Here is a 70,949-nt window from a genome sequence, read left to right as displayed (position 1 = left end):
CTTCTGTGCTCTGATCGTCTCCCAGGCCTCTCTCCTATTGGCAGTGCGAAATAGTTTACGGTCACCTCGCCTGGCAGCCCGCAGTCTACAGAGGTGGGGCCGGGGCTGGTGCCTCTGGCGGCACTCACCTCTCCTGCTTCCGACCAGCGGAAGCGATGCGCAAAAAGCAGCGGGTGAAGTGTGAACAGGGAACCAGATGCGGTCGTCAGTGGGCGCACCCCCCAGGCCCCGAAGCGTTGCTAAAATCTGGATGGCAGCGGGTGAGGCCTCAGGGCAGCGTGGCCTCTGAAGAGGGTGCCGTTAGGCTGGCTCTGCAAGGGTTGGGGAAGCTGCAAGCCGGCTTCTGCTGCTGCCGTAGGAAGGCCCTGCGGCCCTCCGGGCGGGGGAGAGGTGTTGCACGGGGACGCGCACAGGGGCAGCGAGTGCGCAGGACGGAGGCAGGCGGCAGGGAGTCCCGTCTCCCCCCACCCACGGGCCCTGCAGTCTCCGTGGAGACCCCCTACTGGCACGGCCCAACTGGGAGCAGCTGGCAAAGCAGAAATGGGTTTTGCAAAGAGCCAGCCTCAGCATCGGCGAGTGTGCGCCCGACAGATAAGCGCCTTGCAACAAACATGCCCTGCACGCGGGTCGGGCTGCAAATGCAGAGGCGGTGCGCAACCTCTGAATGCAGTGACCGTGCGGACGCCGACCTAGGGATGCCGGTCCCCGAGTGATCTTATTACCCAGTCTTCCAGGGAACAGAGAGCCAGGGCGTGCGGACAGAGCAGAGTGGCTCCGCGGGGGGAGAGAGCACAGAAGTCCTCTGAGCCAGCGCGCTGCCCCGTGAGGAGCGCCAAAACCTCCCCTCCTTTCCCAGCGGCCCAGGGCCCCGGGCTTGGTGACGGTTGCGGAGCACGGTGGCTCCCCAAGGACCTTTCCAACTCCGAGTAAAGATGCAACTTGGGTCGTGAAGGTGGGCCATCTGGAGAGAACATGACCAAAGGGGTCTTTGGTGAAAAAGACAAACATTGACTTTTAATTCCCCATCACGGGTGGCTATGTGCACGGGGTTGTTCATCCCAAGGATGAGAGTCTTCCAGAGAGAATTTCCTACACCACACCTATTCAGGTGAACAGTCCATCACCTCAGGCCTCAGGCATTTTTTTCTAGGCCCGAAGAGTCTCCTCTGAATGGATTCTTGTCTTCTTTCCACAAACAGCAGAAGGTACCTACAGAACTGGGGCGCCTGGGTGGCTCAGTCAGTTGGGGGGCCCGACTTTGGCTCAGGTCATGATCTCACAGCTGTGGGTTCAAGCCCCACGTCGGGCTCTGCACCGACAGCTCAGGGCCTGGAGCCCGCTTCGGATTCTGTGTCTCTGTCCCTATCTCTCTGCCCCTTCCCCGTTTGTGCTCTGTCTCTCTCTCTCTCTCTCTCTCTCTCTCTCAAAAACAAAGAAAAATATTTCGAGAAAAAAAATAACACCAAAAGCAACCCTAATGTAAACTATGGACATTAGTTAATAATAATGTATCAACTCCGCTTCATCAGTCGTAACAAATGTACCACAACAATGCAAGATGTTAATAATAAGGAAAGTCAGGGGTGGAAGAGATATATGGGAACTTTCTGTACTTTCTGCTCAGGGTTTCTGTAAACATAAAATTGCTCGACAAATAAAGTTTATTAAAACACTCAGACTATAAAAAGAACACTTCAATCGGGCGATTCCGAAGAACACTTGGGTGGGGGGAAGGGGGGGTGGATTTTGAAAAAATAGCTTTCTTGGGAAGATTTAGGGCCAATTTCCAAGAAACGGAGTCAAGGGAACTTGATTAAGCGTCTGACTCTTTTTTTCTAATTTTTTTTTAACGTTTATTTATTATTGAGAGACAGAGAGAGGCAGAGCACGAGCATGGGAAGAGCAGAGAGAGGGAGACACAGACTCGGAAGCAGGCTCCAGGCTCCGAGCTGTCGGCACAGAGCCCGACGCGGGGCTCAAACCCACAAACTGCAAGATCATGACCTGAGCCAAAGTCAGATGCTTAACCCACTGAGCCACCCAGGCGCCCCAAGCATCCGATTCTTGATTTCCAGCGCTCAGAAGAACCTTATTAGGTCAGGTTAGCCAGAATCCTTCCTTATCCTGATGGGACCTCTTAGTTTTCCATGCACTGACCTCCCCACCCTGCTCCCTGCTGTAAGTTCCCACTTTTCTCTGCTGTATTCAGAGTTGAGCCCCAAGGTTCTCCCCAACTTCAAGCTCCTATCACACCGGGCCTGCAGAAAATCTGCCTTATTGCCTTTGCCAAGTGCCACAAATAACTTTCCACGGACATCATGTCCTGCCCCCGCCCCTCCCACCCACATCAAGCCCCGCCTGGAGTGGGGGGCACCCGATCATCTGCTGCCCAGCCCTCCCCCGCAGCCGCGGCTCCTAAGTCCACAGCATGTATTTTCCAGACTAAAACTTTTCCTCAAACAAACCAAACCACAGGCACACATCACCCAATGTATTTTTATCACCAAGGCGCTGAAAGAAATATCTGGAGATTCACTGAGGCGCATATATGAAATGGAACAATGCACATAATTCCCATATATGAAAGCACTTAGAAGGAAGCTGAAGGACATTATGTGCCTATTAAATAATGGAAAATGAAATGTGCACTTTAAAAATAAGCCTTTCACCAAGATAAATGAGATCACTTTCTTGGAAAGAGCTCGGCCAGGAGTGGAAAAAATCCCACCCTCCTTCACAAATGTGAGGATGTCAAAAGGCCAGAGGCCAAGGCTTCTTGTGTTCATTCACTGTGGGCGTGGGGTTGGTGCTGCTTGTCATTCTCAAGGAGGAGAAAAGACAAGCCTGGGGAATTCTGTTTCTCGGTGTCTCTCTCTGTGCCCTTTACACCTTAACTCTCTGGGCACTGCCCGCAGTCTCGCTGACCACATAGCCCAGACAAAACCCAGTCGGTACCTCATTCCCTCACCCTATAAATGCAGATACCGTAATGTTGTCTTTGGAAGCGGGTCGAAAATGTAGCCATAAAGGATTACTTATTAGCGTTTCCACAACCTTCCAGAGTAGACGTGGCTTGCCGGTCCAAGCCCAACGGAAGAGAGAAAATGCGAGCAGTAAACAAAGATGGCGGACGAGTGAACATGGAAAGGGCAGGGAAACGGCATGGCTAACCAAGATGGGTAAATCGGGCCGGGAGCCTGTTTCCATTTGGGATTTGAGGTAATTATGGAGTACCAATGCGAAACCAGCCTGACAGGAAGTGGGAATGAGGGAGTGGATCCTTAGTGGGAAAATTCCCACTAAGAGTTGGTCATTCAAATCTGGAAGATACCAATTTAGATAAGCCATTGACAAGTCAAGCTCTCACAAGAAAATGAGCATAAAAAGAGGACATCTGGGAGGCTAGGACCTTAAAGGAGCCTAACGTTAAGACACGGAAGGAAGGAGAAACTTTGAAGGGTAGAGAAAGAGAGAGTGAGAAGGAGACCGGCAGAGAAAAATGAGAAGTATCCTGCGGCCCAGGGTTTTGTCGTGTGGAGGAGAGGGGATCTGAACTGAATCTTGGTCTGTTCGAATCTAATGTCTGCTTTTCCCACCGCTGCTTCCAGAACAAAAATGCAACCCCTCAACTCAACCCTTCCCTCTTTTGGGGTCCAGGGTCTTCTAGAAGTGCAGAACACCTGTGGGTCTTCAGCAAAGGAGTCTGGCTGAAGGTCTCGGGCGAGCAGTAGGAGTGAGCCAGCCGTTAAGGCTCAGAGGAAACGAGGGTGCACCGTTCCCGGTCAAGAGTCACACAACCGGAAGGTGATAAGTCAGGATTCAAGATGGGTCTCTCTGAGGCCGGAGGCCAAGCTCTGTCCACAGTCTTATGCTGCCAGAAGGAGAACCTTTTGAAGAGGAGACGACCGCAGGTTGCTAACAAGGAAGAGAGGCTTCGAGATGCGGATGAGTAGTTTGTGGTGAAAGGCGCCCCAGTGGCTTTCAAAAGTCCAGTTACGGGTGGGCCAGGGGGTGTGGAGGAAGGGTGGCTCCAGACCGCACAGTCGAGCGACTTGATGATGAGGACGTGACACCACGTCAGCGGGGGACTCGGAGTGGCGAGGGAAGCCACTTGACTCAAGATGAGAGAGGACATCTGTTTAAAAGCAGAGCGTAACGAGCTCTTTGAGACCGAGATTGAGATGGGAGAACAAATTGCATTCAGTCAACCACAGGTGAGGACCTCAGGGGGACAGCCCTGTGCTAAGCGGTGGAGACAAGATGTCAATAAAACGCCATTCCTGCCCCCACGGGAGCTGGAGCCTGAGGGCCAGTGGGCGAGGCAGATGCCTCGATGGACCACGATAACACAGACAGACCGATGCCCTCCCAGCCACGTTGCGAAACGTGCTGTCTGGGGAGGGTTGCTGGCCTTGGCCCCACACTGCACCCTCCTGACCCTGTCACTAGGAATGCCTCCCCTTTGGCTCTAGGACCAGTCACGTGACTTGCTCTGTGTCGGCCAATGGGACCCAACTGGAGGACTGAGAGGGCTCACGCATGTGGGCTTGTTCTCTGCTCCCACCGAAAGAACCTTCTGGGCTAGCCTGGGGATAGAGGAGAGATGCGTGGCCGGGTCACCCTGATGTCCTAATGCCACCTGACTGCAGACATGCCTGCTGGGACCCCCAAAACCCTAACCCCTACAGACCTGCGCACTAAAAAGATGCCTGTTGTTCTAAGTTACCGAATTGTGTTTTCGTGCCGTGTTTTGTGACCATAGATAACTGATACACTATTTGAAGAGAAAAAAAGGGAGCCTTGTTTTGGTTTATCCTGGGGGGGGCAGGACTGACCCCTAAAAAAGTAGGGGGGAAGGATGCAGAGTTACACAGGCAAGATCACAGGGAGACAAAAGCACATGGAGTGGACAGTGGGGCGGCCATCGGTGAGGGCAGAGCTCGGGCCTGACGCAGGGCAAGCGGCCTGCCTGTGAGGGGCCCGAAGCCACTCTCAAGAAGCTTGGATTCGGTCCTGTGGGGACGCAGAGAAGCCAGTCCTCCTGGGTATGAGGGATGAACTAAGAGACTACTCGGAGGACAAGCTTTGAACAGTGTCGTCTCCGAAGGTTCCGGAATAAAACAGCGCTCACTCCTTTTCTCTCACGGCGATGACTCCGGGCCGGGCCCTTCCCCTCTCCCTGCTATTCGGTCCTCACAGGAACAACTTAGAGCGGGCACTAGTGTCACCCCTCACAGGGGAGGAAGGCAGGACACGAAGGAGTTAGACGGCCGGCCCGCATCACATCGTAAGTGGCGGCGAGGGCGAGGGGAGGGGAGGAGAGCTGAGGCCGGGCAGCGGCCTCCCTTTCCAGAAATGCCAGAGGAAAGGCCTACGGAGGGAGAGAGCTGCAGAGGGGCGGACAGGGGACGTAGGGAGGGACTCTGAGGCGACCCGGCCATCACGGGAAGGGAGGCGAGGCTTCCCTCAGAGGAGAATAAAGGAGAGGGTCAAGGGGCCCGTGCAGCTCTGTGCAGCAGCCCAGAGGCCAGAGCAAGGGGGCCGTGGGGGGAGGTTTGGGGCCCGGGGCTTTAGCAGGAGACCCCACGGCCTAGGAATTGAAAGTGGGGGTGGGATGGGGAGTACATCTCTGGGGGAGGGGCGGAAGAAGCCAGGAAATCCAGCAGAGGGCTGAGGACCTGGCAAATGAAGAGAAGGCAAACGAGAAGGTTCCACACGGAGCTGAGCTGGTATGGGTGACGGGGGAAGAGGCCCCGTATAAGGAGGATGCGACCAGAGGCGGCACCTGTACCAGGGGGCGGGGATGCGGCCCTGCCCGCCGTCAGCTCTGTCCAGGTCACAGGAGAGAGCGTCCTGGCAAACTCCAAGGCAAAGGTCAGGGATGATGACTCCCCGGGGTCAGGTGACCCCAGGCGTCAGGACCCTAGGGGTTTGTCCCTTCAAGATCTTTCTTTGATCTTTGATCTTCAAGATCTTTCTTTACGAGATCTTTTGCCGTGTGGGAGACGAGAAAATCCACCCAAGATTTGATGACATCCATGTGGTGAGGAAGAATCTGTCCTACTTCTCCTCTGATGCCTGGCTCCCTCCCTGCCCCAGGCCCGGGCCTGGCTGGTGGAAAGGCCAGTGTCAATGACGCAGGGGTAGTTTATGGCACAGGACCCAGGAGCTTGGAGTCTGCTGGAAAAGGCCTTCTTGCTCATCTTGTCCAGGGAAAATATGGCCTCTGTCCTCGGGGACAGCTAGGTTCCGGCTGGTGAGGCCGCCCGGCATCTGGCAGGGTATTAACCGTGAGGCCTTTGGGTGGAAAAATAAAACTCCCGACCTCTCCTGCCAGAAAGATATTCAAACTGGCAGGCCTGTTTTCAATGGGGGGCTAAGACTTGTCCGAGGAAAAACAAAATGTACAAAAAACGAGCCTGCAAGAGTGTGAATCTTGAAGCAGCAGCTCCAGGGTCCAAGGGACGGCTGGGCTGGCAGTCGTGGGGACTGTGGGCTGGTTTGGCCTGGATTTCCAGAAACAGCAAGTGTGGGGGGGGTGGGCTTTTCTCCCCAGAAGACTGGGGAACCCATAGGTGGGATCATTTGCCTCTGGAGGTTCAAATATTTCTCTTTGTTTGCTTCCACCGGCGGCCGGCCGGCCCGGAACTGAGGCCCGGCCAGGGTCTTGGCCGCGACGGGTGGGAGGCGCGAGACAAGAGAGGCCACCAGAGACTGGTTGTTCGTTTCATCCAGTTTGTGAGGCTGAGTCTCCCAGGCCCCGGGCTATCTCTGCTTATGAACCTCCGCCCTGTCCTGAGGACAGCAGGGAAGAAGACGGTTTTGTGGAGAAAACTGACAAAACCCTATCTGTGCATCCAGACGCTCGGGTGGCTTAGGGGGACAGTGAGCTACCACGGGCACCATTTTCTTCTCCACACCGGATCGCACCCTGAAGACGGGATGAGGGAGAAGGGACCTGGGGCCAGCTGCCGCCCAAGGAGACGCCCGTTGCCTGTGGCCAAGGAACAAAAGGAAATGGCTCTAACAGGAGCATCCGTGTCCAACCACTCGGGAAGCACGGCACTCTGGACAGTGCATTTTCTTCCACAGCGCGAGGAAGAAATCCTAGTGTGATCCCAACAGACCCTCCCATTCGGTTTCCCCTCAGAGTCATGACTATCACCTGGCTCCCCTCAAGAGTCACCCCCCAACCCCCCCCCAAAGTCCCACCCCCCGGGGGCCCTTGAGAGCCCTACCTGACAGGGGCCGGATTCGGACAATACTTCTATTGATGTTAGAAACCCGTGGACAGCACGGAGGGCCTGTAAGTCAGGAATCTAGAATGTATGTGATGGAAAGAAACCTGGGGATCACACTGTAGAGTGGTTCTTCTATGTCGGGGTCAGGGAGCCCTCTGAGAACCTGAAAAGAACACTACGGGCCCACAAAAATATGCACATCATTCTCGAGCTCTCAGTTTCCCCGGAGCCTCACTATGGACGGCAGGTTGAACCCCTGTCGTCTGTTTTCCTGGAGTTGGAGATAGCGTTTGAGGCACAGCTATTTGCAGAGCAGGACTCAGGATCCAGCCCAGAGCCTTCTTTTCTTTTCCCGCTGCGTCCAGTCCATCTGCCTGATGGATTTCAGGGCCTTCTGAGGCCCAGTGGTCCTTCCTTGGAGGACCGGAAACTTCTCCGGCTCTGTGCTAACCTTGGCTTCATCCACACCTGCCTCCAGAACTCCTGTCGGACCCTGCCACCACCCCCCCCCCGCCTTTACGGCTTGCACGAATGGTTTGAGGGACGTCCCAAGCCCCTAGGTAGGCAGCTGGGGTCACTTGGGGCTCAGATGTCAGCAGGCTCGTCCGGGAACAGCGGCCTCTCACAGGTGAGGCTTCGTCTCGCCCGGGGCCGTAGGGGTCCCAAGGAAGCCACCGGGAAATGGTACGTCACCTACGTCAATCGCTCTTCCCTTCCACGGATGATCTCTCCCACGTATCCGAAGGTCTGCTCAGGAGCAGTGACTCACTTTCTGGCACCAACGTCCCGCTCAAGCTGAGTCCGTTTCTGAGTGCACACTTGGCCCCCAGGAGGCCCCTTTGCGCACTCCAGGTAACGGAAGGGCAAACTGCACCCCTCTGCTCGTTCTTTCTGTCCTGCCTCGGAGATGGCACCAGCCCGCCTGCCACCCTTGTGGGGACCGATGGGTGAGCAGGAGGAGGAAGCGGAGAGCTGGAGAAGCCTGCCAGCAGAGAGGCTGACATGACAGATGCTACATGCCGACACAGCCCTGGAGGCCTCAGACTCTGCAAGACTGACGGCGTCCCTGCCCCCAGGGAGCCGTCTGGGGGACACGCCGGTACAGGATGCTTTCAACTAGTAACGGGAAGGGGACCTGGCTTTGCGCATGACACGATTATCGAGACCACGGAGGCACGGAGACCCCTCTCCATGCTGAGGCTTTACTAACGTTGAGTCCCGACAATGCGAGAATGAGTCACTTATCAGAACCGTGTTTCGGGGAAGATGGCAGGTGGCTCAGCCGAGAGCAGCAGGCGATGAGGAAAACAAGGGACACTTCAGACACCTAGCACTGGGAGCGTGTTCAACATCCGTCTGCGGCTTGGGTTTGCATCTGCTACGTAAGATCAATCCCGAGACAGCGAAAACTGTGAGCAGTGATCCAAGCTAGAGAATACGGATGTCACAAAACCGCAGGGGGAGAGAGGCGCAGGGGGTTCGATCTCAGGCTGCTCTCACCACGAGCTCGCTGCTGGCGATAACGCGGGTTAAGTGGCTGCCGTGTGCCCTGCTGGCTTTATGTTTTCACTCCGTCCTCACACACCTGTTATTTTACCCACATGACACGTGAGGGACCTGGAGAGCAGAAAAATGAAGTGACGCGTCCTAATAAGGAGGCACTTAGGAACCCGGATTCGTTGCCGTAGGTCACGGGAGCAATTCATAATTGCGCCCCCGACAGGGAAAACGAGCGAAGGCGTGAGGGGCTGTGGGCGAGTGGTCTGGTTCCAGAAAGCAGGTCTCTCGTGGATCAGCGCCATCTCCTAAATGGCGCGGCGTGGGCACCGGCTGGTTTGGGAAGCAGGTCCACGAGAAATCACCTTTCTGCTTGCCGCCCAGGTGGCTGCACTGTGTGCCTCAGTGCACCCCCAAAGCAGACCCCAAGCTGGAGGGAGGAGAGCCAAGGCCCGGATCCCCAGGATCGACGCTGGGCCCCCGCCTCCAGCTCTGGCACCTGCCAGGCATGGAATACGTCTCGAGGAAGAGCTGAGCAGACGGGGTGTGGGGGGGAGGCTGGAGGGGGGGAGCCGGCGTGCTGCAGGGGGCTCCAACATGGCCCAAGGCTGGCATCTGATACCCCCTCTGTAGAGTCAGCCCTTGGGAGTCAGGAAAATGGCACAGCGGGGAAGCCGGTCCTGCCTCGGGGAGCCTGGCCAGCAGGGTGGTGTGCAGAAGGCAGAGGAAAGTGCCCACTGGGGGCAGCCTGCAGACAGAGCTGAGTCACGCAAGGACATCATGCCCTCTCTCAAGAGGATCCCTCGGGGATGGGCGTTGCCTTGGACACGGTGGCCAGGAGAGGGACAGGGATACGGCTAGCTGTGTAGAAGTCTCTTTTAGGCACCAAGAGGACAGCCACCCCCCTGCGCCCCTTCCCCTCCCACTCCTTCCCTGGGCCGTGAAATCAGGGCTGCTGGGTGCCGAGTGCTTACTACGTGCCAGGCATTACGTTAATAGCTTTCTCGTCCTTCCTCTCAGCGACCCCGTGAGGTCGATCTAGCAACCGTTGTATTAAAGAGGTCAGGTAACCCACCAGGTCACGCACCTGGGAAGGAGTCTCGGTCCGTGTGCCCCTTCCCCACCCAACCCTGAGCACTCAGGGATGTGTTTGAAGCTGCGGGTTAGAGGATGTGGCTGCTCCCTGGATTGCTTACTCTGGAGCAAGCCATCCATCAACACCATCAGAAGCCTCCACCAAGGGCCGTCTGGAATGGACGCTCCGGGCCCCGACATTGGCACTCCCATGGGACATGGGGGAAGGCTGAGTGAGGCACCACGGCCCGAGGCCATCTCACCCAGGAGAAGGGCCGCTGACTCTTCTCCCAGACAGAGGGTGTGTCCAACCCACCAGTGTTTCAGAGACAACTCCTTCATGGAATGCGAATGTCGTGGCCACTTATCCGTGCAGGAGTCACCTCTTGCCACCTCTGTCACAGGCTGCCCTTGGCCAGCTGCTCGGCCTCTGCCTCGCACATGCCTGGGTGGCTCAGTCGGTTAAGCATCCGACTCTTGATCTGGGCTCAGGTCATGATCTCACGGTTCCCGAGACTGAGTCCCATGTTGGGCTCTGTGCTGACAGCACGTAGCTTGCTTAGGATTCTCTCTCTCTCTCTCTCTCTCTCTCTCTCTCTCTGCCCTTCCCTACTCACACTCTCTCTCTTCTCTCAAAATAAATAAATAAACGTTAAAAAGAAAGAAAGTTGGCCTGGTAAAGATTCAAAACCCTTTGCTTATTTGCAAGCAAAGCTGTTTCATCGAGAAGCTGCTTAACCCAGGGCCAATTGGCCCAATTCTTTGAGGTCAGTTTTGTTTATTTTCCTCACTCGAAATCCCAAAAGGTTGGGATGGGCCAAAGGGCAAATCTGCCCTTTGTAGGGGCCCTCTTCTCTCAAATTAATCTGACAAGTCACTGGAGCATCAGGTTGGGAGGGAGCCGATGTACAACCTTGACATTCATGGTGGACTCCCCGCCGAGGAGAGGAAGGGACGCTGGCCCAGTAGGGACAGGTCTCATGCCCAGCACGGGAACACCATTTCACTTCTCTGGGCCGGGCCTTCTCATCCTTGTGACACCCCTTCTGCACTGGAGGGTCCTGTACCTTGTCTGGTCTGAGCTTCCCAAGAACTCATGTGTGGCTACAGCAACCCCCATTTTACAGAGAAGGACACAGACGTGGTCCAAGTCACCGGGATCAGAAGCAGGATGAAATCTCAGCTTTCTGTCCACGTGACTCCTGGACATCCAGGACTCATCCACCTCAGCACAGAACTATTGTACAAGTCAGACGGAAGATGGTACGCGAAGGCACTCCGGAAGGGGAGGAAGCTCTATACTATGCTGCCCAACAGAAATACAGTGTGAGCCACAGACGCAAGTTTTTAAAAATCTGTGCCCTTTTCGCACACCACCTCCCTCCCCACCTCTAGCAATTACCAATCTGCTCTCTATATCTGTGCATTCGGTGTTTTTAGTTTTTAAATTTTTATTTCTTGTTTTTTTAAGTAGGCCCCACCCCCAGCATGGAGCCCAAGGCAGGGCTTGAACTCACAACCGTGAGATCACGACCTGAGCTGAGATGCTCAACTGACTGAGCCACCCAGGCACCCCTGTGAGTTCAGTATTTTTGAGATCCCATGTATCTAAAATGATTATATGATCCATACGATCATATGATATTTGTCTTTTAAATATCTGACTTACCTTACTTAGCATAACTCCTTCCTGTTTCAACCATGGTGTCCCAAACGGTAGGATTTCCTTGTTTTGTACGGCCGAATGATACTCCATTGTAGACGTGTGCTAGGCTTTCTTTATCCATTCAGCTGTGAACGGACAGTTAGGTTGTTTCGGCGTCTTGGTTATTGTAAATACTCCTACCAAGAGAGTGCAGATACCTTTTGGAGATAGTGATTTTGTTTTCTTTGGATAAATACTGAGCAATGCAGTTACTGGATCATATGGGAGTTCTTTTCTTAATTTTTCGAAGGACCCCGTTGACATTCCCACCAACAGAGCACGAGGGTTCTTTTTCTCTCCAGATCCTTGCTGACCCTTCTTATTTTTTGTCTGTTTGGTAAAAGCCATCCTAACAGGTGCGAGGGGATATCCCACTGTGGTTTTAACTCGCACTTCCCTGAGAGTGACGTTAAGCACCTTTTCATGCGCCTCTTGGCCTGTGTATCTTCTTTGGGAAGTTTGTAATTTTCCGGTCACTACATTTAAAAACATACAAAGAGGGGGTGCCGGAGTGGGCTCCGTTGGTTAAGCATCTGACTTACGATGTCAGCTCAGGTCATAATCTCACAGGTTCATGAGTTCAAGCCCCGCATCAGGCTCCACGCTGACAGAGTGGAGCCTCCTTGGGATTCTGTCTCTCCCTCTCTCTCTGCCCCTTCCCTGCTTGCACTCTCTCTCGCTCTCTCAGAATGAATAAATAAACTTTAAAAAAAAACATAAAAAGAAGTGGATGGAAGTGATTTCAAGGTTGTATTTGGTGAACCTTGTATACCCAAAATATTATGTCAACATGTCACCAATACAACTAGATTATCGATGAAATATTTTACCTTCTTTTTTTTTGTATGAAGCCCTCCCAATCCAGTATGTACCCTGTCCTCCTGGCACATCTCAAGTAATACTGGCCCCTGTCGAGTGCTGAGAAGCCACCTGTGGCCAGTGGCTAATCTAAGGGACAGCTCGGCTCTGTCCCTTCCGTAAGGCCACGTAATCTGGGGCAGAGCCGTGCACTTACACAAGGCCAGCTCAGAGGACTTGGAGAATGTGAGAAGCCAAAGCAACCTGAGCGCTTACGCTGCCCAGTAGTCTCCAACCTTGATTTTTTTTTTCCACCGGAACCTTTTTCCACAACAAAGATCTGGACGCAAAGCTCCAATGTAGCAAAGAGATCAAATCAGGGCTCCCTAGCTGCAGAGGTCAGACTGACCAGCCAGCCTCTTCAAGGTGTCCCCTGAGGCACCCCTTGGAATTGTAAGAATTTAAAAATCACAGATTGCAAACCACTGGTGGAGGCCAGCCCCCCACCCCACCCCGGACGTGGCCATGACTCAGTGCGCCTCTCCGACCTCCCCTGCAACACCTCAAGAGCCAGGTGGGGCGTGCTGACGCCCGCCAAGGGCCTGGGTTTGCAAACCTGTGCTTACAAAGCTTCGCTAACACACCGGGTGCCTGAATGGCTCAGTCGGTTGAGCATCCGACTTCGGCTCAGGTCACGATGTCACGGTTCTTGAGTTCGAGCCCCACATTGGGCTCGCTGCTGTCAGCAAAGAGCCTGCTTCGGATCCTCTGTCCCTCTCTCTCTCGCTCTCTCTCTGTCCCTCTCCCGCTTGCAGTCTCTCGAAAATAAATAAACGTTAAAAACGACAACAACAAAGCCTCACTACGCAATGATTTGGACTCATTTTGCAGAGAAGGCAGCAGAGGAGGAAAAGTTACTTCTTCCAGATCATGCACACATCCACCTGTCTGCCTCAGGGCCCCCGGGGTTCCACCAGACCACCACGTGAGCCCCAGCAATCATGGTTAGAAGGAGTCTAAATGTGGGCCAGGCCCCGGCACCCATCAGGATATTCCGATTTCGGAAGTCTGAAGATACACAAGTTTCTAACATGCATCCTAGGCTGTGTAATCCGGGCTTTGAAATAAATACATGTGCTCTGTAACATCTAAAGCACTATCCAATTTAAAAATGTTATTTTGGGGGCGCCTGGGTGGGCTCAGTCGGTTGAGCGGCCGACTTGGGCTCAGGTCATGATCTCACAGCTTGTGAGTTCGAGCCCCGCGTCAGGCTCTGGGCTGACAGCTCAGAGCCTGGAGCCTGCTTCGGATTCCGTGTCTCCCTCTCTCCCTGCCCCTAACCCACTCGCATTCTGTCTCTGTCTCTCTCAAAAATAAATAAACATTTAAAAAGTGTTTTTAAATGTTATTTTTAAATGTCTCATGGGTAGGTATATTTGGCGAGGGGCGTATTTAAACGCACCTCCGGGCCCGAAACCATGATATCAGGGAGTGTGGCTTCGTCTAACACTGCCTGGGTGACTATTCTGTGCCAGGAAGTTCAAAAATGTGATAACATGCTCACACTAATTTGCAGAGAAGGGTAACGAAGCTCACAGAGGGGAGATGATTGGACAAAGTTCTGGAAGCTAGGGCGAGAGCAGGTCTGGGCCGGCCACTCCCGCTGTTGATTTGGTGGCATATTCTGGTGACCGTCCTCCTGAGCTGGGTCACTCGGCCCTGAGAGGAGGTGGTGTTTTCTCCTCCCAGAGGTGTTCTGTGGATACGGGTCCCCTCTCCCCGTGACAGGCACGGCCACAGTGCGCCTCCATTGTGGGCACTCAGCAGAAGCCACCGAGGACCCCGTGGAGGACCAGGGAACGACGGCTTTTATTTAAGAGGAAGAACAAAAAGATCAACACTCGACAAAGCAAGTTGGGTGTGAAAGTGACCAGGTTAATTTTTCGCTTTGTAATAAATAAGCAGGAGAAAAGAAGGACCAGCGTGATGCTCAGGAAAATGAGTTCTTTGTAGCTTTTGTGCTCTGCGAGGAGAAGGGACGTGCACATTTTATGAATCGCAGCTCCGTGAATTTGATGTTTATAAAAGAAGAAGCACAAAGACGTTTCGGAGTCAACTGATTTCTGTTTTAGGAAAGGGTTACATCGTTGAGTTCAAAGGGCAGTAGGGCCTTGGCCGAATGGTCACGCAAGTGATGGAAGTCAGATGGATGGGGGCTTGAATCCCCGTTTGGTCACTTACTAAGCTGTGGTTAAGAAGTCCCTTAACCAAGGGGCGCCTGGGTAGCTCAGTCAGTTAAGCGTCTGACTTCGGCTCAGGTCATGATCTCGCCATCTGTGAGTTCGAGGCCCGCATCAGGCTCTGTGCTGACAGCTCGGAGACTGGAGCCTGCTTCAGATTCTGTGTCTCCCCCTCTCTCTGCCCCTTCCCCTGGCCACTCTCTCTCTCTCTCAAAAATAAATAACAAAACATTAAAAAAAAAGAGAGAGAGAGAAGAAGTTCCTTAACCAATATGAACCTCAGTTTCATGATCTGTACAATGGGATTAATAAAAATACCAACCTCACAGGTAGTATTAAAGGATTAAAGTATATAGTATAAAGTATTAAAGTATATAAGGATTAAATGACACATAATAAAATGTCAGTTGCACTTGTTAGATGTTTAATAAATGATAGCTCTTATTAGAGTAATTCAGGAGTATCAGAGAGCTCTCGCCGTCTCGGCCACAAATGATGAGCCACACGCTCCACTCTATAGTCACGGGGAACATGCCAACTTGCTTCCCGAGGCAGTTCCACCAAGAGGTGACAGGTCAAAAGTAGCACAGAGGGGCGTCTGGGCAGCTCAGTTGGTTAAACGTCTGACTCGATACCAGCTCGGGTCACGATCTCATGGTTCATGAGATCAGGTCCCGCATCGGGCTCTGTGCTGAGCTTGGCGCCTGCTTGGGATTCTCCCTCCCTCGCTCTCTCTGCCCCTCCCCTGCTCGCACTCTCTCTCTCTCTCTCAAAATAAATACATAAACATCTTTTTAAAGTAGCATAAAAAGTGAAATCCTGTTTCTTCTGTGGAGCCTCCCCGCCACCCTCCACCCCTGTTCTCTGTTCTGTGACTTTTCTCTAGATCTCAAGCGTTGACAGGTACAGGTTAGTAGCTGACAGTGACTTACAGTCACATAGAGGGTAACAGGAAACTCCTTTCCACCAGCAGCTCAGTCAGTCTAGCTGACTTCCCAGGAGCAGGGATAGCACGTCAAGGCGTCTCTGTGTTCCGCCAAGGTTCCGGCACTAGGGGGGTATGCACCCGCTGGTCGTCTAACCCCCTTAGCACAGAGTCACCAGCCCCCAGCAACTCTGTCAGAGGCCTTCCTCATCATCCTAGGCTCCTTCTCTGCCTACAGCCCAGAGAAGTGGCACCGTCTGTCATCTCAGTAATGGACAGAGATGAAGGCAAGTGCCTTGTACATGGCCACGGCCCTCCAAGGGTGGGGCGGGCTGTGCATCTATCCGTGTATCATCACTAAATGAACCACAGTACAAATAATCACTGAGTGCTTCTGTTGCACAAGGCATTTATCTGGTTAGACAAGGTTGCTTCAGCTTTTTGCTATGTACGTGTGTACGTATTCCGCCCTTTTCAAAACATAATCTCCTTGTCGGCTTTGGGTGAGGTGGAGTCGTGGGAAAAGCAGATGAGTTACCTGGCTGTCCGTCAAGCCACACTGACGTTCAGCAGCTTACAGCAGCAGGCATTTACTTGCTCGTGACTCCGTGGGTTGGTGTTTGGGCAGGGGTCAGCTGGATCGGTTCCTCTCAGTTCCTCGGTTGGTGTTACGAACAGCATGTCTACGTCCTCCCCAACCAAGTTCATATGTTGAGGCCCTAACTCCCAATAGGGTGGCGTTGGCAGGCAGGGCCTTTGGCAGGAACTGGGTCATGAAAGATGAGCCCCCGTGATGGATTAGTGTCCTCATAAGAAGAGGAAGAAACCCAGCCCTCTCTCCTCCACGGGAGGACACGGTGAGAAGACGGCCGTCACCATGCTGGGACCCAGATCGTGGCCCTCCAGTTTCTGGGACTTCAAGCAATAAAAGTTCATGGTTCATGCCACCCGGCCAACCGTAATGCGTTAGAACAGCCTGAGCCAAGACAGTTAGCCAGCAGGAGACTGGCTGGTCCCGATGTCCTTGCTCACTCGTAAGGCAGTTGGCTTGGTCTACTGACTGAGTTGGCTCTCTTCCAAAGCCACCCATCCACCAGAAGTCCACTCTCTGTACAAGGGTGGAAACACTTCAAGAGAGCAAGAACGTTGGCAGCCCGCTTTCTGGAGGCTGAGGCTCAGAAGTCACACGACATAATTTCCACCATATTCCTTTAGCCACAGCGAGTCTGGGGGTCAGCCCGGATCCGAAGGGAGGGGAAATGGACTCTGTCTCTTGCTGGGAGGGACTGATATTGTGATCAGGGATGCAAGGAATTGCTGGAAGCCACCTTTGCAAACGATCGATCAAGTGCTTTTGTTTCCCAGGTAAATAATATGTAGGATGAAACCTGACAGTGACAACCAGGCTTGGCTAAGAGCCTACTGCTGATGAAATGGTTCTATTTCCTGTCTGGCCTTGACTCTGGGGGATCGGGTCAGCTTGAATCTAGACATTATCTCCTCCCAATCAAAACTGAGGGTCTCATCTGTGTTTGTGGAGGATGATAATAGGTCCCATCGCTCTGGAGTAGTGACTCATTCTGTCAAGTTACCGCCCAAATGTCCCTTAAATCCGTTTTTCTCCATCTCCACCACTGCCCATCTGGGCCACATGTTATCATTACTTCTTGCCTACACTACTGATTGTGACGGTTTTCCAACTACTCACCTGGTTTAAACGTCCCTTCCTCAGGAACATTCTGGCGATCTTACCAGGTAATTAAAACCATGTCCTGTGGTTGGCAGACTAATGCTACCCCCAACATATTCAGTCCCAGTCCCTGGAATCTGTGACTGTTTCATAGCAAAGGGAATGAAGCTTGCAGACAGAATTAAGGCTGCTGATCAGCTGACCTTGAGACAGGAAGACGTTTCCTGAATTTTCCAAGCGGGCCTCATGTCATCAAGAAGGTTCTTAGAAGTAGAAGAAGGAAGCAGAAGAGAAGAGTCAAAGGGATTGAAATATACTGCTGGCTTTGAAGATGCAGGAAGGGGGTCATGAGCCAAGGAAGGGGGGAGACTTTAGAAACTGGAAAAGGGAAGGATGGATTCTCCCACAGAGCCTCCAGAATGGAATGAAGCCCTGATGACGCCTTGATTTTAGCTCATGAGATGTGTATTCCACTTTTGACCTACAAGAGTGTAAGATAATAAATTTAAAGCACCAAGTTTGTGGTGATTTTTTTTTTTATATAGCATCAATAGAAAACCAACACATATCCTCAACCAATTCATGGGCCCCACCCCACTGCAGATGCCCACCTTAGGGGTGATCACTGGGAGTGAGAGATGGGGTGAGGTCCCTGGAAGGCACACTTCTTATCAACAATGAATGGCGACTTTCATAGTAATACAGACATTTTCATGCAGCTGGGTTCGAATAGCTCCTTCAAAATTAAAAGGTCTTTCATCAAATTGGCTGTGCAAAAAAGCTCCACCAGAGTGTCTGGCTCAATAAACCAGCCTATTCACATTCAATTTAACTGGAATATAAGGAGGAAGGGTCCTGATAGGCCACCTCGTCCCTCACCATGCCTTCAAGTGGATGCAAATCAGGTCGGTTGGGTTGTTGGGGCCCAGCCCCTGCTTGACGCTCCCAGCTTGAACTACCAAGAGCTTTCTCTCCATTCACGTGTTCCACTCAGCTGGGACCAGCCTTCCAGGAGTTGGGAAAAATTCAGCTGCCATTATCACGTGCTAAGATCAGCTTAAAACTTCCTTTTTTCATGTTCCCTTTCAGGCTTTTAGGGATATTTCTGGGATCAGGATCTGCCTAAGGGCAAACCCCATGAAGTTCTAGGGAAGCATGACGACAAGTGGAAGTAAAGAAGATTACCTCCTATGACCTAAGTAAGATAAACATCTATATCCGGCACTGTAGCTCAAGGTGAGTGAACCTACTTACCTGAGGTGATGGGAAAAAAATATTCAAGTGTTAAATTGCAAAGTGCCCATTAATACTGCGTAAGTGGTATCCCTCCAAGCCAACTCCAGCCCTACCCCACTCCTCTCCAGAGATCTGCTGGAGTGATACGTCATGACATCTCCTGGTGACAGTTGACACAAATTGAGAAGAAGCACGGACCAGAGTGGACCATCCACCGTGGGTGGGGAGTGGGTTATGAATCTGGGCACACTGCTATATCCCTTGCCCACGTGGATCAAAAGCTTTCTTCTCTCTTTTGTCTCTCTCCCCAGAATTTACTAACTGGTTGGAAGGCGGCTGGAGTCAAGTCAACTTTTGCCGACACCCTGGGGAAAGACCATGCAGACACTGCATACCCTGAGACTTTTCTGACCCAACTCATTTGCGTCTGTCTTTGCACAGGTTAGAACTGCACTGTCACCCAGTGGTTCTCCCAGGCCAGCCCCTTCCCATTTTCCATCACAGACATTTCCCCCATACATCTCTTACAGGGCTCATCTTATCTTGGAGCCTGCTTTTCAGAGGGCCAAAGCTGACAGCCCTAGAATACCCCATATTCTGGTCTTGTCCGTGTGCTTTTCTGTGGTGCCATGAATCTTGTCTCTCTCCCCTCTGGCTTTTCCTATTGATGGAGGTTAGCTCTAGAGGTTTGTTTAGATTCCGATTTAAATTTGGGGAGCTGTGGGAGCAGGCTCCTTCACAGGTGGTGCTGTGTACTTTCTCCTGAGTCCCAGAGGATCCCAGAGTCCTCATGGCAGAGACCCACTGAACTGCCTAGTTCCTGACCCTCCCCAGGGCCAATTTGTTCAGTCTCCCTACATCATGGTGGTGGGTTCTCCCAGCATCCTTCCAGTATGTACAACTACCACTTCCTTCTATGTTTTCTTCCAGACATAGTTTTTGTTTTTCTGTTTCCATTTATAATCCATTTGAAGTTAATGTTTATATATGGTGTGAGGTAAGGGTCAAGACAGTTGTTTTTTTGTTTTTTTTTTTTTCCCAAATGGATATTCTTGCAGCACTTGTTGAAAAGTCTGTCCTTTCTGCATTAAATTATTTTGGCATATTTGCCCCCAAAATTCAAGTATATATGTCTGAGGCTATTTTTGGACTTCTCATTGCTTAATTATCCTTATGCTAATTCCACACTATCTTGATGCTGTAGATTAACAGTTAAGTCTTGAAATCAGACTAAGTCCTCTAACTTTATTCTTCTCAAAATTGTTTTGGCTATTCTAGGTCATTTGAATGTCCATATACATATAGAATTGGCTTGTCAATTTCTACACAGAAACAATCACAACAATAAGAAAAAAACCTGCCAGGATTTCATTTGGATAGCATTGAATCTGTAGATATAGATCAATTTGGAAAGAACTAATAATCTTAACAATATTGAATTTTCTGAAGAATTAACATAGTATATTTCATTATTTAGTTAGGTATTTTTAAATTTCAGCAATGTTTTGTAGGTTTTAGTGTATATACCTTGCACATATTTAATTATAATTCTGTGTTTTTTGATAATCTTGTAAATGACATTTAAATTTTTATTTTCCAATTTATTGCTAGTATATAGAAATACAATTGATTTTTGTATATTTACCTTCTTTGCTGTGATATTTCCAAATTTGCCTGCATATTTTTTCTGGTAGATTTTCTGGTGATTCCTTAGGCGTCCACATGTATATCCTACGTGTATGGTCATGTCAACAGCAAATAAATAGAACTTTACTTTTTTCAATTTCATGCCATTTATTTATATCTCTTGTCCTACGGAGCTGGCTAGGACTGCCAACAAAATGTTGAATGGAAGTGGTGAGAGTAGATATCCTTGCTTATTCCTAATCTTAGGGGAAAATCATTCAGCCTTTCTCAAATATGTTAGCTGTATGATTTCCATAGGTGCCCTTTATCAGGTTGAGAAAGTTCCTTTTTATTTCTCATCTGCTGAGAACTTTTCTCATGATTGGGTGTTGACTTTTGTCAAATACTTTTCCTGCAGAGTCTGAAGCAGGCTCCAGGCCCTGAGCTGTCAGCACAGAGCCCGATGCCGGGTCAAACTCATGAACCGTGAGATCATGACCTGAGCTGAAGTCAGACGCTTAACTGACGTAGCCATCCAGGCGCCCCTTGAGTCACTTTTAGTAGGTTGTGTCTTTCAGTGAAGCAGTCCATTCCATTTAACTTATATGATTTGGCATTAGATTGTTTACAATAATCTTTTTTTGTCCTTTTAATATTCAAAGGATCTATAGTGATGTCCCTTTTTCATTCCTGATATTACTAGTTTGTGCTTCATTGCATGTGTGTGTAAATGAGGTGTCTCTCTTTTTAAATTAGCCTATCCAGCACTTTATCAATTTTACTAATTGTTTTCAAAGACCTGGATTTTGAAATATCAACTATGTCGCTGTTGCTGGACCATTTTCTGTTTAATTGATTTCTGCTCTTTATTATTTCCCTCTTTTGCTTAAGTTGTTCTTCTAGTTTCTTACGGTAAAAGCCTAGAGAATTAACTTTTTAGATCTTTCTTCTTTTCTAATGTAAGCATTTAAGCTATAATTTTCCCTCTAAGCACTACTTTAGCTGTGTATCACTGATTTTGATATGCCGTATTTTCAGTTCATAATGTTTTCTAATTTTTCCTTGTGATTTCTTCTTTAGCCCATGAATTATTTTAAAATATAATATTTAATATCTAAATATGTGAGGGTTTTCCAGACATCTTCCAGCTCTGATTCTCTGATTTAATGCGTTTCAATCAGAGACCATACTCTGGATGAGGTCAATCCTAATTTTATTGAGACTTATATGACCCAGCACGTATTGTATCTTGGTGAATTTTTCACCTACCCTTGAAAAAAAATTGTAATCTGTGGTTGCTGGGGACAGTGTTCTACAAATTTCAATTATGTCAAATTGATTCATGATGTTCTCTTATATCCTCACTGATGTTCCATCTCCTGATTCTATCAATTACTGAAAGCGTTGTAACCTCAAACTCTACGTGTTAATTTGTCTATTTCTCTTTTTGCTTTTTTCATTTTGTTTCACGTATTTTGAAACTCTGTTGTTGGCTGCATACAGCTAAAGAATGCTATGTGCTCTTTATTGATAAAGCCCCCCGTAATGATAAAATGTACTTTTTACCCCCTGACAATATTCATGGTACTAAGTCTAATTTGTCGGACAAAAATACATCCACTTCAGCTTTACTGGTGATTAGCAGCTACCTGGGAGATTCTTTTCTGTCCTTTTACTTCTAGTTCATCTGTGTCTTTGTATTAGAGTGCATTTCTTGTAGACACCGTCTAGTTGGGACTTGCTTTTTTATCCAGTCTAAAAATTTTGCTTTTTTAAAAAAAATTTTTTTAAGTTTTATTTATTTTGAGAGAGAGAGAGTGAGTGAGAGAGAGAGAGCATGAGAAGGGGAGGAGCAGAGAGGGAGAGAATCCCAAGCAGGAGCCCAATGCCGGGCTCAAACTCAGGCACCGTGAGATCATGACCTGAGCTGAAACCAAGAGTTGGATGCTTAACTGACTGAGCCACCAGGTGCCCCCAATTTTTGCTTTTTAACTGGAGTTCTTAGGCCACTTGCATGATTATCAATTATTATCAATTGTAACATAATTATCAATACAGTTGTGCATACATCTACCGTCTTGCTATATGTTTTCTATTTGTTCCATTTGTTCGGTTTCTATTTTTCCTCTCTTCCCGCTTTCTGATACGTTTTAGCATCCCACTTTGCTTCCACAATTTATTATCTACGCGTCTGTCCTTTCATTTTCAGCAGGTTCTACGTGGTTTACACTGTGCACGTTTAACTTCTCAGTCTTACTTTAAATAATAGGACATCACTTTATGTATAATGTAAGCTCTTTACAGCAGTATATTTCTGTTTCTCCCTCTCATCTCTTCAATTATTGTCACACATTTTACTTCTACGTGTTATAAATGTCACAATCCATTGTTATTATTTTTGCTTTAAACAACGATCTTCCTAAAAGTTTTTAAATCTGAAAAGAAAAGGCTTTTACCCGCCTATTTACTTTTTTCTGTACTTTTCCTTTCTTTGTGCAGATTTGAACTTCTAAGTATCATTTTCCTTTACTCCAAATAACTTTAATATTTCTTGTAATGCAGGCCAGCTGGTGATAGATTTTCTCAGTGTGTGTGTGTGTGTGTGTGTGTATAAAGTACTTCGCCTTCAATTTTAAAGGACTTTTTTTTTTGCTGGTTGTTAAATTCTAGGTCAATAACTCTATTTTTCTTTTCAGTGCTTTAAAGATGTTGCTCCATTTACTCAAGCTTGGGAGAAGCCTTTTTTTTTTAATTCTGGCTGTTTTTTGGGGTTTTTTTTTTGTTTTGTTTTTTTGTTTTTGTTTTACAAATGTTCTCTTTCTTACTGATTTTCAGTTATTTGGGGCATGGTGTGTGTGTGTGTGTGTGTGTGTGTGTGTGTGTGTGTCCTACCCGGGGCTTAATGAACTTCTTGAACTGTGGGTGTATAGTTTTTATCAATTTGGGAAATTTTGGCCATTATTTCTTCAAATATTTTTTCCGTCCCTCTCGTCTCCTTCTGGGATTTTGATTACTTATAACTGGATCACTTAGGATCTTCCCACATGACTCTGCAGTTCATTTTTCCCCCTATCGTTTTGCTTCATTTTGGATAGAATCTACTGCTGTCTCCCCGTTCATTTATTTCTGCAGTGTATCATCCAATTTCATTCTACTCCAGTGAAATTTTCATTTCAGGGAGTTTCATCTCAGTTCTGTTCCTCTCTTCTTTACATTTTACAGTACATCCTCGAGGATAAGGATCATATTTGTTAATAGTGGCTTGGAAATCCTGTCTCCTGCTTCCATCATCTGTCGTTTCTGGGTTGGTCTATTGACTGGTTGTTCTTCTGTGTAGGAGTCCGATTTCCCTGCTTATTTGTATGTCTAGTAATTTTTGATTGCTGGCTGAACAGTGTGAATTTGGGGTTTACTGCTAGATTTGGTAGCATTCCCATAGAGTTCTAGTTGGACATATTCTGGTGGGCAGCTAAGTTATTTGTGAATTGGTTTGATCCTTTCACATCTTGTTTTAGAACTCCTTCAGGGAAGATTTGGAGCATCCTTTATTCTAAGGCTAATTTAGCCCTGTCTCTAGTGCAAGCTTCTTCTAGGATCTCTGGTGAGGGCCCCACAGACTCAACTTGGCCTATACTCTACCTGGAGGGAAGCTGACTGATTCCTGGCCTCATGTGAACTCGGGGAGGCCATTCTTGCCTACCTTTCACTCCACACATGCACAGGTTGGCCAAAGAGGCCAAAGAGGCCTTTTTGTTTTGTTTTCTTAAGTTTATTTGAGAGAGTGAGTGAGAGCGTGAGCACATGCACGAGCAGGGAAGGGCCAGAGAGACAGGGAGAGAGAGAGAGAGAGAGAGAGAGAGAGAGAGAATCCCAAGCAGGCTCCACACTATCACTGTGGAGCCTGACACGGGGTTCAATCTCACAAACCACGAGATCATGGCCTGAGCCAATAATCAAGAGTCAGACACTTTACCAACTGAGCCGCCCAGGTGCCCCATGGCTTTTGCCAGAGACTTAAGGGAGCCCCAGTGCAGACCTCTGGAGATCTTACTCTCTGGAACTTTGCCTTTTCAATTCTAGCCCTCTTGGCCTCCCCAGTCTCATTCTCTTCATTTCAGGAAGATAGCCAGTCTCTGTCCGGATCCCCCCTCGCTGGGCTGCAGTCCAGAAACTGTCTCCAACATACCCAAGGGGAATCCTAAGGCATGTTTCTGGAGCTTCTCCTCCGCACAGTTCTCTCCTGCAAATTCCAGCCATCTGTTCCCCCTGCCCCCGGCCCCCAACTCTTTCTCTTCAGCTGGGTGAGACTTCTGCAATGTGGTCTAGAAAACGCCTCAAGGTAGAAAGCCAGGACAATCCCAAGGTTTACTCCCCTTGCTTTCCTTCTTTTGGGATCACAGTCCTGCAATGCCTGCTGTCCAGTCCACACATAGTTTGTCACCTATTGTCTCCAGTGTTCTAGTGGTTTATAACAAGGGGGTTAAGTCTCATCTGGATTACTTTATCATGGCTAGAAGCAGAAATCTCGTTTACTTCTCAGTGGTTTTCAACCATAACATTGTGGGGTCGTACGTTCCGTCGGCCTCCTCCAGGAGAATGTAAGCCCCATGAGGGTAGCAACTGTGTTACTGAATGCACAGTGCCCAACACCGGGCTGCAACACGGTAAGACCTATGAAGCAAACGATGGATTATTGTAACCCTGGGGCTAGGTGTTGGCCCGAATCGGCGGAGGGAGACACGATGAGGGGGTGGAGGGAGGGAAGCGGCACAGAGAGAACTGCCAGGGCCCATGTGGTTGCCAGACTTGCATTTGGATCTCATTTCCAGCCAGGACCATTCCCACATGCTTACTTGGACCCGGACATTTTTCACCATACGAGACTGGCAAAAAAAAAAAAAAAAAAAAGAAAGAAAGTTGGTTCTGTGTTAAAGCAGTAGGCTGTGTTTTCCACACGTTCTGTAACATAGTTAGAAAATTTTAAATAATTTTTAGAGACCCTCACACATATTACTGTCTATGGTTTTATTGCTTAACGAGTTCTTGGTGGGCATAAACTTCAGATGGCTGTGGTAAAGGCAGCCAAGTGACAGAATCATCTTCTCTGCAGCGTCCTCCCAATGTCACACAGCCCGTGTGTGACTTCTGTCTCCCGAGGACCAGGGCGTCAGGTACCACTAACTCCTGCCCTCACTCTCCTCCCAATCTGCTCAGTGGCCCCCGGCTGGTGTTACGGAAGCACCTGGATTAATCCAGGAGGCTTTATAGGTGTTGGCTGATGTGCAACTTCGGTTGCACCAAATGCAACCAGAGACGAGCCACAAAAGAGCTAACCAATGCTGGCCATGGGCCACCTCTGACCTAACCCACCAGCTGAACAAATGAGTCTCTTGTCTGAAGTGAGAGATCAGAACAGAGCTCGATTATGAGAGATAGCAAATTTCACGCAAGCAGGCACTTATGGCATGCGATTGCCACTGGTGCACTCCAGATCTGCTGTCTTTCTCTCTCTCTCTCTCTCTTTTTTTTTTAAATATTTATTTTCTGAGAGTGAGCGACAGAGTATGAGCTGGGGAGGGGCAGAGAGAGAGGGCGACACAGAATCTGAGGCAGATTCCAGGCTCCGAGCTGTCAGCACAGAGCCCGGCGTGGGGCTTAAACCCGCAAACCCGTGAGATCATGACCTGAGCCGAAGTCAGATACTCAGCCAACGGAGCCACCCAGGTGCCCCGATCTGCTGTATTTCTTTCTGCTGCCCTAGTTCCCACCTCCCATCCTCCCACAGGCAACCAATCCATTTAACTCTCTCTCCGTGTGTGCTTTGCTGAGAGAAATCCTACGTTTTCAGGTAGGAGTTTCCTCAATACGTTGCTTTACGGTTAGTACTTTTAAACTTTTATGCAAGAAGTCTTCCCTGGGGTGCCTGGGTGGCTCAGTCGGTTGAGTGTCCGACTTCAGCTCGGGTCACGATCTCACGGTCTGTGAGTTCGAGCCCCGCGTCAGCCTCTGTGCTGACAGCTCGGAGCCTGGAGCCTGCTTCGGATTCTGTGTCTCCCTCTCTCTCTGCCCCTCCCCTGCTCATGCTCTCTGTCTCAAAAATAAATAAAAACATTGAAAAAAAAAAAAGTCTTCCTTGCTCTGGGTCACAAGGCACTTCTTCCCTCTCTTAGCCTTACCCCTTTATCTTTTATCCTTTGGTCTTGAATCTAAATGGAGCCCATCTTCTTCTTTTTTTAAATTTTTTCTTAATGTTTATTTATTTTAAAGGGTTTTTTTTAATGTTTATTTATTTTTTAGAGAGACACAGACAGAACATGAGCAGGGGAGGGGGAGGGAGAGAGGGAGACACAGTATCCGAAGCAGGTTCCAGGCTCCGAGCTGTCAGCACAGAGCCCGACGCGGGGCTCGAACTCACGGACCATGAGATCATGACCTGAGCCGAAGCCAGAAGCCCAACCGATGGAGCCACCGAGGCACCCCAATATTTCTTTCTTTTTGAGAGAAAGAGAGCACAAGCAGGGGAGGGGCAGAGAGAGAGAGACGGAGACGCAGAATCCGACGTAGGAGCCCATCTTCCATACAGCGTTGGGTAAGAAACTGTGTTCACATCTGTCCCTGGCGTGAGCTCCCCTCCTGCCAGTCTGTGGTGCCACTTTGACCCTCAATGGAGGTCTCATATACACACGACTTTGTCCCGAGCTCCCTACCCTATTTCACTGATCTGATCACCTATCCTCAAACCAATACCCACAAACAACATTTCGATGGCCTTCTAACGTGTTCCTAAGTGACACAGCAAGTCCCCCCCTCTTATACCTCAGCGAGCTATCATTTCTCCATCCACGACTTTGTGCCAATTTGTCAAATTTCTCAAAATATCCAACCATGATTTTGGTTCACGTTGTGCTAACTCTTACAAAATGATTTGGAGGGAATGAACGTTTTGATATCACTACATTAGCCCACCCGGGATCGTTCAGATCTTTTTTCTACGTCTTCTGTCTCCTTTTCACCGTTTGAAAGAAGTTTTTGTATACCTGTTGAAGTTGATTCCTGGATACTTAATGTGTTTGACGGCCATCAGGAGTTGGTATGTTTCTACTTAAGTTTCTAGTTGGTATTGCCACTCTAGATGCAGAAGTTGATCTTCTATCCAGGGCTGCTCACTCGTTCGCTGCCTGACTTTGGATTCAGAATCACTGAGGAAACACCCCCCAAGGTGTTTCCCTCTTGGTATCGAGGCACCTGCAAGGCTGATAAGTTCATCAGGAAATTGCATATGAGCACAGGCTCAGACCGGAGAAAATGCTGGAAAAGCACCATGAATACCCCCACCCCAACAGAGGATATCCTTGTCCCCCCAGATTCAACATCTTCCTCCTGCCTCCACAACGCATCCAGGTATATTCTGCCTCTACGTTGATGGCTCCTTCCGGCAGAGAAACTTTATACATATGTGTATGTAATACAGGGATATTAGTATCACATACTGAACTATCGTAAGCTGTCAAACCTACGAGCCCAGGAGTTATTCTGCCTCCTCTCACAATGCGTCCACACGACAATCCAAATGCTTGCGGGTCTCAGAACCTTCACCACAGTCAGCAAGTCAGCAAGTACAGTCACTTGCTGGAATCTTGGGCCCCCGAGGCAGCAAGGCCCCACGGTGCAGGATCGTAAGGCAGAAGTCTGTCGGCCTGGATCACCATTTTCCTGAGAGGTATTAGTTTTAAAAGTTTTTTTGATCTGGAAAATTGACATCTAAAAATTCCCTTCCGGGGCACCTGGGGGGCTCAGTCGGTTGAGCATCCAACTTCGGCTCGGGTCACGATCTCACAGTTCGTGGGTTCGAGCCCCGTGCCGGGCTCAGTGCTGATGGCTTGGAGCCTGGAGCCTGCTTCGGATTCTGGGTCTCCCTCTGTCTCTGCCCCATCCCCGCTCATGCTCTGTCTCTCTCTGCCTTAAAAATAAATAAAAACATTAAAAAAAATTTTTTTTAAAAATTCCCTTCCATCTGTAGTTGGTAACTTACCACCTGCACTTTAACGGATGCAATAGCATTCATCAGCCATGCTTAATCTTGTTATTTTTTCCAAGGAAAATCCATTTCAACCAGATTCAAGGTAAAAGCTTTCTGGGAGATACCATCTGCTCTTCAGTCAGTCATTGGATGCGATAAGCTCGTCTCTGGGAACCCCTGCCTTGGCTTCCTGGTCACCTGGGGGGCTACACAGGAGCCCTCCCTCCGGGGTCCGGTCTACCCTTCAGCTACGGGCCTGTGCACCTCGGCCACCGCCTCCCACCACCCTGCAGGGGGCGCGCATCAGGCCCGTGCCCGGTGGGCTTCTTGAAGCCCACACTTGCTTAACTAGCACCAACCCTCTCTTCTCTGTGCGCAACAGCAGTCATCCGGAGGGGCTTCCTGACTCGAGTAGAGCCCCAAACAGACACACCTCACATATTTTAAATGGCTTTATTAAAGGCTATTAATATAAAATACAACCAAGTTACAAGTCGTAAGAATTCTTCATTTTTTGGAAAACGTGTATCAAAGAAAGGGAGGCGCGAAGAAAGGGAGGGGGGCTCTGACATCCACGTGGGGTCCGGCGCGCGGCGGGGGCTGGGCGACAGACCCCAGCTGTCCCCAAGTGGACAGCACCCCCAAACCCAGAGAGCGGGGTGGGGACCCTCCCCTCCCCCCCAAGGGGAAGAACGGAAACTGGTTTCTGACTTCCTGGGGGAGAGTTTATGAAACACAGTCACCCGAAGCAAGACGCTAAATTCTTGAGCTAAATCCCAGGTGTGCAGAAGGGGGAGCGGGGGACACCCCAAAAACAAATACAGGCTTCAGTTGAAAAGTGTGTCTTTTTAAAATAATACATATAAACGTCTGGTTCTAGGAACTTCATCCCGACACAGGGGGGTGGGGAGGATGTGGCCAACCTAAGAGCTGAATTTTTCCTTACTGACCATCTTTACACAGACCGCCCGGGGTTTACGACCAGGACCCGCAGGTCAGGCGGGATGGGGATTCGCCAGCCTGTGTCCTCCGGGCCCCTTCACGTCTCCTTCTCAGAAGCGGAGCAAAGCCACACGGCTTGAGGATTTCCTAAGTTGTGACTTTACATTTCATCTCAGGAGGCTGCCCCATCATGAAACATTACGCCCTGTTGTAAGAGAGAGCTAAACACTCGGGGTAGCGGGCCCAGGGCGGCACCAGGTGACGCAGAGGCTTTCAACAACCCCCTGCGTCCCCGCAGCCCCCTGGGGCGGGGGGCGGGGGGGGGGGGCGTGAAAGGAATAACCAGGCTTTAGGAGAAAGTCAGAAAGGCCTCAGAATTGTCTCGCAAGAGAACAGACACATCACTGTGGGCTAACTGTCCCCAGGTGCAGTTCCTCCCTGGCCACATCAGCGTCAACGAATACAAACTCACACCTGGACATCTCTCTCTCTCTCTTTTTTTTAAGGAACGCTGTTTTCAAGCGCGGGCTCTAAAACAGTGCACTGCCCTCCAGGCTGGAAGTGGAGGCAGGTGGGAAGCCCGGCTCTGAGGCTCAGTGGCTCACTCGAGGGGCTGGCACCCCGGCTGGGATTTCTAAGTTCCCTTTTCCGTCCCCGCCACGTTCTGAGCCTTTTTTTCCCCTTGGACGTTTCAACTATCCTCAAATGGTACAAGAAGAAATCTGTATTTGCCATAATGCAGCCAGTCACCCATGTAGGAAGGTCACATCCACAACCCCAAGGGGCCAAATGAGGTTCAGGGACATAATGCGATTGGCAGAAACCCAGCCAAAAGTTGGCCAGGCCGCGGCTTTGGCAGGAATCTTCCTGGGGAAAATAAGGCGCCACGTGCTTTACCCTGGACGCTGTGGAAACCACTTAAGGATGTCGTATGAGACAGAAACGCATTTTTAAAAAGACACACCTTGGTACTGAAACCGGGCGCTCACTCGCAGGACTCACAGGGGTTAAGGCTTCAGGTGAGGAGAACACAGTGAGAGGCAACGTGTAGATCACGCTCGGGCATGTCCAGCAGGGGGCGCAGCCCGGGGCCAACGGGCAGGGCGCAGGCTTCCCAGGGTAAGGGCCACTCTCCTCCTCGCCCTGCCCCACCCACCACGCCTGGGGCATGGGCCACCTTGCCCAGGCAGCCTGGGGGCCACCTCCATCTGAACGGCAGTGGGCAGCAGTCTGGCTCCAAGAGACACCGTGGATAGGACCGCAAGGGGTCTCCAGGGGGCGCTGCTGGGGCGCTGCAGAGACGACTCCTTCTGCTGGTGGTCAGGGATGGCAGAGAGATCCATCAGGAGAGTCTAAGCAGTCCTTGGGATGAAGGACGTCCACCGCCCCTGCCAGCCTCCCGCTGGAAGGTTCTACCGCAACCGATCAGAAGGGCTCTGTCCTCCAACACCTGCCACCTGCCCTTCATTCCTGCAGATGCCCCGGACCCGGGAACACCCACCGGGGTCACAGGAGGAGCAAAGAACCTCCAAACGGAAACCAGTACATGCCCAAGAAGAAATGGAGCCTCACAACCTCTAACTCTACATACAAAATAATGACAAGTTAATACAAAACTTTCAAACATGCAACTCTTCTTAAACGACGACGAACAGCTCGAGTACGGATCAGGGCAGCTCGAAGACCATCTCTGCTATGTGCCAACAGTGGGGTTCCTGGAAATGACGTGAGGGTAGAGCGTGGCACACGATGCAAGGGGCGTGGCGTCAGGGAGCCCTGGGCATCCGGGAATGCTGGGTGGGGAGGAATCTTCCCGCGGTCACGGCCAGCCCGGCACACTGAGGCCGCCACAGCCGAGGGCATCACCGACAGCCACCCAGCAAAGCGCACGCCGCTCATTTCAAAAGGGGAGAGGCTAAAGGAGAAAGAGACGGAAATCGCTTTTATGGTTTTGGGGACACGATGAGAAAACTCTTTCTCCAGGGAGGGGGGAAAACGGGGTGGAATTGGGAACAGAGGCTTTATTCACGAGACCTACTCAATGCCTTAACGGTCGTTTAAAAATTCCAAATGTAAAACTTCTGTTTATCAAATCACTGAAAATAGCATATATATCTGGCCTTACCAAAAAAGAGAAAAATCTGGAAATCCGGACAAGGCGATATTTACCAGTTTCCAAATGATTAAGAAAAAAGCGTACAGAAACCAGGGAAATACACAGGGAAATATTGCCCTTTTTTTTTTATCCTCCTCCACCACACCACTTTGGAAAACATTTAGGGGTTCTTGGTTTTATTATTATTATTTGGTTGTCTGATACATTTTACCAGTTGTCCAGAAAATCAAATCCTGTCTTCAAGACGACATTACTTGAGGTGACCTGCGGAAGGGACAGAAACACAGCAAAGTAAGATACATTTTTTTTTTTTTTTTTTTTTTTTTTAGTTACGTATAATCTAAAAACAGCATCTCATTTAAATTGACCCAAATGAGATGCCTTGCTTTTATCTCGGAGGCTCCCTGACCTCAATTTGCCTCAGTGCTTGGGACCAGAAAATGAAATAAACTTCAGGGTGAGCTACCCGCTCCGGGATCCAACACTTCTCCCCCTCCGTCCCCAGGCAGGTCTGAGAGCAAGTTTACAGACCTACCCACAGAGAAGAGGAGAAAAATGTATGTCCTCTGTCTGTGCAGGGACAGGCATGTTGGAATTGAGTCATCATGGAATAAGAGGACAAATGACAAAGACAGTCTTTCTACTGCTTTCTAGCACAAGCACGGGGGTCCGCCGGCGGGCTGCAGCCCTCCCGGGCGAGGACAGGACACCGTGACACCCCACCCTCCACGTAACTGGCCAATGGCAAACTGCCTATGTGGAGACAATGCGGCAAAGGACTAAGCACATTCACAGGAAGCCTGTCTCGGGCCGGTTTGGCCGCATCCGACACTGATGCAAAGCGGGCCCGTCAGGACTTCAGGCAAGCCGTCCTCTCTCTGCTTTCCTACCGGTTTCTTCGGTGAGGTTGGCCACTTCCCTCTCTGCTTTGCACTCAGGAATCCGTTCTTTCCGAGGATTTCACGTGCGGTCGCTGACTCTGCCCTCCCCCTCCACTTTCCTACGTCTCTGCGATTACGACTCTCTCATACTCTACACGTCAGATGAAGAGCCAGGTGCCGGGTATGAGAGAAAGATCACTGCGGAGGCACGGAGGCCAGCCTGGCATGTGTGCCAGAAGGAGGAGGCGGGCAAGAAGGGTAGAGACACAGAATGGAGCCAAGAGATGGGGCAGGGTACCACAGGAGGCAGGGCAGGGAGGGGCCGAGAACGCTGGCTCAAGAGGGTGGGGACTCTGAAAGAACGCGCTGGAAAGCGAAGGTGCGGCTGGCGGAAGGCGGGCAGAGCTCCTGTCACAGGGCCCCCCCCCCCCTTCTTCGGGAGGACAACTCACAAGGCCACCTGCTGACAGAGGAGCGGAGGCACCCGGAACCCCATTCCGGGAAACACCCAGCGGACGACCACAGCTCAACGTGACAAGACACGGCTGCTAGAACTGGACAAGGGATCGGAAGAGACATGCCTCCAAAAAAGAGATACACAAATGGCCAAGAAGCAACATGGAAAGAGAGTCGACATCGCCGAGTACTGGAGGCCTGCGAATCCAAACCACGAGGAGACCCACAGATACCATCTCCCAGCCATTAGGGTGGCTACGACCAAGAAGGAGAGAGAACACGTGGCGGTGAGGATGCGGAAAACACGGCCTTCTTGCGCACTGTCGTGGGGAAGCAAGATGGCACAGCCACTGCTAGAAACAGTATGGCGGTTCCTCAGGAAGTTAAGCACGGAATTACTGTACTATCTATACTGTACTATCAGTTCCTCTTCTGGCGATATATCCCAAAGGATGGAAAGCAGGGTCTTGGGACAGATACTCGTACGGCCGCGTTCACAAGGAGCATTATTCACAAACGGCCAGGCAACGGAAGCCACCCAAGCGTCCATCAGCAGACTGAATGGACAAACAATGGAGGTAAATCCATACGGTGGAATATTATTCGGCCTTCAGAAGGAAGGCAATTCTGACCCATGGCACGACGTGGGTGAACCCCGAGGCCATGACGCGGAGGGCAACAGGCCGGTCACAAAAAGATGGACGCTGTCTGATTCCGCTTACGTGAGACGCGAAGAGTAGTCAAATTCACGAAAATATAAAGTAGGATGGCAGCTGCCAGGGGCTGGGGGGAGGAGGGAATAGGGAGTCGGCCGATGGGTGTGGAGTTTCATCTTCCCAGATGAAAGAGTTCTGTGGATGGATGGCAGCGATGGCTGCGTAACAACGCGAATGCATCTCGTGTCACGACCCCTGGGTCTGCCGTATACTCAATATGGCACGTGGTACGTTACATGTATTTAACCACAATAGACATTTTTCTACAGATGAGTTAACAGGGGGAAAAAAAAAAAAAGACAGCCAAAGAGTCTGCTAACATGGAGAAAACCAGCAAGGCACACACAGAGAAGGGCTTGTGGTGGGGTGGCCCCCAGGCGTGTCCATCTGCCTGGCCAATAGGTAACTTCCCCAGGCTCCAAAATCCAGACCCAATCCTAAAGACCACTCTTTTCCTTCCTCTGGCCATCTTCGTGTGGGAGCAGGTGGTCTCTTTTGATCCCTCCTGCCCTCCCCGCCTCGGGACTCACACAACGTGTCTGACTGCCAGGAAGCACTAGTGTTCCCCGGGGTGTGCCGTCCATCTCTGAGATGGACGGGACACAGGACCTGGTCTGTGGTCTCACCCACGTACGTGAGCTATCCATGATTTCCCCCCAGAAATGGTTCTCAGCCATGCCTGCACCCAAACTATGGCTTTGTTCATCGTAAATCCACGTCTCAAAACCAAGGCTTCCCGGGGCGCCCGGGTGGCTCAGCCGGCAAAGCGTCCGACTTCGCCTCAGGTCATGATCTCGCGGGTCGTGGGTTCGAGCCCCACGTCCAGCTCTGTGCTGACACCTAGCTCAGAGCCTGGAGCCTGTCTTTGGATCCTGTGTCTCCCTCTCTCTCTCTCTCTCTCTCTCTCTCTCTCTGTCCCTCCCGTGCTTTCTCTCTCTCAAAAATACATTAAAAAAAAAAAAAATTAAAAAAAATAAAAAAAAAAAAACAAAACCAAGGCTTCCCGGGAATTTGAAATATAATGACTTTTGGGGTTGTTTTGTTTGTTTGATACAATCCTCCAACACTAGATCCCTTTAAAGTCCTAACCAAACACTGGGCTTTCTCTTCACTGTCTCAGACCCACTGGTAAAGACAATGGTCGATTTCTTCCACAAAGAAATGGGAAAACACTCAGAAGGCACTCGCCCTTATTCTCCTACACCCTTATTCACCTTCACGACATACTCCTCCTCCTCACCCGGTGACCCTCTCAGATCTTTCTTTTGCTTCCCCCCCCAAAAGAACTCCTTCCTTAGGATTCCTCGCTGGACACATAACCCTACCCTGCTTGGAAACGAGTAGCCGCCAATCACTCCTTGAAGCGAGAGTTTCCTGCGGCAGTGTGGCCGCTCTTGGGGGAGGCTCAGGGGTCCTGCCTGCTTCCTCCGTGCCCCCTTTGGGGCATCCGCCGGTCCCCTCCTCCCCAACACCCAGCCCAACTTTATAGACCCCTCGGTGGAGGGGGGCGTCCGAAGCCCTCCCACACTGACCGCCTCCCCCCTGCGAGCTCCTGTGTTCACCGCCCTCCTGCGGTCCCTCCCCTACCTGCCCTCACACACGTGGGGAAAGGCAGCTGGCATCTGCGGCACACCACGAGTAACGGGCAACCAAGTCATGGCACCGAGATGGACCCACGAAACACGCCCCTGGCGGACTGGTCAGTCACCGCTCTCCCGATCCCAAAAGTCGCCCAAGGAGTGGGCAGCGGGAGGAAGGGGGAGGGGAAGAAGCAAGCATCTGTGGCCCAGATGCCCCAGATGCCCAGGGAGGGGCATCTGTGGCCCACCCGTCTTGTGGGAGGTCTCCCGGGGTCCCCCCCGGAGGAGGCAGCCACTCACCTGTGTAGGCATGGGTTCCGAGAACAGAGAGTCTTCTACGTCCTCCACGTCCTCCTGCCTGGCCTCGGGAGAGGAAAGCTTCCCCTCAGGCTCGGACGGGGTGGTGCTGGGGCGGGCCTGGACGGGCTGAGGTCTCTCGGGCTCGATGCTGACGCAGGGGAGGCCACGCTGCTCCTGGCGGAGGTTGCCGGGCCTTTCGGCCTTGGCCTCCCTGTCCTTCAGGGCGGGGTCCTGCCGGTAACAGGCAGGCAAGACCTTTTCACCCTTCTCCATGGACTTGATCTGGCTGGGGGTCAGCGACTGGAACTCGGCCTCAGGCCCCTCTCCCCGGGAGCGCTCGGCGTTGATCTTCCAGAAGGAAGCTTCCTCTTCCTTCCGGGCGGGACCCAGGGCATCCAGGCTGGAGGACTTGCCGCCCTGGGAGGGCCGGAGGGCCTGCGAGCCCTGGGAGGCTTTAGACTGCCTCGGCTCACCAGCCGGGCCGCTGCCCGGCTCTTGGATAGACAAGGAGCACACGCTGAACTCCATCTGACTCTGCAGCGGGGACACAGAAAGGAGAGAGTCAGCCTTACGATCCGGTGCAAGGGCTGCACCAGCTCCCACCTCTGTGCGCCCGGCAACATCAACACTGGGTGTCGTCCATCTGCCGAAACCGTCTGCCCCTCAGGACGGCCATCGGCCAACCCACCACACGGGAGCGCGGCCACCCAGGCCCCCAATGGCGCAGAGGCTCTGACTCACTGATGACTGAGGCCTCACTGCCTGGGGAGCAGAGCACCCCCTTGTCTTGTCGGGACTGATTCCAGCGCCTTCCAGAGGAGGAGCTGTCTGGCGGTGACCGCCCTCCCTGGGAAGGTGATTGAGAAGGTGCACGGCCCAGCCAGGCACAGCACAGCCGTGAAGGTCAACACCCGGCCCCCACCGCCCAGGCCCTTCGCTCCTGACCTAGGGCGGCGGGAGGGCGGACAAGCGTGAAAGAAACCAACCGAGCCAGACCCTGCTTTCCTGGACAAAACCACGAAGGTCAAGGGTGGGCCTGAGTGCAGCCTCGGAGACCCGACCCACCCGGCCTCGCCCGCTCTGCCTTCTCGAAGCCTGCTACAGAATGCACGCCTGTGTGCCCCAGTTCTCCTGTGGAAGCCCTAACTCCCAAAGTGACGGTAACAGGAGGTGGGGCCTTTGAGGGGTGATCAGTCTGAGATGAGGTCATGAGAGTGGGGCCCCCCACGATGAGACCGGTGTCCTTATCAACACAGACACAAGGGCAAGGATCTCTCTCCCACCGCTCACGGACACGAGGAGGTGGCTGTCCTGCAAGCTAGGAAAGCAGGTTCTCACCAGAACCCCGTCGCACTGTCACCTTGACCTCCCGGCCTCTACGACTGTGCGAAATGAACATCTGCTGTTTGACCCCCACCCCCCCGCCCCCGTATTTGTTGTGGCCTCACAAGCCAAGCAAGACCGTGTGTCACGCAGAGGGGTCCTCTGCTGGGACGCTCCCCGCTCAGCAGGGCTCTGCAGCTCTGACCTCATCCTGGTCCTGGAAGCCAGATGCCATCGCCCACCTGTGAGCCTAGGCCCCCGAGGCCAGGGCAGCGCCCCCACCCGGCCCGACTGTCCCAGAAATGCCTTCCTTGGTCCGAGACTGCTCAGCACGGCGGCCTCTAAAAACGCCAGTGCTGCTCTGTCCTGGAGAACAAATCATTAGATGGAAGGAATCCCAAGCCCCATCTCCAGGCCAGAGCACACGGACGGGGCCTCCCGGGCCTGCACAGCAAGCAGTCTCCCGCCTCAACCATCTCTAAAATCAATCTCGAACAATCTTGAACATTCCTCTCTTCCTCCCCACTTTGCTCTCAGATCCTCCTCTTCTTTTTTTTTTTTTTTTTTTTAAATGAAAGCAATGAAACTGAACGGATAATGCGCAGAGTCGAGGAATCAGGAAAAAAGCATTTTCTTTCTACCTTTTGCATTTTGGGGGAACCAGTTTCGTGCACGTATCATATGAGGCGGTGGTTCTGTTACGCATGTGATTTGGGGTGTTGTGTTTTCACTTACTCGTGAGCGCGGCCCACGGGGTTATGTGGTCTTTGTGACCATTATTTGTACTGTGTACAAGCTACTTCCCTGGGGAGCTGCCTCACCGTCTACTTAGCCGTTTTCTCACTCGCGGACAACCTGCGTCTTCTGACCTGTGTTCTTTCTTACCATTAAGGCTGCCACAACCACCTTCGTGCCTACAGCGCTCGCCCGTATGGACTTCGTTTCTTCAGATCGGCTTCCCGCAGTGAAATGTCAAGACACAAAAGCTTTACACCTTCCCTCTCTTGCGGTTCTAGGTGCATACCAGCCAGCTTGTTTTCCAGGGCTGCCCCGATTTCTAACGCCACCAGTCCAGCGATGTATCAGAGGATATTTTCAGTTACTGTTTCCATGTGGACACAGTGGAATTCAAAACGGTGCTAACTTAATGTACAAAACACAGTTCTTCGTTACTTGAAGGCATATGCCTTCGCTTGGTTTCACAAACTGGCCTGCGGTCTCAGTCTGACACTTCTCCAAAAGCCTGGGCTCTGGTGGCCACAGGTCACTACTCAAGGCTTGTAAATGAGATGTGATAAAGCCACGAGAAAAAACTACGTTCCAATCACGAGCACAGGTGCCCTGAAGCTCGCTGTTATGCCAAGGAAAAGACGTCAAAGCTCTGACGGTCGCGGGTGCTCGAGTGCGTCTAATGCATCGGGTGCTTTTTCGTTGTTGTTGGAGTGGGTTTGGTTTTTTGTTTTTTTTTTTTAAGTTTATTTATCTGGAGACAGAGGGAGTGTGAGTGGGGAAGGGGCAGAGAGAGAGAGGGAGAATCCCAAGCAGGCTCCGCGTGGTAAGCGCACTGAGTCCAACACAGGGCTCGAACTCCCGAAACCGTGAGATCGTGACTTGAGCTGAAATCAAGCGTCGGACTGAGCCACCCAGGAGCCCCTTGGGCTGGGTGTTTTGTTTTTTGTTTTAATTTTCATTCTACAGATGAGCAAATGGGACATGGGGAGCAATTCAGTGAACTGTCCAACCTGGATCCGGTCGTGCTGGGCATCACGCCAGGTATAGAAACCAGTGGCCACCAGGGATGACATCCACATAGACACCGGAGAGCCTTGCATACAGCAGGCCTTCTGTAAGTATGTTGATGATCTAATCTGACTTTCTAAAGGGCTGTTTTTGAATGAACCATTCTCAGTACTCTGCATATTTCCAAATTCCACAGTAGAATACAGGGAGCCTGTGGGCACAGACAGGACGGGTTTCTTTAAGTAAGCAAGTTGCTAAAGATACCTCGGAAGTGGAGACCAAGGCTTAGAATGGCGTTGACTTTGATCTGGAAATTGCAACGTAAGGAAGGCACTTAAAAGCGAACACTTCATCAAGCCTTGGGCTTTTTTAGGATCAGCAATTTCTCCAGTGGGATCTCTGCTCAGAAGGCTCTGGAAGGCTAGGCTGAGCAACTGTCTACGTGGAAGGCAGCCACGGACCGAGCCAGGGATGCTGTGGAGAGGAGGCAGTCACAGTGGTTCCCAGACTGCTTCAGGCCATCGCTGGAAAGGCGCCCAAGCAGCACTGGCTGGATGTGACATCCTTGAATGCAACGACAGAATGACGGAGGCTGTGCCCATGGCGCCTTGGGCAATCGGAGACCGAGCGGCACTCCTCGAGGGACAGTGCCACCTGGTCAGAAGTCTGCATGGGGCGTTGGCAATAGTCCCAGTGGGTCCCCTCTGGGCTCTGGCTCCTCTCACGCCTTCCTGCTCGCGTTCCTCTGGCCACCAGGGGCCTGGCTCATGGTACCTGTTGTCCACAGCAGGGACACGTAGCAGAGCCGGGGTGAATGCTACTCTGGAGCCCCCATTTTGGGTGCCCAGTGTCAGGTCATGGACTCTGGGCTGCAAAGCTCCCCCCCCAAGTAGTGTGGCCAAGCCACCGTCCTGTCCTGTGGACTTCGTCAGAGCCTGCAGTCCGGAGACTGCTGGGGACTGTCCCCTATGCCTTCCACCAGGCCTCTGAAGGCTATGCCATAGCAGAGGTTCTGAGAGACAGGTGCGAGGGGTGCCCTTCTGACACTGGAATGGGTCAGTGAGCAGGACGGGGACGGCCCTGCCTCGTGGAACTGACAGGTCTAATAAGGGGGCCTCTTGTGGACCCCGTGATGACCACCGGAAGGTGGAAAGTGCAAGGATAACGAAGTTCCAGATGCCGCTTTCTTATTTCTGGGAAGAAGGCTGTTTTTTTTGGGGTGGAGAAAGCGCCCTTGGGAAGGGAGGCGGCGTCGGCCGCGTCCACCAACGCTGGGCGACATCGAGCCGGGGCCCGGCAGAAGGACGCGGCCTGGGAAGAGCAGCCAACGGGTCAATGACTCCAGCTCGCCCACCCGGGGACGGACGGGAAGTCAGGGCGGGGGAATCCGACTCTGCAGTCTCACGCAATCTTTGAGACGGGAGATGGGGGAGTAAAGGGGAAACCCCCCCCCCGCCCCGGCCCCCATCGCAGCAACGGTGACAGCTCATCACCCCCCACGTCCCGGGCGCTAGCTAAAGCCCGAGGGAGGACGGCGCGGGAGGATCTCGTCCGGCCAAGCCAGGACTGGGCGTCAGTCACCCCATGTGGGGAACTGGGTCTCAGCTGGCCGCGTCCGTTCTAAAAACAGAAAGACCACAACCGAGCCCAGGATCTATTTTTACGCCCCGCTCACTGGAGAGGAATGTGTAATATTTCAGTAAAGGGGGAGCGCGTGCAGCCAAAACTAACTGTTGGGCTTGGCAGCGTCCGACCCATCGAAATTGTTGAGACAAAGGCTACAGAAGCGTTGTCAGGAAACATCCTAGTTTACTGGAGCAAATCTGAATAAGCCCACAAGCCATCTAGCATTTATTCTCCCACCTCCTCCTCCAAAGAAGGAAAGAGGAGGAGAAGGTATGAAAAACTTTTAGAATCACAAAACCAGGAGAAGTGACAGCCTGACAGGGAAGGCACGGCAGGACTTGGCCACTGGGGACTTGGCCACTGGGGACGTCAGACCCTCCGGGCCCGTGGGGGGAGGGGCAGGGCCTGGTGGATTCCCCGCCCCCAACCCCCAGGCACTGGGCTCGGACCAGGGGCTAAATTACATACTCCTATGCTTTTCCCAGGGAGCAAGGGGACCTACAGACGCGTGGATTAATCCTGCTCCAGCCCCCATGCCCGTATGTCGGGCAGAGTGAGCCTGGGGAAAAACCCAACAGAGGCCCAACAGCTGGGAGGTGCACCAGGGCCCCGGGTGCCGAGTTTCCAAGGTTCAGGGGCCAATGACAGCCTCCACTGCCCCCCCCCTCCCCCCGCCCCGCCAGGGGCTCATCATCTCACGGGGACAACAGTAGTAATGCCATATTTTCATCTAAGAGGCAGCCAGGTTGCTACGGCACAGCTTATGTATATGGTCCTGGGCCCGGATGTCTAGTCCACACCCCGCACTCTATGCCTTGATTTACTTATCTGTAAAACGGGGCTGTTGTGAGGCTCACACGAGAGAAGGCACGGTAGGTGCTCAGCAAAGATGGGGGGCATGGGAGCCGTGGGAATCAGAAGAACGCGGGTTTGCAGCGCGTCTGGAGGACAGACTAGATCCTCACAGATGGATGGGGTGGGGGGTGAGCAATGGCACTGAGGCAGGAAAGGCCATGGCTCCTGGGGCACGGGGCTGAGGGCCACAGGACATACCAGCCGGAAAGACCCCTGGGGCCAGAGGTGCAGGGCTAGGGCCACTGGGCTGAAGGAACAGACACATCCCTCCACACACAGAGAGACCCAGGAAAGGTCAGGGTGCCACAGGGCTCAGCTCTGACTCTCAGGAAGGTGAGCCAGGGTCAGAACGGGTGCTGGGAGGCAATGAGGAGGGAGCCGTGACTGCTGGGCAGAGATGGGGGTCTCGGCGAAGAAGGTCCGGGGACCTCAAGCAGCACAGGAGTCAGGCTGGGACGGGGGCACAGGGTGGCTCCAAACTGTCACTGGCAGTAAGGAGAGAAGGCAAGCAGAGCTACAGGCTGGAAGCAAGGGACTCCTCTAGGCACTGAACACCCTGACGGGATGCCCTTCTGTCCCGCCACGGGCGGGAGCCACCCGCAAGCCAAGATTGCGCTCCAATCTCTCTCCGTGGATTCAAGCCGCCTGCCAGTTACAGCGTTCTTCGAGCCCCTGCCCAAAACCCTGACCCAGAGCAAGAGCAGGGACCCTGATCTCCCAGGGGCGAAAGAATTCAACGTGTGTGCTCATCCCGGACCCAGAGCACACAGCACACAGGAAGTGTGATATCATTCACGGATCTTTCAAAAATTCAGCACAAAGCCTCCTAAGTGCCTACTCTTCTTCCCAAGGAAGGGGCGGGAAGGTCTCCCTACTCTGGGAATGGTTTATATTGGCCCTCAGAGACCTTTTGATGCAGAAGGAAATCAACGAACCCATCCCCACCAGCCAACTTACCATCCCCAAATAGGCAATGCGCGCTGGGAGGAGGACCAAGACGGACAGAAAGAAGCCAGACATCTGGGGCAGGGGGAGGAGTGCATGCTTTGAAGGGGGGGTTGTCCCTAGAGCCCAGCAACCCAGCGCCAGGGCCTGACCTCCCTCTGCAGACATCTCCTCTAAACTCCCCAGCCCAGACCCACCAGGGAATGCCAAGAATCCTCTCTGCTCCCTGCCTCCCCTCTCTGGAGCATTCCAAGCGCTGAGTTTCTTCCTCTTAAAAGATCAGTAGCATGAGAAAGGAATCCACCGAGGGGGGCCCACAGGCTGACAGATGGATGGGAAAGATAACGGCCAGCTCACCCCCAGCTGGGGTGGGCAGTTCTCCCTCTGAGCCTCCCCTCCGTGCTGGAAGAGGGCAGAGAAACAGGGGCGCCAGGGCAGCTCAGTCTCAGAAGGACGCGCCCCAGGCAGGGCGGGCTGAGCTGGAAGACAAAGCAGGACTTGAACAAGGGGGTACTCTTCCACAGACCATTCTGCACTTGGCCCCCAGCCCTCAAGGGCACTCCCGATCACAGCTGCTTTCCACTGGGGAGGGGACTCCTGGCCCCCGAGCACAGGGCCAGCTCACTCTCCGTGGGTGGCACCCCCATGGGCTGGCCTAAACGGAGGAGCCCACACAGAGTTAACAACGATTGGTCAAGCCCCTGGCATTCTCAGTTCTGCCAACAGTCAAGACCCTCGGTCAGGCTGACCCTGGCCTCGGATGACATGACTGCCAGGCTAAGATAAGAAGTCAGAGCAGAGAAAGAGTTGGTGAGTGAACAAGGCCAACAGAAGAACGGCTGGGGGAGCCCTGCCCAGCCTGCTGAGCCCCAGAATCATAAGCAAATAAATGTCCGCTTTGGGCCATGGAGCTGTGGGGTAGTCTGTTACGCATCAACAGATAACTACTGGAGAGCAAGAGAACCCGCTGCTGGGCCCCGAATCCCACGCCTGGAGATCAGGGCCGCCTAAAACCACCTCCTGTTCGCAGCTCTCCAAAGAGGGTCTCACCAGCCCTCAGGGAGAGTGTGACGACGCCCGAAAAGCAAGGAGGCAGGGCGGGGAGGTGAGTGGTGGCACTTTCTAGAACTCAACGCTGACTTGTGCAAACAGAGTGGAGCCGAGCCTCTCTGCTCTCTGGAATGTTCTCTGCTTTGTCTCTACAAGGTTCTAACGCTAAACTCTGTAAGTCCAACTTCCAGAGATCAAACCAAAAGGTGAGGACCCCGAGTGAGCCTGCCCACTGGTTACGTAAGCTGGTTCTCTGCAAAGGGGGCAACACCGATTAACTTCCAGAGGCTTCTTGACTGACAAGGTGCCTGGGGGACCTGGCTGGCAGATGTGGACCCTCAGCACCAGCACAGGGTGTGATCTGTGTGGGACAGTTAGCTGTCCTCGTTCTCGTTCACCTATGCCCCACACTGGCCCTGGTGGCTGAGCCCAATCTCGGCACCTGATCCAACCACTGCCCATCCTTGGCCCAGACTGTCACTGCAGCAAGTTAATAACAGATGGAGTGTCCTGTCCCCAAAATAGCAGGTTCAGTACTATTTCACAAAGTAAATTCTTAATAGAGGTGATATTCTCATGGGGCATGAGATGGACGCAGAGCGTAGGCCGTCATCACTCTTTTGGCCTCTGTGCCTTCGTCGCTGTGATATCCTCAAACGTAGGACCCGGTCTGGGGAAGTCTGTGCTGCTTTCTGGACTACTGCGTCCGAGGCTGCTTGGTCCCACCCTGCAGAGCGTCTATTTGTCTGTTACCGGTAGATATCACCGGCAGGGTTAGTGCTCCTCAGTTATTCACCGGGGAGCCCAAAAAGAAGACTGCTGCTCCTGGCTGAACACCAACGTGACGATGCAGTCTCTACCCACCCACAACTTCCCTGACAGTGTCACTAGACAGGGGATTCCTCGCTGGTTTCAGGAGCCACTGTGTTTCCAGGCTGCTCCTGGATGTCCTTCGACCGGGGTCCAGATCCCTAGGGAGACCCCAGCTTCCAGGCACACCGTTTCGCTCGCGCTGCCCTCTGCACAGACCTAGATTACTCATCTGCAGTGGAAATAAAACACGGGCACATGCTGGGTGCAGACGTAGGATGTTCAGGACCCCATGTAAAGGTGTGCTAAAGGCAGCGGGCATCCGCACCCGCCAGGTGGACGCGTACACCTGCATTGACAACACATATTTCCAAAACCGCTTCCCAGCTCTCACGCGAGGACCGGGTCGTGCACCTCCCCATCTGGGGACGCCTCAGGTCACACGGGGCCCACTCAGCAGCTCTGCCTGTAGGCAACAGCGCCCCCTGCCCTCGTCCGCCGGAACCCTGTCAAATGTTCCAATTTCAGACACAGGTCCCCCCACATGAGGGCTTCCCGGGTGTCTTGTGGACCCCCTCGCTGCCCTGCCCCGCTCTGACCCACCCTCTCCGCAGGCCCCTGCGTGCCCATTTCCGCTGGGATGAGCAATGTGGGCCCAGCCAACGAGCCCCTGCAAGAACAGGCACTTCAGAGCCCTGATCTGACCTCAAGTCTGAGCCCCGTTCCAGGCACACTGCCGTCTTCGTCACCCCATTATGGGGAGAACCCTCCGACACGCAGCACTAAACGTTCTAGACTCTTGCTCGTTTTAGTTGGGTTACAGACACCTGCCTTTTGGTTGCTTGGCCCCCTACTAACGCACTTCTACCGGAGCAGCGAGGCAGGACGGGGGGGAAATAGACAAAGTCCGTTAAGCTTGACGCCATGAATCAACTCTAGCAATAATCATCACCTATCATCATCATCACCATCAAAGTGAACAAGGGATTAGGGGTTAGCGATCCAAGCTGCACTGTACCGCTAACACCTGTCCATGTGTATCCACTGCCTCATCAACTTCACAGGCTTCCAAGAGTGTATGTCCTTTTTTCCTCCCTACCTGCCGCCCCCAGGACTGTCACGCCTCCAGGCAGACTCTTGCAGGCAATTTTGATAGATCTGCAGTCTCATCTCTGCCACTGTCCCTCTCCTGCCCGTACCCTGAGTTCATTTTAATAACGCCTGCCCCCCCCCCCCAAAAGCTTCTCTCCAAGCTTTGCTTTACGGAGCGCCCCCACTAAGGTGCTGAGTACTGGTCAGCAGAGCCAGGAGCAGAGAAAGCCCCGGATGGGGCTGACTCTGCTTTCCCAGGACGGCCAGGGTCCTGGTCAAGGGGCGACGACTTTAATTCCGTCACGATGCCCCCCCACAGGTTTCCTAGCTCATCTCCACGGTCTCCCCTCCTCTCCTTTTCCACCAGCAGGGGGGCATCACCTGCAGCAGGATGGTGGGGCCTCCGCCTTCTGAGTCCACCGAGAGCTACAAGAAAAATACACAACCACGCCATTCTTTTTCAAAAGGACAAACAAATCTAAATTTAATCCAACTTACCCTAGTTTCCCAGGAGAAAGGGGCAGAGTGCTCATCTTGCCAAGTTATGTCCTGAAATAAAAATGCGAGAATAAATATGAAACCCAAACCCAAACATACCCCATGCAAACATCCACCCAAGGCCACAGGGTAAGTAAGACTTAGGACTCATCCCAACTCCTGGCTTGGAGCAAGCCTGATGTTTGGGTGCTCTGCGTAGCCTGCACTGACCTTCTCAGTCTGGCCTCACCCTCACCTTTTTGGAGGTGGCCAGGCATGCCCCTCCCCCACCCAAAGGAGGCTCAGTGAATGAATGGGAGGGAGGCCCTGGGGGAGGGGGGGCAGAGGGGGAGGGAATCGATGATCAGGATGTGAGCAGAAAGGGGAAGGGGCTTTACAGATTGAGCCTCGGCTCTAGGAGGACTAGACATTATGGGAAGATGAGGCAGCCTTCGGAGCCTCCATTTCCTCATCTGGAAGAAGAGAATCACGCTTCCCTTGCAGGGCTGTTGTAACGATCAACATGGGAACAGAATGTCAGGCAATAACCCTCCAGCCAAAGCCAGTGCGGCTGAGGCTCCGTGCCCCACCCCCCCCATGTGCCCAGCAGAGATCTCGAAAGGGCCGACTGGCAACATCAATGAACATCCCCATTTAGTACAGGTGCCTACTGGTAAGGAGAGCTCTGAAGTCACCCCCGCGCTCCCCAGCAGCACACGATGGAAAGCGCCCTCCAGAACCGGAACTGAGAATCTGACCTCGGATCCAACGTGTTTTGCACACTGGCCTGAACAAATGAGGGGAACGTCGCCTTTTCCTGGCTACCCTCTCCGAGCCCCCAGCCATCTTCCTGTGCTACCAAACGTCTCCTCTGTGCCTGCTTCCGCTGGGGATATTTTCGGAACCGAAAGTTGGGACACGCTGAAAATGGGTTAAAGTATTTTAAATTGGGACGGTCCTGGGGGCGCCTGGGTGGCTCAGTCGGTTGAGCATCCGGCTTCTGCTCAGGTCACGGTCTCACAGTTTGCGAGTTCGAGCCCCACAGCGGGCTCGCCGCTGTCAGCCTGTCAGCACAGAGCCCGCTCCGTCTGTCCCTCTCCTGCTTGTGCTCTCCCCCAAAATAAATAAATATTAAAAAAAAAAATTGGGACGGCCCTTGCTTAAAGCACCCCCGCTAAGAGAGGTCCTCCCCCCATAGGTGCTCCCACCCCCAGAGTTAGGCCATCAGGCTCTGTCCCCCTCTGGGTCTGCGGATGCCCTACTTTGGGAGCAGCGCTGTCCCCACCTTAGCCTCTGGGCCGGTTTGCATCGGCCCCATGAGCCTGGCTCTCAGGGCAAAAACTACTAATGAGCTAGAACGTGGGCCACTGCCCTGCCATTTGGAGCTCCAGCTAAACCCCAGGTTTACAAACTCAGTTTACAAACTCTTGTCCCTCCAAAAACGGAAGTGGGCCACCAGGAGGAATGTGAACCAACGGGCCTTTGTGACAAGAGAGAGGGGCTGCAGGCCTAGCTTCAGCGGCAGGGGATTCCTGTGTCCAGCCCAGCCTGTGTGTGCGGAGGAGGGCACAGCCGAGCCAAAGGACCTGAAAGTCTCCCAAAGTCTATGAGCTCAGGAAGCTCTAAGCTCCTCCTAGAATAATAAAACAAGAAGGATTTTTTTCCTACGTGGGGAAAGTGAAGGAGGCTCATGGCACTTACGTATCATTTATTCTGGATTTGGAGCTGTGGGGGCAAAGGAAAGGGAAATCCACTGGCAAACGTGGTCCTTCCAACCCGAGGTGGGACAGCCCGGGGAGGCCGCCCCAGTGGACAGAGGAGGTGCGCGGAGATTAACTGGGCAGGCAGAGCACAGAAGGGAGCAGACCCAGTGGCCAAGGGCATGCTGGAGCCGGACTCCCCTTATCATGGGCTATGACCTAGCCTTAAATATTAGCTACACGGCTGAGATCGGCCAAAATGAAAACACAGCTTTTGGCTTTGCAAGGTAAATGAGCGCAGACTCACAGGAGCACGGACTGAGCCGGGAGCCTGGTGAGCCAGCAGTCACCAGTGGCTGCAGCCCATGTTAGCTGAAATTCCAAGGGGGTCGAAGACAGAGAGGGGGTCCCACCGTGAACCCTCCCCAACTTGGTGTCAGGTCAACAGTCTTTTGTTTGCGGCCAGCAAGAAACTCAGTCGAGGGGCAAATTCCTTAGATTTCTGCAATCCTGAGCTCATAAAAATACTAAAACGCCTAACAAGAATAAACACGCCGAGCACAAATGTTGCGGAAGCTCTGATGTCAGCCGAGGCCGCACGCTCCAGTGCTGGGAAGAGGCTCCCCGGGCAGCTGGATGCAAAAGGGCCTCAGAACTGCAGAGTGGCGGTGCGGGCACACACAGTGTTCTCTTTTCTTCCAGTCCCGCGATGACCAGCAGGCAACCAAAACGTGGCCAGGCATGCGCTGGTGGATGCCCACACGTGCTTTCTGTAGGGGTTGCTTGCAAGGCGCCCCCGCCAGCCCTCCTGGTGCCCGAGACCGGAAACGATCGAAGCTCCAAACCACGCCTGCCGCTTAGACCACGGGATGTCATGGAGTGGGGGCTCGGTCGTGGCCCAGAGCTACCCTCACAGTCAAATTCCTCTCCACGAGGGAGGTCTGTGCCAGAGACGGCGCCGCATCTCTCTGGAAACGACTTCCTCTCTGCAGCACGGCACAGGAAGAAGCCTAGAAGTCACTAGATCCCAAAAGAGCAGGGCAAAAAGCAGAAGGGAAGCCACCGAGAGCCACAGGACACACAGCCCCTGGAAATTAACACGTGGGAGGCTCTGCTCTTCGCCACGTGGCTCCAAGGACTCCCGGATGCACAGGCACCAACTAGTCTTTCCTCTGACATCCCAGAGGCCCTGATTCGCTCTTGCTGGAAAATATTCGCCCAACGTAATGTTCACCTCCCAATGGAGAAAGTACTTTAAAAAAAATAAATAAATAAAAAAGAATGTCTATTCTCTGCCCGTAGTACCAGAATGCATATTTGCACAAAATCTCCGGCATTTACTTTACTGTTTGGGAAAAGAATGGAGGCCGGAGTGTTTTAAGATCTCTGTGGGGCCCCCGTTTCGGAGGCCGCAGTCAGCCGTGGGCTGGAGTGGGCTCGCGCCAACCCACGCAAAAGTGGACTGTGAGAGGTTTAGGGATTTTTTAACCTGGTGTTAAACATAGCCATTATTGGGGCGCCTGGGTGGCTCAGTCGGTTAAGCGTCCGGCTTCAGCTCAGGTCACCATCTCGGGGTCTGTGAGTTCGAGCCCCGCGTCAGGCTCTGGGCTGATGGCTCAGAGCCTGGAGCCTGCTTCCAATTCTGTGTCTCCCTCTCTCTCTGCCCCTCCCCCATTCATGCTCTGTCTCTCTCTGTCTCAAAAATAAACGTTAAAAAAATTAAAAGAAAAAAAACATAGCCATTACTATTATTAAAAGAATTAGGGGCGCCTGGGTGGCTCAGTCGGTTAAGCATCCGACTTCGGCTCAGATCATGATCTCACGAAGCAGCCACTTGAACAGATGCTCGAACGCCGGTACGCACGGCCGAGTTACGCGCCCGGGAGCCAGAACGTGAAAACAACGCAAACGTCCGTCAACAGATGAACACACAAAATGGGACAAACACACCCGGTAGCAGAATACTACTCAGCTTTCTAAAGGAAGGAAATTCTGAATCAGGCTACAACCTGGATGAACCTTAAAGACATTCTGCTAAATGAACGTGCCAGTCACCCAAGGGCAGATGTCATATGCCAGCTATTTGAGGTACCCAGACGAGGCAAATTCACGGAGACAGGAAGGAGAACAGAGCTCACCAGGGGGCAGCTGGAATGGGAAATCATTGTTTAAAGGATTCAAAGTTTCTTTTTTTTTTTTTAATGTTTACTTATTTTGAGAGAGAGAGAGGCACAGAGAGAGAGAGAGAGGGAGAGAGAGAATCCCAAGCAGGCACCACCCTTTCAGTGCAGAGCCTGACGCAGGGCTCGATCCCACGAACTGTGAGATCATGACCTGAGTGGAAATCAAGAGTCACTCTTAACCGACTGAGCCGCCCAAGCAGCCCTGGATTCGGAGTTTCTGACGGGTGATGGTAAAGTTCTAGAAATAGAGAGTGCTAATGGCTGCACAGCAGTGTGAATATACTAAACGTATACTTAAAAATGGTTAGAAGGGTCCATTTTATGTTATGTATATTCTCCCACAATAAAGAGATCTGAAAAGGCTACGTACTGGATGAGTCCAACTGTATGCGTTCTGGAAAAGGCAAAATCACAAAGACAGTAAAAAGATCTGTGGTTGCTGGAGTTCGAGAGAGGGCAGAGCGCAGAGGATTTAGGAGCAATGAAAACACTCCATACCATATACTGTAGCGATGGATCCTGTTCTCAAAACCTACAGAATGTGCCCCATCAAGAATAAACCCCAATGTCAACCACAGGCTTTGGGCAACGACGATGTGTCGAGTAGGCTCATCCACTGTAAAAAACGTCCCACTCTGGCGGCCGATATTGACAGTGGGGGAGGCTGTGCACGTGTGGAGGGAGGGGTTTTCCACTCGTTTTGCTAAGAACCTATCTCTAAAAAATAAAATCTGTTTTTCAAAAAAAATGTCCCCCCTGAAAAAAAAAAAAACTCTACAAAAGTCAAGAATGCTCAAAACTCAGCACTTCCTAATTAATTACCGTGGTGCCTCTGGCTACTACCTAAGGTCTTCGGGTTAAAAGTCGTGGTCAGAGAATGATTTCTCTGTAAAAGTCGTGACTATTCTAAAATTATTCCGGAATGAGAAACTCTGGACTTAAAACTGACTTCAAGTATGGTGAAATTTTACAAATATCAACCTTTCCTCTTAATGAACCGGGTTAGACACGACTGAGCATTTATTCTTTTGTAACTTTCTTTCCGCTTTCAGGGCCAGCGAATTTTATCGTTGTGTCTCAAGCGTGTGGGGCCGATGGCACCTGTGGACAGCACTGTCTGCGCTGGGTGTCCCTTAGGTCCTCTACAGGCCCACCCTAAGAAGGAGGCCGACCCGGAGGCATGGGCTATCTGAGGTGGCCTCTGATCTCCCACCGCACAAGGCCAGGCCACTAAGGGCCAGCAGACAGGAAGCCGCACCTTTTCTGGAACATCGGAAAAACCGTTTCTGAGACCCTGCAGCACTTGGGAAGTCTAGGCTACACCCTGGGCCTCTCTGAGGGCTGGGGGCCTGTCTGCCACCTTGGCCCGAACAAACTGCACCCTCTCTGTGGCAGGCACACCTGTCCCAGGTATTCGATGGGAATGGCTCCTTCCCACGTGCCTGGGGTTCACGCAGGCACTGATCACAGACACCAGACTCCAGACACTCTCAAGGGGGCCGTACCCCAGCCGTTCCCGGGCCTGACTGTAAATTGGCGTCCCCTAGGATGCTGTTACAACCGGCAGAACCTGCAGGTCCCATCTGCCCCAGTTTTACAAACGCTAACAACTCCCTAGGTAATTCTAATGTCGCCGTTCCACGGGGCGGCTTACCTGGTTCCGCTCATCATGAGACGCCAGACTCCCCACACGTCGTGAGCGCTTGGCCACAGGGCCACCCCAGGTTGCCCGCGCCTGCGGACCTCCGGGGCAAGGGGCCCGCCTCTGTCTGCCCACTCCACACCACGTGCAGTGGTGCCCTCAGTAACTACTGCTAGGTGGCTCTCATCATCCCCAGACAGGACCTCCTCCCAAACCCACCCAGGGTTCAAGCTGCTCTCACGAGAAGCCCGGGCCTTCTGGGCCAGCTTTCTCCCATCCTACTCTGGAGCAAGGCGAGACCAGGGCTCTGCGCATTAGTATAATCACCCGAGGCAAATGAACAGTCTCCTGATATGCTGCAAGGCTCCAGCATAATGCAATTCGCATTTGAAAACATTCATTCCCTTATTCCTCCATATGCATTCAAAGATGACCTACGAAACGAGTGCAGCTGCATTTCTAACGACACTGTTGCATACCTACGGGAAGTATGCAACCGTTACGGACGAAACACTCTCATCTGCTGGAGTCAGAACATCCTCAGAACGTAGGAATACAGTGCACGGTTGGCTAAATTTCAGTGCCAACGGGAGTTAGAATCCCAACCACCGAGCATCCCAGAAATAGACGTGCTTCTTGAGTAATTCAGAAGCAGTGTCAGGATCCTGGAACATGGCAAGGTGCTCACTGGAACCACACGTCGTCACTGTGTTCCTGAAGTCCCTAAATTAGAGGAGATTCTGGTTGACAGATGGTGGCACCTTGACTTAAAGGTAAAAAATTTAAACTGTGAGATACCATAGGTCAGAGAAATCAGGCTCAGCCGGCAGAGCCTGGAGAAGGGGACAGAAACTCCCCTCTGTCGCTGACTGTCGCGGCCCTCTAGTGATGTCACGTGGTCTGGGCTTCCCGGCACATCCAGCACGGAGCACATTGTCCCTGGGGAGCTGTTCCGTGTCAGCAGCAGCACGGTAGAAGCGGGTGAGACAATCCCACTCCGTGGTATGCAACCAGACAAGTTGAAAACCTACATCCGCACAGAAACCGGCACGCAGATGTTTAGAGCAGCTTCACTTGTAATTTCCAAGACTTGGGAAGCAACGGAGATGTCCCTCAGCAGGTGCATGATAAATACACCGCGGTTCCCCCAGACAATGGGTTGTTATTCGGCGCTACAAAGAAATGAGCTATCAAGCTGTGAAAGGGCCTGCGACGCGTATTACTCGATGACAGAAGCCAATCTGAAAATGCTACAGACTCTCTGGCTCCAACTACGTGACATTCTGGAAAAGGCCAAACTATGGAGACAGTACCGAGAGCGGGGCTTGGGGATGGGAGGGACGACCAGGCGGAGCACAGGATGTTTAGGGCGGTAAACTATGCCGTTATGATGGCTACGTGTTGTCATACGTTTGGCCTGACCCACTGAATGCTCACAAGAGTCAGCCCCAACGTGAACTACTGACTCTGGCGGATGCTGATGCATCAGTGCGGGTTCATCCAAGGTAACAGGTGCACCACTCTGAGCGGGGCTGTTGGGGGGGGTGCGGGTGCTGTGTGTACGTGGGGGCAGGGAGAATACAAGAAATCTCTGTACTTTCTGCTCAGTTTTGCTCTCAACCTAAAACTGCTCTAGAAAACAAAGTTTACTTTAAAAAAAAAAAAAAGACAGGGGAGTGAGGAAGAAGAACGATTAAAATATGCCCTTTCTTTCAACCAACAGCTTCTTTTTAGGGACCATTATTTATCTACTTATGGGATCGATGCTTTTCCCTCTGACGTGTCATATATTTAACTCTGCTGAGATAGGAGGGTTTCCATAAACGCAAGGACAAAACTTCAGTCCCCACAACGGAAAGGCAGCTAGGACTGAACTAGCGGGCAGGTTCCACAGGGAACACAAAGTCAGACACAAAAGCTGGGTGCCACGGCGGTAATGCGAGCAGGGGGAGGGGGAAGAGAGTTTGAAGGCAACAGACAGAAAGGTCTAGGGGCACCTGGGTGGCTCAGTGTGTTAAGCATCCGACTTCGGCTCAAGTCATCATCTCATGGTTCCTGAGTTCGAGCCCAGTGTCGGGTTCTCTGCTGTCAGCACAGAGCCTGCTTCAGATCCTGTGTCTCCCTCTCTCTCTGCCCCTCCCCAGCTTGTTCTCACTCTCTCTCAAAAATAAATAAACATTAAAAAAAAAAAAAAAAGACAGATCTGGTCTTTATTATTAAAAAACAAAAAAAACCAAAAGGATTTTCTTCTCCAGAATTAAGGGACTCTCTTGAGAGTGTGAAAATGACTGCTGTCAATGAGACAGGACTCCAGACCTGCCCACATGCTTCCCAGCTCTGCCCCACCCCCTTCCCTGCACACCCTCCCACAGGAGCCAGGGAGAGGACCACAGGCTCCCTTAGCTCCCAGGGCCCACCTGCTCAGTACCCTTCCTCTCCTACGTGGGGTAGCAGGCCAGGTGCTAATCCCGGCAAAGAACCTTCCCAAAGGGGAAGCGTGAGGCGGAGGCCCAGCAGCCTCCCCCTCGCGGCCCAGGAAACGGATCTGAACTCAGGGCCACATTCTCAACTCCTGTCCAGAGCCGGGGCACAGAAACCCAGGTCCCAGGATGCAAAAAGCCACGTGGACCCTGTCATCTTTTCTAAAACATGCCTGGCTCTACCAGACAGAAGGTGGGAATCGTAATTACACATTCCACCTTCCTTAAAGAACAAATCCCAAATACTGAGAAAGCAACTCTCAGATTTCCCACTTATTTTTTTAGTTTCTTATTTTTTATTTTCTGCCAAAGGCTGAAACAAGAAAAGACCAAACTGCTCCAGGGGAAGGGTCAGAGGGGTCCGCGCACGTTACGGGTCTGCTGTCAGGCCATCACATATCCAACCTCAAACCTGATGAAGGTGTTAATACTTGAGGAAAGTTCTAGAAGGACACTACCAACTGCTTCACAATGCTGCTCCTGCATGGTTTGGATTTCTGAACAGTAACATACAGGTACACGATTTTACGTATTTTGTAACAATTTAATTAGTTAATTTTTTAAAAGACACAAGCAAGGGGTGCCTGGCTGGCTCCGTCAGCAGAGTGTGTGGCTCTTGATCTAAGGGTCATTGAGTTCGGGCCCTAAGTTGGGTATCGCGGTTACTAAGAAAAATAAATAAACTTAACAAAAAAAAAAGAAAAAAATCTAGGCTGGCCAGCCTGCACCCTGAGGAGGAGGAAAAAGCCCCGAGGACGCTGAGCACAGACAGCAGCTTCGCCAGGTTTGCCGAACCGGGATATTCCATGCTGAGCCCCTGGCCTCGGAGGGCCCCCCCCCACCCCGCAATCACTTGTGGGAAAGGCTGGGAGCAAGGGCGAGAGGGGTGGGGGAGGGGGGGTTGGCAAGGCATGGACCCCCAGAGGCCCGAGAAGTGCAGGATGGGCAGAGGGTGTCAAGGGAGTCAGGGAGGCCAAGGCTCAGCCCCAGAAATGAGGTGAAGGCGGAGGGGGGCAAGGGGGCAGCCAGCCAGCCCCCAGATCCCTGCGGGAGGAGGCCGGAGGCGGGTGCCCAGGAGGGACACTTCCTTCCCACAGCGGCTGGTCTTGCTGTTCGAGAGGGGGTGGTGCTGTGTGGCCCCAGGGCCCTAAACCTCTGTGTTCTGCAACGTGCAAAATCCAGATCAGGGTCGCGGGGGGCTGGCACACGGCAACACCCTTCCTACCCAGCTTCATCTACTTTACGAGAGGCGGGAGGCACAAGTGGGTCCGGGAGAAGTCAACACACCAAATTTCCAGGCTTACCTGCTGGGTCCCTGTGTGGAGCCTAGAACGTGACCCAGATCCTGCGAGACGGGTGGCAAGGGGTTTGGGAGTGGTCGCAAACATTCAGCTTTGGGGTTTTTTTTCTCCCCCCTACTTGATAACGGCAAGCAGCAGAAGCAGACTGGGTGATCTCGAAAACCTTCTAAAACGAAGACCTTCTCATCTCCCAGAGTAAGCCATTCCCCAGACTTTACTGCTAGAGGGTGGCAGGGGAAGTCGGACTGCGAAAGGCATCCTCTTGCAAACACGCCTTAACGTTCATACCACGTACGGGACCAGAAGGGCATGTCCCAGCATCTATGTCACTCCAAGCCAGGACTGCCACTCATTTCATGGAGGGAGACCTACGCCCTGAGCAGGGGTCGCCTTGCTGGTGACATGGCCGGAATGGAAGCCAGGTCTGGGGACACTCCGCTTCTTTTGCTAGGAGAGACGTATGCCGCCAGCAGGAGCTCCAGATTCTCTGACAGGAGCTGCTTGGGGACAGGATGGGGGGGCAGGAGGGGCTGGCGGCCTTGTGTGGAAACTGTACGAAGATCGTATGTCCGAGGGGGGAGTTTTTAAAGGAGGTGGTGAAAATTACGGGCAGCCTAAGCAGTCCTAAAGCCAGAGGGCCTCTCGTTTCTAACGTAATAGGCTGAGAAACATTTGCCGAATTGAGTCCCAAGGGAAATAAAAACTGAAAACTGACAGGTCCCCTCCTGGCCAATGCACAAAGGCAGCCAATCTCCTCCTGCGCCAGGCTGGTCATCCCGGCAAGGGGAGGGGGATCTGAGCCCTGGTCTTCTCTCTGTACAGACAGCGAGGGTAAAAATGAACACAGATGCCACAGTGCTGAGCAGTCCTACACAGAGCAGTCCCCCCTGACCATACTCGTGGCCACCAGAATCGATGGCCATCATTATGCAATCAGGTTTCAGAGCCCCTGGGTGGCTCAGTCACTTACGCGTCTGACTTCGGCTCAGGTCATGATCTCACGGTTCCGGAGTTCCGGCCTCATGTCAGGCTCTGTGCTGACAGCTCGGAGCCTGGAGCCTGCTTCAGAGTCTGTGTCTCCCTCTCTCTCTGCCCCTCCCCTGTTCACGCTCTGTTGTGTGCTCTCTCAAAAATAAATGAACATTAAAAAAAATGTGTGTATATAAATATCTATCTATCTATATATATTTATACACACACACACACACACACACAATCAGGTTTCTAATGACTAGATGCTGGTCACATATGACTTAAAATGTGGGATACAAAAATGTTACTGGCAACGGGGGACAGGGTATTCAGAGAAACAGGTGATGTCTTTGCCTTTCAGGGTAGCTGAAAGGGTGGGGTGGCACAATCTGAGGCCGATGTCACTGCCGATCCGGAGACAGGCCACATCATGGCCAGGCTGTGGACAGAGCAAATCAAAGCTTCAAATACGTGCCCCAAAGCACAGCACCAGAGCCCCCCAGGACACAGCTCCCTCTCACGTGGACAACTCTGACTGGACAACCCCGACTAGACAACCCCAGGCTTAGCAGCAGCAAGAATATGTTTATTTCATAATAATGATTTTTGTTAAGTGGAAACAGAGACTGGCTGATACAGTTGCCGCTTGAACAGCACCGGGGTTAGGGACACTTGTGCAGTTAAAAATCCACATGTAATCTTCCGACTCCCCCAAAACTTAACTAATAGCTTACTATCGACCAGAAGCCTTACCGATCACATCAGCAGTCGATTAACATGTATTTCGTGAGTTATGTGTGTTTACTGTATTCTTCCAAGAGAGTAAGAGAAAAGAAAATGTTATGCAGAAACTCATAAGGAAAAGAAGACACATTTACAGGACTGTGCTGATCAGGAAAAAAATGCATATAAATGGACCCACGCGCTTCAAACCCATGTTGGTCAAGGGTCAATGGCATTCTCACCGTCTTGTAAGCCCACAGGCCCTTCGTGGACATTCGCTCTCTACTCATCCTGTTAATGTCACTCCCATCGCAAAGGCGAGAACGCTGAAGCTCAGAGAGGTCTGTGATTTCACCCCGGTCAAAAAGCTGGGGGAGCCAAAACTCAAGACTGACTGCAAAGCCCAGAGTCCTCCTACTTCAGCCTTAGGAAAGGGCCTCAAAAGCCAGGAGGCCGGTGATCTTTCGCTGAAGTACTAAAAATAGTCCCTGCTCATCGTCTAGGGTCAGACAGTGGCTCCAGAGAGAGCTGATTCACTCAAAGCACCAAGCCATCAGAGGTCTGTCTGAAGATGTGGGGCAGGGAGTGCGGGGGCGGGGGTGGGGGGGTTGGGGGGGGGGAGTTGAGAGGGTAGGATGCTGGAGGGCTCTGGAGAGCATTCTCCCCCATTCCATGACTGGCTGCCGAGGCCCCTGGGACACCAGAAGACAGATCAAGTGGGAAGGGACAGAGTGCCCTACTCACTCTGGTTTAGGGCCCTTCTGGACAAACCTGGGTCACCTATTTGGGCCACTCTGTCTGCCAGCCTACCCACGGTCACTCCCCACCCCGTCTCCATCCATCGTCCCTTGTGTCTAGGAGCCAGCCCTCTCCATGAACAGCTCTCCTCCTGGACCACCAACTAGTCTGGGGCCAACCTCCTGCCAGGTCTTGGGAAATGAAACCCCCTCGTCCCATTAATCCACACAGCCACCACAAGCAAAAATACCCCACGGGCAATGTTCCTAAGTACCCCTCCTCTAATTTGGTGTCTTCTATCTCTCTGCCCATCTGCGCTAAAGTTGGTCAGAGCCATGTCAGGGCACGTTCCCAGCCCGTTTTGTGGGAAAAGCAGGGCGGGTTTGCTCCTGGAGAAGCATGCAGGTCCCACACTGAACAGTTCCATTTGCTTTTAAATCACACTGGGTTTACAGACTCCGAAACAGCTCAGTGTGGTACGCAGTTAAGGAACTGGAGCACAAAATGAACTTGGCCACATCTTTCCTTATCAGTGATACTGAGCCCTTATATGGCAAGGGCCTTTTAATGATGAGCAGGCATGCGGGTATTCTTAGCCGGACGCCAAGCTAAGGAAAAATGACAGTCACTCTCCAACATCTGTTAAATACTTACAAGTTTACTTCCTCTCATATGTACTTACTCATGACTTTTCCAAAGAGAGAACGCATGTTTTTTCATCGCTCGAACCTGAGCACACACACTTGCAAACATTTGCATACACATGCGGATTTTCACACGGAAAATGTTTCAGCTCTCAAATACATTTTGAACCTATATTTTCATGCCTCCAGTTTACCACACCCGTTTTTCCTGGCAAAGCCTTCAGAGTTTCAAGTGCAATGGAGACTTTTCTTTGAATTCAGTCAGAAGGCGGCAGTGGTGCCAGCGCATTTCACACATCCCTCACATGTAAGTGGGTTTATGACCGCAAACATTTTGTACTAATAAATGTCTCAGCACACCCAAGTCTGAAAATCAGATTTAGAAGTCGCCGTCCTTTCCTTCCCCAATCCACGACACCCTCCGAAAAAGTTGCCAAGCGCAGCCTCACAGCCTTAACAGATGCGGGTTTCATTTGTATACTTCTTGCTCCTTTGACTTACCCCTTCATGGTAAAAGTTCAGTGTGAAAGGCCAGCCAGGCACAGTGCAAATTCTAATGGCACCAAAGAGGCTTCAGTGAAACAAACAAAGAAGGAGAAGAAGAAGAAAAGAAAAAGACCAAGTTTCCAAGCGGCACTGAACACCCAGGCCTCCGTGACTTAGAAGGGGGCATCCCTGAGTTTTTTCCTGTACGGTTTACAGTGTTTCTCTCCTCTAGAAGTGTGGGCACAGTGTCCAGATCAGAGATGCAGACATGCCCTTATATGTAGCAAAGGCTTGCTGGAGCCCATTTAAACTCATCCCTTAGCTTCTTGATGGAAAAACGGGGCTCTGTGCTCACCCCAAACCAAAGCTGCACAGCGTGCTCACCCGGAAAACATTTTAGGGAAACATCTTCGGTTTTGCCTCCTAACCCTGGAAGGCACCTCTTCCTTCTCCTTATCTTGCTTGACAATTTCACCTGCCCCATACAGCTCATCACAAATATTAACATTAATACATATAACTTTCGGAGTGCCTTCCCTGGCAGGCACGGGGTGGGTATCATTATCTCCGGCTTACACCAGGAAGGGGGGTGGGGACTGAGGCTCTAGGAGGTTAAGTCACCCATGGCCATACAGCCAAGTAGCAAAGTGGATCAGAACTCAGGTTCGGCTGGCTGAAAATTCCTTGCCGTTTCCACTCTGGTCCGAGTCTATGGCTCGGAGAAGTCTCTGGATCCGGTGAGGCCCAGCAGAGCAAGTCTAGATGGAGGGTCTTTAAAGACCCCTCCTCACGGCGATTCTCAAACTCCCCCTGGGGAGCCCCTAGCCCCGCGTCCCCGGCCCTGGGACGCCCCTCGCGCCCACTCCCATCTCCGCGCCTTCTTGCCAGCCCGGACCCCCGCAACCTGGAGGGGCCACGAGGGGAGGGGAGAGGGTCCCCGGCCCCGCCCGCACCTACCTCGTCCCCGAAGCGCACCACCTTCTGGCCCGTGGGCCCGCGCAGGCCGGGGAAGCGCGCCAGCTCCTCGGAGTCCCCGGGGTCCCCGGGGGCGCGGGGCGCCGGGGCGCCCGGCCCCACCAGGCACCGGTCGATGATCTCGTCCTGCTGCGCGGGCGGCAGCCGCGCCCACTCGGGCCCGTACTTCTCGCGGATCTTCTCCTTGTCCTGCATGATCTTCCTGGCCATGGGGCTCAGCGACGAGAAGTAGGTGAAGCGCTTCCGCTCCCGGTCGTCCAGAGGCCGGTTCCCGCTCATGACCGCCGAGCGCGAGGCCGCGATCGCCGCCGCCATCGACGCCATGCCCGGCCTGCCCGCCGCTCCCCCCACCCGCGCCCCTCCCCGCGCCGCGCCACCCCCGCAGCCCGGAGCCCCGCCCCGCGAGCCCCGCCCCCTCCCCGCCCGCGAGCGCGGCGCCCTTCCGCCCCCAGCCCCGCCCCCGCGCCCGCCCGACCCGGGAACCCCGCGGCCCCGGGAATCGCCCTCTGCGCCCGCACCCCCGGGGACGCCGCCCCCCCGCACACCAGACAGGACCCTGCACCCCGAGCCCGGCCACCCCCGGGAACCCCGCCCCCCCGACAAACTCCCCGCCCCTGAAACCCCTCGCCTCGCACCCCCGTGTACCCCCGCTCTCCCGACACCCCCGAGGACCCTGCCTCTCGAGCCCGCCCACCCCCCGGAACCCCGCCCTCCGCAACCTCCCCGCCCTCGGGCACTCCGCCCTCCGCGCCCGCCCAACTCTGGGAACCCCGCGCACCCCTCTAACCCCGAGTACTCCGCCCTCCGCCCCCTCCCGGCCCGGGGGAGCCCCGCGACCTCACGCCAGCCCCCCGCGGTACCCCGCCCTCTCCACCCCGACCCCCGAGAACCCCGCCCACCGAGCCCGCCCCACCACGGGAACCCCGCCTCCGAACCCGCCCACTCCCGGGGATCCTGCCCACCGCCCCCTCCCGGATCCGCCCCCTCTCGCGAACCCCACCCTCCGCGCCCCCTACTCCCGGAACCCCGCCCTCCACGCCACTCTACCGGGCCTTTATTGCTCTCGTGCTTTCCTGCCGCTCCCCCAGTTTTCAGGGCTTCCCTTGGGCTGCTGAGCAGATGGCGGGCGCGCCCCCAAGTCCGCGGCCCGCGGTCTGACGGGGTTGCTGGTGACCGCCATAGCGCCACGTGGTCACTTGTTTGACAAAGGAAAGTTTTCTCCCTCCCGTGTGCCAAGAAAGCCCGATTTCAGGACCGAGCCACCGGCCGCCTCATCCCTGTCCTGCCCCTTTCCTTGATGAGCCATCTTCCTCGCCTTCTTGGAGCCCAGCCAAGACACGGGGGCAGGGTCCGGGCGCCATGAGCGACAGAGAAGGGGTGGGCGCCGGGCGGGCGGCTAGGAGGCCGAACGGGACGACCTGGGGAGACTGGACTAGAGTCCGGGCGGTCGAAGAAAATTCGTTCCCGCTCCTCTTAAAGAGACGGAGACGTGAAATGAAGTGTTCACAGTGCCTTTCCCTAAATGAACTGCAGGACAGGTGTAGGGGCCGGCGGCCAGCACACCTGTACTTGGTCTTGCCCTTGCACGTGAACAGCTTTTCCCCGAGCGGCTGCGTGGTCTTTGCTTCCTCCCAAACCACGGATGAAATAAATGACAGGCTTTACTTTGGAATCTCAGAAATCACAAGAACTCTCAGCAGCTCGCTATTTGCAAACTGAAGAGGCACGGAAAGTTTTCGTAGGCAGAAAAGCAACAATAGCGGGGCCAGGTTTGTCATTTTGAAGTGTGTTCCAGACCACAACAATTACAATTATACAGAGCCCTCATCCGCCTTACCATCTTGCTGTTTTGTACAAGACAATAACAGGTCTCAGATGAGAATTTAGAACTCTTCGAACAAAAAATGTGCATTTCAGCTGCTACTTAAGGTCTTTGCCTCTAAAGTAGTACTTGGATAATTCTGAACACAGTCCTGGAAATAACTTGCAAAGTTCTGTTTTAAATGTGAGGTAGCCTTATCATATTCTGGCCCAGAAATCCTAAGAAGATATTTTTGGAATGTCATCAGTGTGACAAGATCTATGAGAAAAGTTATTGCTATGGGGCGCCTGGGTGGCTCAGTAGGTTGAGCAACCGACTTCAGCTCAGGGCATGATCTCGCCGTTCATGAGTTCCAGCCCTGCTTTGGGCTCTGTGCTGACAGCTCAGAGCCTGGAGCCTGCTTCCGATTCTGTGTCTCCCTGTCTTTCTGCCCCTCCCCTGCGCGCTCTCTCTCTCTCTCTCAAAAAAAAAAAAAAAAAAAAAAAAAAAAAACTATCAACAATGTTCTCAGCATAATATATTGAAGCAGTGGGAAAAGCCACCAGATAATAGTGTGGGTTACAGGGTATGTGAATGACTCTGAAGCCACCAGGTTGAGAAGAGTTTGGTATTATTATTCTCTCTATTGAAGTCAATGCTATGTATATGCTCAGTTTACTAACCTGAATCCACTGAACCTTATCTCTCTTGTTTATTGCGAGGAACAAGAAAGCCTGCTTCAGAGCAAGTGCTCACTGACTATTTGTTGAATGAATCATGAATAAATGAATGAATGAATGTTACATAGTTAGCATTATTATCCCCCTAATCTTTGTTTCATATGGGGTGTGGGTAATGCTTAAAGATGTATTCTGGAAACTTAACTAACATCTTTGAACTTGCTTTGAAATTCACGTAGGAAGGCTTCTGTGCTACTAAAGCTTGGTCCCATGTGGTTTTCCAAGCAGTTGCAAAAATAAATGTTGCCTTCAAAAAAGCACAGCCCAATTATGTATATTTCAGATCAAATATGATTTACGGCCAGAGAAATCATAATAGAAATATGATATGAGATAAATCGGGGCCATCACCCAAAGTATGTGAAGTCCATGCTCTGGGTGATAAGGGATAACTAAAGGAAACTTCCAGATTATAAGAAATTCATAGGAATTAAATCGCTGTGATAGAAAACTTAACTGAAACTGAAGGAGAAAATTATTTATATATGTATATATATATATATATATATATATATATATATATATATATATATAAAGCTATATTTGTCATATTTACCTACATGGAAGGTTTCTTGGTGTTTATGTGTGGCTATTTCAGGACTTTGATCTTCTTTTTTGAAGATAGGGGCAGGGCTCCTTTCTTTCTGTTGCCCGTCCCAAAGTCTCTCCTGTACAGCTGAATGTTGAATAGGCTGTCAGTACAAATGTCTGTTGAATGGATTTGTTGTCCCAAGCAAGTAATTTGTGAGGGCTTTTGGTTTGTTTGTTTTCTTTTTTCATGTTTGTTTAAATTATTTTGAGAGAGAGAGAGCATGCCAGGAAGGGGCAGAGAGAGGGAGAGAGAAGAGAGAGAATCCCAAGCAGGATGTAGGCCCAGAGCCCCACTTGGGGCTCGATCTCCCGAAACATGAGGTCATGACCTGAGCCAATATCAAGAGTCAGATGCCTAACCGACTGAGACACACAGGCGCCCCCCACCCACGCAATCTGTGTGCCCACTCCCCCCATGGAGATGCCCTGCAGGGTAATGGAAAACCACAGGACAAACATTCTAGCTCTGCTTCCAAGAGGTAATTGACCAGCTCTAACATTTTGCGAGTCGGTTGCTGAACCTAATGGTGAAATTCCAGACGCTGTGGCAAATAGCTGACAGTTTGGGGAAGGGATTCTTTTGATGACGTGACACGGCAGTGTACCGGTGGGTAAAGCCAGCCTTCCTTACAGATGCTTTCAGCTTGGCTGCAGGCAGGCTCCCTGAGCATGATGATTCATTCCTACATCTGTGACTAGTTATTCCAGATGCTACCCTTCAAGAGGACTGTTCTCTGCTATTCACTCCCACACCCAGAAAGAATGGGCAATGGGCCAGAGTGCTCCTGGTTTATTTAGAAGACTAGTACCCTGGCCATTGGAGGGCAACGCTCATGCTAAGACAAGGGAGAACGAAGGAAAGACAAGGAGATGAGTTTACAAATCTTCTGTTGGCAGAAAAAAATGTGCTTTGGGTTATTTTTCCGGCCATAGGGAGAGCTTTTACTGAGACGACCATGGTCTGTCACCAAGTCCAGGCAGGTGTGAGGCACTCCCTGCCCCTTCAGGAACACAATCATCTTCTCCAGGCAAAGCCACATGACCCGCATGAGGCTCAAAAGTGGATCTTTCTCTGTTGACATCATATTTTACATAGGAAAGACGACCGGCTTAACTGCTCTGAAAAATGCTAAAAGGCTTCTCGAAAACAACAAATATCTCCTAGTTGCTTGAAAATACACCTTTAGAAAGCCTCTGAGGGGCGCCTGGGTGGCGCAGTCGGTTAAGCGTCCGACTTCAGCCAGGTCACGATCTCGCGGTCTGTGAGTTCGAGCCCCGCGTCAGGCTCTGGGCTGATGGCTTAGAGCCTGGAGCCTGTTTACGATTCTGTGTCTCCCTCTCTCTCTGCTCCTCCCCCGTTCATGCTCTCTCTCTGTCCCAAAAAAAAAAAAAAAAAAAAAATAGAAAGCCTCTGAGATTTTCAGCCCTCTATAAGAATCTGAATAAGTCTAGAAGCAACTGTTCGTTCTTTTTTCCCCTTCATCTGAAATTCCCACCCCACCATCTCTAAAAATAGAAATCCCATCCTTAAGACCTAGCTCAAATACATAGTGGGTAGAGGGGTGCCTGGGTGACTGTCGGTTAAGCGTCTGACTCTTGGTTTGGGGTCAGGTCATGATCTTACAGTTTGTGAGTTCTAGCCCCACATTGGGCTCGTCCCCTCCCCACTTCTCTCTCTCTCAAAATAAATCAATAAACTTAAAAAAAAAGGTTTTTTTAAGTAGCAGTAGACACGAAAGAAACAGTTCATCTCCTTTATAGCTTGATCTCAGATTAACTTCAGTGTCCATCCAAATTCCTGTGTTGAATCCCTAATCCCCAGTGTCTGGCATCTGGAGGTGGGGCTCTCAGGAGGCGATTAAGTCATGAGGATGGGGCCCCCATGATGGTATATTGCCTTCATACGAAAATAGGAAATCGCATGCCTCTCTCGTTGCTCTCCACCGCATGAGGGAGAAGGCAGCCATCTGCAAACCAGGAAGCGGGCCTCCCCAGATACCCACATCTCGGCCTTCCCAGTTTCCAGAGCCATGGGAATAAATGTTTGTTGTGCAAGCCCCCAAATCCATGGTATTATTGTTAGAGCAGCCTGAACTGAACTAAGACAATGTGAAAACGGCTTCAAATTCATATATAGTCTTTGGTTTAACAAGAACGTATAAATGTTGTGAGAGGGAGAGAGAATGGGAGAGATAAAAATGACTGCTGGGGAGGAAGGTATAAAAGAATGGGCAGTGATTTATTGACTGAGAAGTCAAGGAAATTCCACTCACTCTTCTAAACTGTTCTTGACACCTAAGCACTCTTTGATGGGGAATGCATTTTCCTGCCTTCTCTTCAGGCTGCCCCGACATTAGTTAAATGGGCTCCTGGCTCTTGGCTTGTGCACATCACCACTTTGGGATCTGTAGACGGTCATCCCAGCTCTCTTGGGGAGTTCAGTGGAATCCACTAGAGCTCTCTGCTTGGCAGGAGATGCGAGTCTGTTTGTTCTTGTACCTCTTTCATCATTAGCCAGAGCTCAGGGACTTGGTCAAAACTTCATGCAATAAAAAAGATAGCCTTCTGACTCTCATAATATTTCACTATACTGTCCCTGCTTGGATTGAATCCATGTCCTCGAATCCCTTGAACCAGATATGCCATTGAAATACCAAGATGTTACCAAAAAAAAAAAAAAAAAAAAGGAAACAGATATGGAAAAGTGAAAACAGTTGTCTGTTCAGTTTCCAAGATTGTATTTTATTTTTTTAATTTCTGTGAAAATATGGATTTAAATTCTCTGAAAATATAGATACATTGAAATTATCAAGTGCCATGAGTCATTCACATTTCTAGAGGGTGAGATGCTTCAGAACACTGAATGTATGAAATATGTGTGTTGGTATCCATGAACCTGACGCTTGTCTAATGCAAGACAGGAAGGGAGGGTGGCTCACACCTCTTTTAAGGGCTCCCTCTTCCGAGCAAATGAAAGTCACTGGCCAGTGCCCAAGGGGAGACCTTAATAAGTACTTTTTTTTTTTTTTTGAGAGGGAGAGAGAGAGAGAATCCTAAACAGGGTCCGTGCTCAGTGGAGCCTGACGTGGGGCTCGATCTCACCACCTTGGGATCATGACCTGAGCTGAAATCAAGAGTCAGACACTCAACTGACTGAGCCACCCAGGTGCCTCAATAAATACTTTGTAAATGAATGAGAGGTGGATGAAAGGGAAAAACTTGCCAGTAACTTGGATATCTCCCTTTTCGTTACCACTTTAGACCTAAATTCTCTCTGGACTTCACTGGCTTCCCTGCCTCCCAGCACATCACCAAAGCCTCAGACGGTCAGGTGCATTCTCCCTCCTGGCTCTGTGCCCATCAGTCCATTTGGTTGGAAAGCCCTTCTTCCTCATGCCCACCCATCCAAATTCTCTTGAACATTTGTTTTAAATGCCATCTGGCCACCCGTCACCACATCCCCTCTCCTGTTGACTGCCCCGTAAGGACAATGGTCAAGTGGCTCCAGGGACAGCCAAGAGACTTCAAGAAGGCCATAGTGGTCACACAGGTGGCCCAGGGAGCCTCTCTGCCCACCTCTTTGTCCCTTCTCTCTGCTGGTCTGGTGCCTCCAGCCTGCCACCTTGCACACGGCCAAGGTGAACTCCCTGTCCACAGGGTATGGTGGAGCTCCTTTGGTCGCTAGAAGGAGAATGGGCTCTGTCCTCAAGGCTTAAGACCTCACCCCTGGGGGAGACCACAGGACATTCTCCATTCTGGCTGAAGACCCAGCAATATGGACAGCCCCGATTAAGCTGTTTTGAAAACATCATAGAATAGAGACCAGAGAGGTCAGGAAAGCTACATTTCAGAAGTAATACTCATGTTCCTACATCAATTACCAATAGCTAGATAGCATCAACTGTGTCTAATCTCTGCACTCTTTTCTAAACCCGTCACAAAGAGCAAAAGCCAGGCTTTCTGTGTATCATATATTTGGGGGCAAAGTCAAGGAACTTCCTGAAATGAATCCTGTTTAGTAGAAACTTTCATCTAAGAAATTCTGAGTGCTATAGACATGCTGACACGCCTGTTAAGAAGAAGAAGATAGTTGCTGGGGCGCCCTGGGTGGCTCAGTCGGTTGAGCGTCCGACTTCGGCTCAGGTCATGATCTCGCAGTTCCTGAGTTCGAGCCCTGCATCGGGCTCTGTGCTGACAGCTCAAGAGCCTGGAGCCGCTTCGGATTCTGTGTCTCCCTCTCTCTGCCCCTTCCCTGCTCATGCTCTGTCCCTCTCTGTCTCTCAAAGACGAATAAATGTTAAAAAAAAAATTTAAGAAGAAGAAAGTTGCATTTATCTTCCCCAATGGTTGGGGAAACTAGCGTAGACAGAGAAAAGTGATTTGCTCAAACTCATAGATTACAGTGTTGAAATGGGAATCTCCAGCTAGCGTGCCAACACAGCGTGTCACTTGGTAAGCATTCATTCATTCGTTCACTCACTCACTCACTCGGTCACTCACTCCATACGTGCCGGACTCTGTGCTACTCGCTGGGAGACAACACTGGCTAAGACCCTGCCCTCACCAAGCTTATCGCTGAATGGGTGAGGCAGAAAACGAACAGCAGACAGAATTCCCAGAATGTGTGTGAAGGAAACACGTATCTCCTGAATCCTTACTGCGCTTTCTCATCGATAGCATCTCCGTGTGCCCAGGATCTGACGTGGGAGCACACAGAAGCCCGAAAAGGTCAGGCCCGGGTCCAAAGCCTCCCCCTTAGTCGGTGCAGAACAGGAATCTGACCCACTGCTGTCGACCCCCAACATCCGCCCACCATGGAGCCAAAGTGACCTCACCCTGCTCACAGGACCTGCCTCCAGAAGGCAGCCAGAGAAGCCCAGGGTCTGGGCAACAGCTCCCTGCTTTTTCTTAGCAGTTAGTGGGATGAGTCTCTTCTTCCCCATTCATGGGCTCTGTCCTCACCGCCTTGGGGGAGATGGCAGGACACTCTCCAAACTCCCTCTCCAAAGAATAAGCCAGCAGAGCAACAGCGGATCCTTGGACGTTCCCTGAAGCCCCACTGGGTCTCCACAGTCTGGTGAGAGCAAGCGGGGCTGGCGGCGTTCTCCTCTGGGCGCTCTGCCTCCTCCACCCCTCCTTCTGGAACAGTGAGCCTTCCTGCGCCCTGCGTCGCCACCGCTGGGGCTTGGAGCTGGGGCCAAGCTCTACACATAAAGCGTTGGCCTCGTGGCGTTCGGCGCTAAGCCTCTGAAACGACACGAAACAAAAACTCCTTTCTCCTGTGTACACGTGGAGCCTGGTACCCAGAGACCGAGCGCATCTTGCTTGTCAACGTTCCTGCTGTGTCTATGAGCTTTAAACGTGTTGAGAAAGACACTTGGCCCTTTGTTCTGCTGGGTGCTTTCGTGGCTCGCCGTCCTTGGTGCCCGTCATTCCCCAGCCACAGGGCTGTGCGTCCCTCCCTTCCTGGGGGAGAAGGTGGCCGGCTGGAAGGGAAGGCGACCTCACAGAGGCAGGGGCTGGGCTCTGGAGCCAGACCGCCTGCCTGCCACTCCTTGTATCTCTGGGCACGCGTGGCGTGACGCGATTTCCTCCCGGTGCCTCAGTTTCCGTAGGTGTTCCGCGAGGATAACAATTCGGAATCAACCGTTTCCCAACGTTTGGGTTTGGGTTAACGGAGAGAAGCCACGTATGTAAAAACACTTAAGGGAGTTCCCGGCACATAGCGCTGAAAGCTATGAGGCTCACGAAATTCTGTTCCACCACACGCCCAGAGCAGATGTGGCTGGATGGCCTGTGTTTACAAGGCCCTGCCCCGCCCCCTCTCGCCCTCCTCCCCCCAGCCCCCCCTCTAACTCCCCCACTCTTAGGGATCAGAGAGGAAGCATGGGAGCTGCTTTCAGATAAGCTTTAAAGGCTTCACATAAGCTGTAAAGAGGCTCTGAAGGGTGGAGGAGGCAAGCAGTCCAAGAGGAGATTGGGATCATGGGAGGAGGGTGGGAAGGAAGGGAGGATGATTTCCCAGGAGGAGGGCTGCCCGCCACAGAGCAGGGAGGCCGGAGCTGAGGATGGGCGCCCAGAGGAGCTACGTGGAATGGGTCTAACGGGTGACCTCAGAACCTTAGGCAAAGGACGTGGCCCCCAGGAAGGTCCTCAGGCGGCACCCACCTCAAGGAGCACCGCCTTCTGCCGTGGATCCTGTCCTAGCTTCCTCAGCCCCAGAATGTCTTTCCTTAGCCCAGCAAAAAGCGGGCACAGGAGGAAGGTCACCTGTGGCTCAGCTGGGGGAGCCTCTGAAGGCTCAGGGGTGTGGACCCAGGGGGAAGGCACACGCTGTGGACGTGGCAGCCTGATGTGGGCAGAAGCGTGGGGTGCCCGGGGTCATTCTAGGAGGGCCAGGTGTTTATACCTTGCGAGGGACCCAAGCTGCCCGTCTGTCTCCAGGTGACAAAGATTATTTGCTTGACCAAACTTTATTCAGGCTCCTGAACCTTCTCCTAGGTTCATCTGTGCGCTTGTAAAATCAGATTTTAGCTAGAAAGAACCCTGCTGAGTCAGTTTAACCAGAACCCCCCCGGTATCGAATGGGGTTCCTCATGCCCCTCCCCCAGGGGACACTGGATCGCCCTGGCTTGTCTTCAGCAAGAATCCCATTGAATCTGTTCAGGCAGAACCCCCACCCCCACCCCGATGTCTCCTCTTAGTAATAATTTCCATCCACTGACCACCCACCCCACCCCCCCCACCCCCCACCGCACCTGGTCCTTGGCTGTAAATCCCCACTGACCCATATTATATTTAGAACTGCGCCCGGGTCTGTGCTGAGGTCTCTTTTCCCCGTTGCAACAGTCCTGAATAGGATCTGTTTTAACCGCTTTAACTACTGCCCAGCTCTGGTTTGCGTGGACATAGGCTGTGTGCTCTCCCTCTGCCAAGACTCTTCTCTGCATCCTGAGAAGCACAGGGCTGCTTGGGTGGCATTCCGGTCCCTTTCCCATTCAAATGTGTGTGCAACCTTTCCTGTTTCTGTTATCTACTTCGTCTCATTTTCTCAAAACTTCCAGGCTCTCATCTTCTCCACCTGCCCTCTGTCCCTAAAGCCAAGGCCTCCTTCCACATCACTGGCTGTCATTCTCTGCCCCCTGAGTGCCCAGCTTCAGGGCTCCTCTAGCCCTCACCCTCCTCAGCCCTCTCTGCCGGACGAGACAGAGACCCCTTGGTGGCTCTGGTCCTGGGAGGCAACTCTTCTCTCAGGGTCGTGCTGCTCTCCTTCCCTTCTCTTCTCAATTCTCATCACCTTCCCTGCTTCAGGATTACTGTAGAATCGACGGCCTCTCCTCCAGCATTTCCCAAATGCGTCCCTGAGAGTTCCAAGGAAAAGTGAATGTTGTTACTCAGGCAGCGGAGGGCCTGCATTTTCACCAAGCTTCCAGTCGATGCTGATGCTGAGGACCTGTGAACCTTAGTGAGTAGCAAGGGTTGAAAATTCAGGGTGCCATGCACACATCTAAATTCTCTGCCTAACAAAATCAGGAGCATTTGGGGTTTCCTTGCAGCGTAAAAGGGTCTGGGAGAGAGAGCCAGAAGGACCCAGAAGATATGGAGAGAGAGAGAGAGAGAGAGAGAGAGAGAGAGAATAGCCATAGGACTTCCCACAATTCCTACCCACAATTTGAAGATGTGTGTGCTGTGTCGTTGTGCAGTAAAGCCCCCACTGCTGTTTCGCCCTCTGGTTCAGGAAAATGTGTTGCATATGGCCAGCCATCCTGATGTTCATGGGGGCCAGAGCAAGAATACAGAGAGGGGCTCACCTACCATATGTCTAAATAGCCAGAAGTTATCAATCAGGGTAACAAAAAAATTCCATGTTAAAAATTATATATTATATTCTCTTAACTTGAAAAATATTCCTATATAAAGACGTAGAAGACCAAGTTTGAATTTAGAAGTTTTGAAATCCTTGGAGTTCACCTGAATTGGTGGCGCAGGGTGGCAGGCCCCTGGTACCTTCTCTGCCCACCCAGGTCTGACCAGCATTGTGAGGGGCCTCACATGCAGGCATGGGACACATTGGCCCACCTACCTGAGCAGTGTCAGCAAAACCTGTGCTTGATTCCCTCCTATCGAATTACAGCTGCATAGCAAATATCTTTTAAGAATTTAAAGGACGGGGCCAGTATGGGAGATGTGACATGACATCCTTTCCATAAGCATGTGCCCAGAGTGAGCATGAATCAGCTGTGCTCTGGGTTAATCCTGAAGGGTGGCAGAATATGCCCGCCCCCAGAAACCCAGTGGCATAAGGATTATTTTTAGCTAAAGGCAATTGAAAAGAAGCTGATACAAGAAAGGCTCCTTGGTCTCCCTCTCTTTGCCTGAAAGCAGGATATAAATTTACAAAGGCATCCCTTCTCCCTGCCCTGAGGAAAGACAAAGCCTAATCCCCTGAAATAACATTAAACCCTTATCCCTGGAGAAGGTATAGATGCAGATCTGCATAACAAACCTTACTCTTGTTTTCTGTGCTTTTCCTAGTAACTGCTCAATACTTTCCTCCCCCATACCTTTTTTTTCCTTGTCATTAGTTGAAGATGGTCTTTAAGCCAGAGTTCTAAGCCACCTCAGAGTGTTACTCATTTTTTCCTGAGTATCTTCCATGTATACATGAGCTATACTGTCAATAAATTTCTGTTTGTTTTTTTTTTCTTGTATTATTATTATTATTATTATTATTATTATTATTACAGGAATCTCAGCCAAGAACTGAGAATGGTAGAGGGGAAATTATTTTTCCTCCCCTACGTTTCAAGTCTTTCTTGTTCACCTTTCATAGAAGGAATATTTAAAAATACATTTTCCCTCCCAAAATAAGTCCTAAGTACAAGTCAACTACATTATGTAGTGCTGGACAGAAGAAAGCACAATCTATTCCCATGTTGGAAGGAAACAATTGTGTTTAATTATTGTTGTTGCTGTTGGACTTTTGGAGAGATGGTTTGTCAGACTTCAATA

At 51.8% G+C, this 70,949-nt stretch overlaps 1 protein-coding gene across 1 annotated transcript; it reads right to left on the bottom strand.

The window, feature by feature from the left end:
* Positions 1 to 28,491: 28,491 nt before the first annotated feature.
* On the bottom strand, positions 28,492 to 59,168 carry CD2H1orf198 (chromosome D2 C1orf198 homolog). Its single transcript, XM_086679696.1, has 4 exons — positions 58,788 to 59,168; positions 44,983 to 45,033; positions 35,044 to 35,577; positions 28,492 to 31,374 (listed from the first exon to the last, which is right to left on the bottom strand). The coding sequence occupies exons 1-4, from the start codon at positions 59,127 to 59,129 to the stop codon at positions 31,318 to 31,320; spliced, it is 984 nt and encodes a 327-aa protein (XP_086535822.1). The 5' UTR covers positions 59,130 to 59,168; the 3' UTR covers positions 28,492 to 31,317.
* Positions 59,169 to 70,949: the final 11,781 nt, after the last annotated feature.

The sequence above is a fragment of the Puma concolor genome, chromosome D2 (genome assembly GCF_028749965.1).
Source record: "Puma concolor isolate L17-30 chromosome D2, mPumCon1.1.hap2, whole genome shotgun sequence".
Lineage (NCBI taxonomy): Eukaryota > Metazoa > Chordata > Mammalia > Carnivora > Felidae > Puma > Puma concolor.
This window is presented reverse-complemented; position numbering and strand designations above follow the sequence as displayed.

Excerpts from the sequence above, each read along its gene's own strand:
- CD2H1orf198 (XM_086679696.1), bottom strand. The coding sequence starts at position 59,129 with ATGGCGTCGATGGCGGCGGCGATCGCGGCCTCGCGCTCGGCGGTCATG. Across the intron at positions 35,578-44,982 it reads CTTTCTCCTGGGAAACTAGG|AGTCAGATGGAGTTCAGCGT; the intron begins GTAAGTTGGATT and ends TCCCCGCTGCAG. Across the intron at positions 31,375-35,043 it reads CGGAACCCATGCCTACACAG|GTCACCTCAAGTAATGTCGT; the intron begins GTGAGTGGCTGC and ends TCCCTTCCGCAG.